The 60,371-nt window shown below is 30.5% G+C and overlaps 2 protein-coding genes across 2 annotated transcripts; both read left to right on the top strand.

Moving 5' to 3' along the window:
* The first annotated feature begins 2,302 nt into the window (after window positions 1-2,302).
* On the top strand, window positions 2,303-8,265 carry LOC113556943 (PMS1 protein homolog 1-like). The gene is made up of 15 exons (XM_026962187.1): window positions 2,303-2,568; window positions 2,658-2,778; window positions 2,848-3,012; window positions 3,230-3,504; window positions 3,585-3,713; window positions 3,797-3,943; window positions 4,784-5,326; window positions 5,387-5,486; window positions 5,596-5,820; window positions 6,374-6,481; window positions 6,558-6,825; window positions 6,992-7,171; window positions 7,562-7,692; window positions 7,768-7,928; window positions 7,999-8,265. Exons 1-15 carry the CDS (start codon window positions 2,431-2,433, stop codon window positions 8,170-8,172), a joined length of 2,865 nt encoding a protein of 954 aa, XP_026817988.1. The 5' UTR covers window positions 2,303-2,430; the 3' UTR covers window positions 8,173-8,265.
* A 5,415-nt stretch (window positions 8,266-13,680) lies between these two features.
* Window positions 13,681-48,064, top strand: LOC113556726. The gene is made up of 2 exons (XM_026961849.2): window positions 13,681-16,347; window positions 46,577-48,064. The coding sequence occupies exon 1, from the start codon at window positions 14,087-14,089 to the stop codon at window positions 16,283-16,285; it is 2,199 nt and encodes a 732-aa protein (XP_026817650.1). The 5' UTR covers window positions 13,681-14,086; the 3' UTR covers window positions 16,286-16,347; window positions 46,577-48,064.
* Window positions 48,065-60,371: the final 12,307 nt, after the last annotated feature.

The raw sequence follows: 60,371 nt of genomic DNA, 5'->3' as shown, positions 1-60,371 counted from the left end.
TTGCCGTTGACCCGTGCAAAATGTCCGCCGCCGTAATATATTTGGTATAATTGGTATTGTAGTCGTTATTTACCGAAATATGTCTTTGCGCATGAGCTCCGGTCACAGCGGTACGGTTATTTGAATATCGTAATCGGTTATTTTTTATAATTTAACGTGTACGATATTTTAGTCGATTCATCGAAATCGGTTATTAAACATTTAGGTTTGATAACAATTTTTAATCTCACGTTAAAATAAATCTTACCGGTTATACAAAACCTGAAGTTCCATCAATTAATCTAAAAATAAAAATGTTTAGTTTAACCGAACATTATTTTTACCGTAATGCTTAACCGGCGTTATGCAAAAACTCCCTTTTGGGTGGCCTTTTGGTAGCAGGCCATTTATTTTTTATTTTAGCTAGGAATTTGTACGAGAATATTATTAAATTCCAATATTTAATACTAACATACTATACATTATTATATTAGTAACGACTCTGAATTGCAAGATTAGACTATGCTATCGCATTCAGCTCCAAGATCAACTTACATCCGCTGACGATTTTGACGACATTCCAATTTTAACGTAATTTGTGTACTATCTACTATGCCACAGACACACTTTAAACTTAAAGTATTAATTTTTGTATGCAAACACATAATTACCCATCTAAATACATAAAATTGGGTGTGTGTAAACTGTGACAAAATTACACCTTTTCTAAAAGCCGTTATGTAATAAACTGCGACAAAAAAGAAATTAACATTATACAATCTGCGACAATTTACTTTATGTGTTATTATTTAAATATATCATTTAATTAATATGTTATGTTGGAGACAAATTTGTAAGGATAATCTTAAAACTTAATAATAAATTTGAGTTTAAGTCACTTTTAACACAATATACTAAATATTGGCTCCTTCACAAGTAAAAGATAATCACGAGTTAGTTTAGTACGTGCTGTGTCGTGTAATATATTGTATTTAAAGTGGAACTTACAAAAATGTTTAGCCAAAACGACCATTGGTGCTAAACAATTTTAAATTTAAATATAATTCCAAAATAAGCGGTTATACAACATAGATTTGCTCAATACTCAAAAAAAACATGCAGAGCCAAATTGGTCTTAAACAACGAAACTATTACTCTACAAAAAAAAATCATTATTGGTACATAATCTATAGCTATACCATAACATATATATCTAGGGTATATGTGTTATCGTATCGGTTATGTATCTATATATAAAACAAATTGTCGCAGTTTGTATAATGTATTTTATCAGTTTTTTCAGATTGTATAATGTTAATGTTTTTTTTGGCTCAGTTTACATATCGACCTTTAGAAAAGGTGTAATTTTGTCACATATTACCATTTCCTATAAAATTACGTTATTAATAATATTTTTGTTACAAAGGTGTTTCACACAAACAATAATACAATTTGTGAATACAAAAAAGGCATATGTCTATTCTAATCTAAACAATATACATTTGTCATACTTATGCGTGGTTGAATCCTTGTAAATATATTATGTATAAATTTCCTTGACAGTTCATTTTTGTTCATACAAATCGAAGTTAAATACAAATGTATAATGAAAAAAAAAACTATGTAATATTTATAAACTATTTCATAGGTTGGGATAAAGATAAGAAGAATTATACGACATAAAATATTTACTAGGAAGTACTAGTAACTAAAATATAATAAACAGTGTTACGAATTACCTACTTTAATAACAAGAGTTTTTTTTTTAACAGTTCTTAAATTATTATTATTATCAACATCAACAAGCGTCTAGTCACCAGAACTTCCGTTTCTACTGTTGAGATCTTTATAAGGCACTACTATTATAGCGCACTAGATCTTATACATGTCATGTGCGATATGCTTGGTTTCTCGGAGTACGGACACAACTCGCAGTTAGGTAGTCACCATGATTTAAACTCACTTATTGACGGCACTACGGCAGAACGATACTGTAAATACTCTATAATAACTAACAAGCAATAGCTGTTGTAACCAGCGATGTCGTCTGCAGGTCTATAATAGCAGGGCGATGTTAGAATAACGTTCAACATTGTATCGAATGAATTATTATTACGGTTTAGCCGTGTTTAATAATATTCTGTATTTTATTATTTTCATGATCAAGCTAGTACCACATGTTAATTGGACCATGGTTATAACTTTGACGATCGTTTCGGTACTGTGGTAACGTGGTACAATTCACGATACCCAGGTTATCATAGATATTGATATTGATAAATGATAAGCTATTGCGCTTTTTCGTAAATTCAAATTACGTTATTGGTGTTTTGTTTATAGTATACCTATACCTACTTATTTCTGTTTTCACTCATTATTTTTACAAATGTAAACTCTATATTGAAAATTTCAACCGAGACTAAACGAGTGCTTAAGGATTAAGGAATAGTCATGTCGATGAAACAATTACCTTCGGATACGATTAAACTGATAAGTAGTACTCAAGTCATTACGTCAGCGTCGTCGGTGGTGAAGGAATTAATGGAAAACTCTATTGACGCCAATTCTACAATCATTGATATACGTTTGGTATTAAATATCAAATATAAACATTTTGATATAATCTTGACAAACCTCTAAATTTGTGTGTTGTTAACAATATATGGTTCAATGTTTAGGATAACTATGGACTAGACAAAATTGAAATACGCGACAATGGGGTTGGAATTTCACACAGTGACGTGTATGTCATGTGTTTGCGTAGTTACACTTCCAAAATATGTGATATATCCGATTTGAGTATGCAATGTTTATTTTTTATATTGCCCAATGTTGAGTACATATTTTAGGTTTTAATCCTTTATGTAGATAAATTGACTTTCTACGGATTTCGAGGTGAAGCTCTTAGTTCCATTTGTGCTGTAGCTGATGTGACTATCATTACAAAATCAGATTTTGATGAATATGCCAAATCATTTACAATGGATAGTAATGGTCGTGTGAAGAATAGTTCAATTTGTCATCACCAAAAGGGTTAGTAAATTATATTTTCATAATGTGCAAACATATTATGTACTTAATCTTGGATATATAAACAAATGTTTTCTACCTATGTATTAATTAATAATAATGAGTTTTTAACAATAGTTACTAGATACATGTTAGTATCTTCCACAGTTGTTGATAGTATCTAATAATATTTATCATAATTTACACAACATACATTTTAATGGTATATTTTTTTTAACAGGTACAGTTATCAAGATAGAAAACCTTTTCAAAAAGTTACCAGTTCGAAAACAGATTTATAGTTCAAAAAAACACTGTGTTAATGATTTACGTAGAGTAGAAAACATTGTTAAATCATTAGCAGCTATTCAACAAAACATTCGTGTTTCCTTAGTTCATAATAAATCTGTACTATGGCAAATGACTTCAGCTACTGATTTGGTTGTGACATTTGGTCAAATTTGGTCATCGTCGATGACTAAATGTGTGAAGCACTTAACACTTTTAAATGAAGAAGTAAGTTTTTGGTTTAATTAGAATTAAATAATTTGATAGATTTTAATAAGATTTAATTCAAAATAATTTAATCCAATTAGGTAAATATTGATATAGTTTTACCTGTACAAAATATAAATGTGCAAAATTGTTTTTTTACCACAAATGTTGCTGATGCGATTTATTTATATGTCAACAAAAGACCAATCAGGGATAACAAAATTGAAAAAGTAAGAATACATATCAATTAGTAAGTTGATGTTCAATTATTTTAATTGTTGATTAGACAATTTTCTTTAAATAAATATTTTAGCTTATTGTTGGAGAATTCAATAATTATTTTGGACATTATTTACCTCCAGGCAAATACTTGCCGTGTTTTATATCTATAACCGTCCCACCTGAAACTATAGACATAAATTTGGAACCAGATAAATCTCGAATATTATTTCATAATCAGGTTCAGTATATTGAAAATTACATAAAATATCAATGTAATCTTGCTAATTACATTAACATTTGATAATTATTAGCAAATACATTATTTTGTTATTCTTTTTGGTATTGTTATTATCAAGGCTGTGAATTTAATGCACTTAAAAACTATTAAATATGCATGCATATATGCACTAAAAATTGACAAAATATGCTTAACAATATGCTCTAAAAATTCTTAAAATATGTTTTTATTTTTCAAAAATATGCAAAAAACTATTAAAATTTAATTTTTATTCTTATTTTTTTATTCATTTTAGTTTAAATATTAGTAATATTACAAATTGGTGTACTTGCATGAGTATATGACTTGGGCTTGACCAGTCTTGATCTTCGTTGTATTCAAAATCTATAAAATATGTTTCTACTTGAAATTATATATTTTATACCTTTAAAGTAGTTATTTCATTGTGCAATCAACTACTTTTGTCATCTGATATGTACTTGTTGAAATCAGTAAATTAATTTAATCTCGACTTCAAGAGTACAATAGTTAATAATACATGTTAAATACCCAATTAAAAATAGAATACATAGTACGAAAAAAAAGCATTTATATAAAAAAATTGTTGTTAAAACATGCATTTATATGCCCTAACTTATGAAATATGCAAAATAAGATTTGGTATTTAAATTATAAATAAGTCGAAACAAATTTTGGATGAATCCATTTTATTATACGGTATAGTAAAAAAACATGTAAATGCATTAAATTCACAACCTTGGTCATTACTAATATTAATTTGACATGCATACATTTATAAATGTAGTATTAATTCAAATTAAATTAAAAACTAATTTTCAGGATATGATATTACACAATCTTAAGAACTGTATTACTAAATATTATTATAATGATAAAGTAGAAAATGATGAATCTAGTATTAATAAAACCCTAGAACCTCCAAATAATAAAAGAAAAATACCTTATGATTCAGAAGAAGTCAATGTAAAAAAATCTCCAATTTTAATTTCACAAGTTATTGATTCTTTTGTCCCAAATGCAGAGTCGACTAAAATTATTAATAATAATTCATTAGACTCCGTATTAAGCAATGACGAGCATACACAAATTGTTAAGGAATTAAGCTTAGAAGAAATTGATTTTGAAGAACCATTTTTATCAAAAAATAATACAAGTGACAAAATGTTATGTTTGAAAAATAACAAAGTGGAAAGTAGCGATGATATTTCAGAATACCGTAAAAAGTTATTGAATGTAGGAAATAGTTCTTCTCTTCAAACTATTCAATCTGATAACGCAAATGTAAGAAATTTTATAGCTGAAGATATATCAATTTCTCAATGGAGTAAGGGTGATGTAGTTCTGAATGGAAAACCATTAGAGGTACTTATTAAGTTTATTTTTTTATTTTAATATTTTGAAAGTACATAAAAAAATTTCCAGAGTGGAGCAGTGTTAAAATCTGATATTATAATTGAAACCTTAGAAAAAAACAGTATGCCAAGAATAAATAAAGAAATTGAAATTCTTCATTCTCCAGCTGGTATTAAGTATTAATATTTTTAGTTATTATTACTAATTTATAAATAAATATACATAGATTAATTGTTTTTATAATATTTGTTAATTAAAAAAATACAAATGTTTTTCAGTATCTCAAGAGGATGAAAATATTGTAGTGAAAAATTATAATCCAGTACACATGAATGATGAAACCTCAGAAAATATTTCATCAAGTAGCAGTACAAAGCAGTTAAAAATTGAACATCTTTTTCGTACAGTTTCTATACCTGATGAGCAAGTTCCTGGTCTTAATCATTTAGTAAATCGCCCACAGTCTTGGGTACCTCAACCTAGATCAAAAAGACCAATGAGAGGTATTTTATTTATTTTCAAATCTGTTTATTTTAATTTGTGTTTTTGGACAACATGTCATATTTTAAAATACAAATTAATTTATCTGTTTTTTCTTTTAAAAATGATGAATAGGTTGAATTATAATGTAATATTAAGTTTTGTCTGGATATTATTGTTTTTAAATTATTTTAGTCTATTTGTGGATTGAATAGAAACATTCAAAATTTAAACATCCTAAAAAAAACAATATAACATTAATTTACATTCACCGGATTTACAGTAATAAAAATACAAGGCAATTCTTTTACCAAACAACACAAATTATTTCAAATCTACTAATGTTTTTTTTTTAATCATTAAATTTTTAATTTTCTTACTGCTATAATTATTAATTTCTTTTAAAAAAATTTTTATTTCGACTAACATTTTGTAAAATAATATTTTTCAAGAAAGTTAATAGATTTTGAAATAATGAGTGCTAGGTTAAAAAAATTGTCCACTCTCCAAGTATACTTATTTTTAACTGTTGTTAGATAAAAACAATTTTTTCACCTAATTTATTTTAAATTTTAGATGTTCCAGAAGAAGATCTTAGTGACACCATTCGTAGTGTCAGCAGTCAAATGGGAAACAAAGAAATGTCAGGATTTACATTTTTTGCCAGGGAAACAAGAATAAAAAGTATTCACATTTACTCTAACCTAAATGAATTACTTGAATAAAAAATTATAAATAATATTTATTTTACTTAATTTAGTTATTCAAGAAAATCCAGGGATAGAATTTACAAAAGTAAGCAAAGAACTTGCAAGATTATGGGGAAGTTTGAGTGAAGATGAAAAATTAAGGTATAAAAAATTGTCAAATGAACAGAAAAAAGGAATAATAACCACTAAAACAAATGATGTACAATTACCAAAAAAATCATTTCAAACTATTGCTAAAAATCTTGAAAGGCATTCTACTCAAATTAATGTAGAATTATTTGAGATCAAAAGAAATATTTTTAAGAATCATAAAATGATGTAAGTATCTAAATTGAATTCATTTAAATTATTGTTTAGATATAAATAAAATATTAAATTTTAAATAAACTTTTAATTTGAATGATTCAAAAATATACATTATATGTAATTTAAGGATATCTTACATTTATATTATATAATTAAATTAATTTTTTTTTTTAATTAGGTTATCCAAATTTATGCTTATTGGTCAAATAGAGGACAATAATTGGTTTTGTTTTGTGCATAATGAAATACAAGCTATAAATATTTGTCGTCTTCAAGAAGCTGTAATTTTTTTCCAGAAAATGGCTGATGATGAGATACCACTTAAAATGTTGGACCAATCAATTACAACAAGTAAAAAGTAATTTTAACTTTTTACTTAGTGTTTAATATAAACACTTTATTATTAAATTTACAATAAAAAAATTTCAATGCAGATAAAAATAAAACTATTAAAGTGTGATTTCTATGCACTTGTATAGGGACGTGCTTTCATGTTTCAAATTTCAGGTATACTGTCAAGTTTTTTGTTGCACTACCAAGTATTTCTATGTTATTTTTTGAAAATGCTTGAATCTGTGATGCGACTTAAGAGTAACTTGGAAGGTTCTAATTAAGTTCATCAGCTACCAAAATGTTTTTAGTGTACATTGTTTATTTGTATTAAACTGTATTATGCATGATAATGTTTTATAGATTGATTCCACAAAGTGAAACCTATGATTGGAATTCAAATTTTTTTTGTTTGTAGATATTTGGGTGAAAAAAACTATCGTTTTCTTATGGATCTGGATACTTCATATGAACCATCAGCTGATAAATATACTATTACAGATAAAAGAATAGTGAAGAATGGTTTTAATATTGTTATTGTATTTAATGGTATGTTACACTAATGGTTTATTGTCAATATATAATACCTATAAATTATAAAAAATGTAATTATAATTTTTACAGAAGATTCTGATAATCCGGATATAAACATCACAGATGTAGCTCTACATATATCAACATATGGTGCTGAGGAACTCAAACAACTTTTAGAATTGATGCAATTGGAAAAAGAAAACGATAACCTATATTGTTGCCGTCCGTTGAAAGTTGTCAACTATCTGCGGGTATTTTTTTATTTCTATTTATACATAATTACATTGTAAAAATTAACTTATTTTAATTGATTTAATTTAGAGTGAAACAGTAAGATACTGCATAAAAACTGGGCTCCCTAAAACAAAAGAAGAAATTAATAGCCTATTGGAGTATTGGTTTAAAAATGAAAAGCTATTTTCACATAATACTTGCGTCCATTATAAAAAAGTTTTTACATCAATACATTGTATTGATGAGAAATCTAAATCATAAAAATGTTTATTATCATAATTCTTAGTGTATGTATGTTAAAATCGTATTGCTTCTAATACAAGTCACATAAAAAAAAAAAAAAAAATTAATGTCTTGTAGTCATGTATTAATATTTTAATTGAATTACTATTAATATATTGTATAGTGTTTTTTAAATAAATAAATGAACAAAGTTTATGAATTCATTCATTTTTATGTAAGAAAAAAAAATATTTTATTTATTTATTTTATCTAGGAATTACCTTTCTAAAGTTTGCATTACAGCTATTCTACGTCCGTGTGCATTTTTCAATATAAGAACTGTATTTAAGGGGTTGCTAGCATTTTGTTAAAATACTAAAAATATTATCATGGTAACTATCAACTTTTATAGTTAATTTTTTTTGGTATTGATAAATGTTAATATATCAAAAGCATATGACCACGACCGTCGTGACGTGTGTTACCAGATGGCCTGAACCGCTGTTTATTGTAAATATTGTAATACATATGTTTTCATAATATATTCCGATAATTGTAGACATTTTTAAGTATCGTTCCAATTCAGTAAGTCACTTTCGCTCTCCTAATTTGTGTATAATATAATGACTTGAAGGTATTAGTAAAAAATGCAGCTTAAACGAACACAATTTCCTGACACCTAAAAGGTTTTCCGCGCCGTTCCATCTACCCTTATGGACATATGTGTCATACTATGATACCGGATGCATTGCGGATACGTAGTTTGTAAGTACCTACTTATGCCTGCTGTGGAAAAACAGATGAATTCTATGTACCTAAATATACTTCTCAAGTCGTATAATATATTGTAATATATGCGTATATTATATACTATGTACAGCCATAATTTTTTTAACGAGTTTTAGCGCCGTTTATGTATATAATACCGTTGTCCATTAATATTACGTTATTGCGTTGAATATAATATTAAATACAAGAAAACATTAAGTTAATTTATTAAAATCATAATAATAATATAAACTAGGTATATACCAAGTGTAACAGTAATTCTGGTTATACTCTGGTGCTGGACGCTGGTTCAATGTACCAACTGCAGACAAGGAATAATTTATCGGTAGGTATGTGCGTCATGGTTTAGTTATTAATTTGAGTGTCAGGGAATGAGTCCCAATGGACCTTTTTACAAAAAAGTAAATTGTAATTGGGCCACTATTTTAATCAGTTTTTTATTATTGAATCTGGTTATTGAGTTACTATATTTTAATAAAATAATAAATTTAATTTTAACACATAATTATTGCTGTACAAGAAATTTTACTCGAAGTGACTATAAAAAGGTAAAAAATTATCCATTTATAAAAAATGTTGAATTGACGACGACAATGGCTATAGGTAAAATTAAATAGATAAAAATTGCCAAAATTCACAAAGAATAATAATATGAAACATTGCGATTGTTGGTTGTAAACTATACGACATAGAGTACGTAGTATAGTGTCATAAGATATACACGGCGTTTAGTATGTAATGCAGTAATACGAGTAAAATAAGTATTTTTTTAATGTCCTAAAGAGGAAAAAAAGGGGTGGGCAAGTGGGTATCGCTCTACCGTAAAGTAGAGATGGAGAGTGGATGTGTTAAAATTGAATGCAATGACAGGTATCATGTATACGAAAAACGATTCTGAACGGAGATAATTTGTCAGTCTAGGATAAGTAATAGGGTATATTATATTATTACCTGTATTTAAAATGTAATACATATACATATACATTATTTTACTCAGTTTCGTAAAAAATTAAATTTCATACGCTCATAAAAATTTTTCTATGTTGATGCTAGAATTTTTCTTTACAGTCAATTGAAAAAAAATGTTATAAAGAACTTTGTATAGGGATTTTAAACCTAAGGTATAAATCAAAAAAATGTTATGAGTTTTCAACTTCAAAATTCCTTGCAAATTTTCGTTATTTTGACAGATTTCGTAAACATGTGAACTTTAAATGCTTATAAACAAAAATTGTGACTAACGATATTTAATTTTTTTTTATTATGATAAGTACAACTTATAATAAACCTTGTATTAAATTTCAAAAATTTTATGGATTGTAAAATTTTTTTATCGACATTTCAAAAAATGTCAATTTCAATTGTCTATAACTAGATTAAAAAAAGTCAAAAATTTAAAAAATTTAATCGAAATATATAACGCTAATATAAACATTTGGTGAAAATTTCAAGTATTTACAATGATTGGTTTTTGAGTTACAGCAAAATACAAAAATCGATTTTGTCAAAAACTGGTTTGCCTAAAATTTCCCGTTTTTCTGGTACTTTCGATTTTTCTTGATGCTTTTAAAAACTACTTGAAATTTTTTACTTTTGACCCCTCAAAGTACCAACTAAATTTATTTTATTTTTCAAAGATGGGGTGAAGTCAAAAATAAAAGCACTACACTACTCCAAAACGTGATGACATACAAAAATAAAAACACACATCATTGTAAAATCAATAGAAACATTCATCACTTCATTCAGAATCTAAAAAATATTGATTTTTAATATTTATAAATATTCTTTTGCTTCTTTTGCTTTTGAATTTGAACAAAATTTGTTGTTGATGTTCCAAAAAAGCGTGTCCAGTACAAATGTATATACAATTTTAATCTACAATTAATAATGTTACATATTCGTATAATTTTATGTTAAACATTTTTGGCTCAATAATCGGGTACTCTTTAAAATTATATACTTGAATGGCTGCCATTTCCAGTATTTCAATAGTATTTCCGATTGTCCTGAATTATTTGTCCAACAATTATTAATTGTGTTGTTTTGGAATTAAATAAGTATCATATATATATATCTACTATCATAGTCGTTATGATTGTAATTACCCACCAACCTATACGATAAGTCACAAGGCATAGACTACGCTGCAACACGAGTAAAAAACCAATAGTATTTATACAATTAATAGTTGAATAGTGTTATTATAATTTATATCTATTAGTTAGCTAGTTTTCATAAATAGTATTCGGATTGTAAATGTATTGGGTACTTACATTTCGCATTGACCCGCTAATGCGATCTGCGTTTTCTACAAATTGAAAATTACCAGATGTGATGATACAAAATAGATGTTTTAAATTTTTTTTTTTTGTAAATAAGCGGTTTTGAAAAGAAAATTCCATAGTTGACGGACAACTCAGACAAGAATACCAATTTTGGAATGTGATCAAGACGAATTTCTAATACTCTTATAAGTTATAATATCTATACCTATATACGAACCTTTTGCTTTTTTCTTTTAATTGGCCTTCATCACAATTGGTAAATTTTCTCCTTTTAGAAAACAATAACAATATTGGTACCTACATTTTTTATACTTTAAAATTATGTTTAAAATAAAAGAAGTTACTTATAATCGTAATAATTATTTCCTAGTCAAAGTATACAAATTAATTATTTACACAAATGTTCACACGTTAACATATTGTTTTTAATATGATCATATTATTATTTAAATCTTAAAAAATTATGTCATTTAATATTTATACACATTTATCTAATTTTGTTTAATCGAAAATCATATGCAATTGATGTGTGAATGCGATATTCATAGTTAATATAAATACTTCACAAATCACAATAAATAATATTTATAGAAGTTAGTACCTAGTGGCTAGTACGTAATTAAAACGGCTATAACTGGACTATATCAGAAATGATAGTTTTAAATTAATGTTTTGAATGGTAATGGCGTCACTTAAATAATATAAAATGTCTATTATTAATACGATATTTTTAAAAATAAATATAGACTAATTGTATACGTATTGCGTTTACAGGAGATTACGAGTATATTATTGTTATTTAACATAGGTAGCTATAAACAATATTAAAATACAAATTATTATTTTAAAATTAGGTGTGTAAACTTGTATATTATAAATAATGTAATGAACCTATATATATATATATATAAAATATATTGTATAAAATTAATATTTTATCATTACATTTTATACTAATAATTTAAAACAATTTTAATAGTCATATCTGGTAGTTACTGTTAAACGAAAGTAAATATTATAGATAATTCAATAATATAAAAGAACCAATATATTAATTTATATGACATATATATATATAATGTATATGTATATATTAATACATATTCTTTAGTAGCAGTCATGACTCACTGGACACTGGATATGTGGTCCATGGACGGATTTTATTTGGTCCCCAGAAAGGAAATTGATTTTTTTATGGTGAATGAAATAAACTTGTTTGAATAAATCTGTACCCCCTTTAAAAAAAAAAAATAACTTTAAGTGGCTCTTTAACAATATTAATTGGTGATCTTAGCTATCAAGTTTGAAGCATTGTACCGCACTACCGCAATAAATAAGATAGCATTGCCTATGGTAAACATATGCATTTATTTACTGCCCTCATAGCTATTGACATTAATATTTTATTATCACTGATCACTTCCCTTTGCTTTAAATTTTAAAAACCAAAAACATTTATTCAGCATAACAAAATAATAATAGGTAGATAGACAATTTATTATTTAATAGTTATTAATTAAGTATATAAATTTGCTACTTCCAAAATATGATAATTAGAGCAATTTTGATTTTGTTTCCATTTAAACACTATACCACTAATACCTAAAAAAATAATTCAACATCAATCTGCGTGTAACTATCATATTATAATTTATAATATAATAATTTTGACAAAAATATAGTCATATATAAAGTAGGTATGTCGTATATGGCGTATATATACATTCTTCACTTTATAGTTATGGAAGTAAATATAAAAATTCACTAAATAAAAAGTGGGAATATTATATTATCTCAAAACAAATTATGCGATGGTCCAGTTCGGACGGACTGAATTCGACATTTTGGTCTGTCGATGAAAAGATGTATCTTTTAAATCTTAATAAATTTAAGAGATAAAGGATACAATAATAATATTACATAATATAGTAATGATAATGTGTGCTTGGGATAAAAAAACAAATAAGTAAATTTGTTAGGTCACAAACAAAAAAAGAAAACATGGTCAGATCGCTCGTTGTTGTCGTTTGCGCGCACATCGATTTTTTCCGGTCGAACCGTGGTCCGTGGGTAAAAATCCGCGTACGGACGTCGACGATGGACGTCGTCGGGGAACGTACGTCCTCTACTGTGCATACCTTATACAACCTGTATACACACTAACAAACTTATAATATATTATTATTATTATTATTATTACCGTCGTAGCAGGCGAACCGGTACCTCTGGTACGTCTGCGGAGGTAGAGTTGGGTACAGAACGCGACTCGTTCCGTAGTCTTCCCGGTTGAATAACATAATATACGATATACCTCTCCTTCTTACTCTTTCTCTCTCGATGATAATATTATATTATTAATATTACCTGCAGGCTGCAGCACTACCTGTGGAACGGTACGCGCACTGTGGCAGCGACGACACCGGTGGGGGACTGCCGCGCGGTAAACCCGCACGACAGGTCGCCGGCGAGCGACGACCACCGCTCCATCGTCAGTCTACGGGGCACACCGTTCGCAATCGTGTCTTGTTTTGCGTAGTTCGTTTTTTGTCATATTACATTCGTCACGTTTTCGTATCGCGTTTCGCATGTGCCGAACACACCACATCGTACGAAGGTCGTATACACATATAATCATCGTCGCGAACCACGTTTCGGATAAGTTTACACGGGATTTCACTGGATGCGCGCGACCCGTGATGTGAATAACGGTGACTGGCAAACGTAGTCTGATCGCGTTACAGGGAATGTGACATATTTAAATACCGCGGCGGGCGCACACACAAATTTATAAACAAAGCAGCGGACACGACGCATTGTTGTACCATCACCGGTCTCGCGAAGTGTACAGTAGTGCGGAAAGTCCGTCGATCGCCACCATGAGTATGATGATGATGATGAGACCGTCCGATTCGACGCCCATCTGTCGGTGCCGAGTCCTATATTTGGGTTCAGCCGTGCCGCATATTACCAAAGACGGTCTGCAAGGAATACAAGAGCCACTCAAGGAGCTATACCCAGAACAGGGGGCCCTGGGCGCTCGCGGCATTGACTCTTGGCTGAGCGTCTGGAGCAACGGCCTGCTGTTAGAGAACGTAGACGAGAACCACAAAAAGATTACTCGGTTCTTCCCGATCGAGTCACTGCACTACTGCGCCGCGGTCCGTTTCGTTCTAGTGCCTGAGAAGTCAAACGGTTCGTCGCAGCCACGATTTCTGCCATTGGACTCTCCGTTCGCCCGGTCCCCGAATCCCAACCACCCGCCACTGTTTGCAGCAATACTTCGCCGGACTTCCGGCATCAAGGTGCTCGAATGTCACACGTTTATATGTAAGCGCGAAATGGCCGCCAACGCGCTGGTCCGGTGCTGTTTCCATGCTTACGCTGACTCGTCATACGCCAAACAATCGGAAGGTGGCGGCACGAACGGCACCACCAATGGTGCCGGTGGTAATAGCATATATGGCACGGTGCGTACTAATAGGTCGGTTGGCAACAACACAATTGAAAAGGTAGAGGGTTGGCGGCGCATGACCAACGGGGGCGCGGCGGCTGGGAGTACGCTGACGCTCAACAGCGCACACTCGAACGGCATCACCATGTTGGAAGCGTCTACGAACTCTATGGACGACTTGTCCGAGTGCAACGGCGACGAAAACCATAAGGTGTGGGTGGGCAGCACCAAAGATATATCGGAAAAGGAAGACTTGTACGGCACAGGCAACACGATGCGTAGCTCGCGGTCTAGCAGGCCTAGGCAACTGGTTGGGGGTGCTCCGCCACCGCCACCACCACCGCCACCCGTGAGAGACGATAGCAATAAACCGACAGCCAAAAAGACCAAAGAAAGACCGCGCCGCAAGAGGACGCCGACAGGTGGAAGTCGCGAAGATTTGTACGCGCCGTCGATAAATGGCTCGCTTATGAGATCTGTGCACGGCGGCCGGAGTTCAGTGTCGCTCAACGGCACCATGGCGAGCCGAGGACCACCCAGAGGGTTCATGCAATATCAACAGCCTCCACCGCCACCGCCACCTAACCACATATACTCCAACGGCGGGGGCGGCACCATGCTCAGGCCTGTCAACGGCTTTCACCCGCATCACTCACATCACCATCACCCCGGAATGATGATACAGCAGCAGCCACCGCCTCCGCCGCCTCTCATGATGGTGCCCACCACGTTGCCGCACCCCAAGAAGATGCACAAGATGAAGCCAGGTATGATACCCGTACCCAGACCGGGAATGATACCGGCTAACTACATGCCAGTACCCATGTATATGCATACTGGCAAAAAGTCCAAGCATGGCGTGCCTGTGCCAGTGCCGATGGCCATGGAAGAACCGATTTACATGCCGTCTGCCCGGCCGCTGAGTCCGGTGGCGTCTTATCAACCCGAACACTTCCCGCACGAGGCTTATCTGATGCAGCAGTACGCCAACAGCGTCAATCACATGAACAACAATAACAACAACGGGCCGGCGCCTAAGACCAAGAAGGGCAAAAAGGACAAGAAATCTAAAGACTCGGTCAACGGGATGATGCCACCGCTGATGGTGCCGCAATTGATGGTTAACGGTGGTGCAGGCGGAGGTGGAATGATGATGATGCAACCGCACCAGCAACAGCCACTGCAGCATCCACCACCGCCACCACCCAATGGACCGCCTCAGTTGGCTGTCAACGGGCACAGGGTCAACGGCAACGGCATCATGCCGGCAGGACACGACGACATGACGGACGACACGGAGGATTCGCTGTACAGTACCGGCATCTATCGGCGGAAAGGTCACCTCAACGAGCGGGCGTTCTCGTATTCAATCAGACAGGAGCATCGGTCCCGGTCGTACGGGTCGTTGGCTAACCTCAAGTTCGCCGCGCCGCCAATCGTGCCGAATGGCGTGGACGGGGTGCCGAACAAGGTAGACATAAAGAAAGAACGAGAGATCATGCAGATGATGCAGGATTTGGAACTGTCCGGCGATGAACTGGACCGTGCTGACCAGGTGGTGCACCACCAGAAGCAGAGTAACAACGTGGCGCACCATCAGAGGCCCGTCAAGACGAAGCGATAACGACCATCACGATATTTTTAACGCGTCACAGATGCGGAGACAGGAACTACGATCACTTGCAGGTAAATTAAAATTCTTTTAACTGTAAACGTGTTGTACTTTATATTATTTTAAGTTAAGTATAATTCATAATAGTATAAAAGTGTATCGTTTTACTATCCACTTATCAATGAATCGGATTTTGTATGTAAAACGGTCTCGTGTGTGTATATATATATATATACACCTATAAACTATAAAAAAAAGTCAACATTTTTTTTATATAGAACGATGAAATTTGGCACAAATGAAAAATATCTAAAAACTATTAAATCAAATATTATGAAAACACGTTTCTTAATAATTTATGCATTAAATATTTATAAAATTATCTGTAAATGCTAAAAAATGAAAAATTGAAAAAAAACAATGTTCCATCTCTATAATACAATGTCTAAAGCACTTAAAAATATAATGTATTTTTCATTGGAATCCGAATTCTAATTATTATTAATTATAATTGACTCAACTGCCGCCGACGAGAATATTCGTTGTTCACATATCCAGGTATTACTGTATACCGTCCTGTCATCGTCATCCCACTCGCCATAGCGTTAACGATCGTGTATTGTCTTTTTACGATTTTATACTATTTTTCCTCCGGAGCGAAAACCAAACTCTAAGCACATTGCACATAATATAAATTATATTAGGCTTTATACGTACGCGTGTGTGTCGATATAATATCATAATCATATTTTTATTATATATTGTTAATTCTGACTGTTTATTATCATTATGTAGCCCCAAGTCACGACACTGTCATTTTAATAATATCTAATTGAAGTTGATTTCGAAATGCGAATATGCGACGGACTTATATGCGGACATCGCTACACGTTAGGTCAATATTGCAGAAACGTTCGTAATTGTTCAACTCTGAAACACAACAACTGAAACCTTAATTACTGCAGGATGTCATATAATATAATAGAGTACACACAACCACATGTCCACATAATAACTTTAGTGACTTTTCTATTGTATAATAATTATTGTACTCTAAATTAAACGGTAATTTTGACGATTTAGTAATATTTTATTCCATGAATCAGGTTGTCAATTTATTATTCGGTATTAAACCTTCAAACATATTTTTTTTAACACCTTTTTAGTATTTCTTATAGGCACTTAAAACTTAGTATTTTCACCGTGATAGTTTTAATTAATAAAAAAATATATGTATAGGTAGGTACATTTTTAAGTAAAATAAAAATTAAACAAGCATGACGGTAGGTAATAAAATTTTATTAATATGGCTCGTTAAGTTTGGTAGTTATTATCTGTTCATTAGTTTTTTTAACTAATAAATATTACCTAATTAGTTAGTAGTGAATAGTCTTCTATACAGTGAATCGATGATAAATACGTCTTGATATATAAATATAGTATATACTTACCTATTTTTAAAAAGATTATACATAACAAAAATCAATATGGTGCGTATTTTAGTACCTATATCAGTATCAACCTAATATATTCGAAAAGTCTAGAATACAAAGAAAAATTTTTTTAATATAATAATATATATTTTATATAATTTATTCTGAAAATAAACATGAACAAACATAAATTTAAAAAAAATCTTGGTATTTAGCTAATTATTTTTGGAAGCTGTACATTGTTCACTGATGTATAAATGTATGTCTGCACGACTGCAAGATATGACATAAGTAAGGTCGCTTTAAATTTAAGTGTAAACAAAAATAATGTTAGAACACTATAGGTACCTGCTAAAAGTGAAAATGAAATACCGTACTACAACCATTTAGACTTTATTTTATTTATATATTTTACGTGCAATATCGTGTTCAGTTATGTTTTAGAACGACTTATACTTAATATTAGTCATTTCGTTTACTGGTTAAGCCATATGAAGTGTGTATCGTAGATTCTTACGGACGAAAACAACAAAAGCTATCTTTAAATGTCGACTGCAACTCATTGGGTCGACGAAATAAATATCATTTACAAATTGTGCCCTGTTTCGTAACTTACAAATGAACTTATTATAGTGAGTTCCGCGACGGTAATATTATTAGTTATTACAAATCAATAATAAATTCATTGCGATTTATCTGACTAGCTGTGGATACTGCAATCTATATATATATAATATTATGCACTAAATAGAGTACAGACTCGTCCGTTTTTCTAGTCGTTATCACAATACGCAATTATTATAATAATATAATACAGTTTACTGTGCCCGTTCCGTGCAAAATAAAAGTGAAAAATACAAATAATTAAAAAAAAAAATGTAAACTCATTTTTGAGTCTTCTCGACGACAATAATAATACGACGGTCGTATCGTAAGCAAACACCTCTATTGGCTTTATTACCGGTTCGGTAGGGTTACCGCGTGATGGGTGTATGTATAATAATATTATGCTGGCGCGTTTTGAAAGTGTGCGGCTGCAGAAGCATATCACGCGTTCGAATAAATACATTATATATATTATATATATTATTATATTATGTATAGAGTGTATAGACAGTTATGTAACATTCGGTAGTTAGGTCTCCCACCGCCACGTCACGGTAAACAATATGGTTTATAATGGCCACCAACATTTAGCGTTATGATATTACATAAAAATTAAAAATCTTTACCAATATTATACCTATTACGCGTCGTGCGTCGCGCGGTGGGGACTTTAACGCGTAATTCTGTGCCTACGAAAGACGCAAATGATGGTCGTAATCTATATCATATTATTACTACTATTGTGTAGGCACGCGCAGTAAGTGTATAGAACTCAACGCGGTGGATATCGTAGGCATATCCGCCTAGAGTTATTTACTTGCCCACGCGTGTATGTATAGTTATACACACACTAGCAGGTATTATAATATCGTTTTGTGGTTTTAATATTATTATACCATTCGTGAACATTTGGTGTGGTTTTAAAAGGCCACCGCGTGTGAACCGGCATATCGTAAAACCACAAACCATTCGGGCTTGTAATAATACAACGCGACAGACGTATATTACGCGACTTCGTTCCGTGGGTTCAATAATAAGTACGTTAAATAAATAAACATTTTATAAACGAGTGCTATCGTTTTGACTATTTATCTTGTACAAATCGTACGCAAGTGATATCACATTATATATTATATACAAGCCTGCTCTTAAAATACATTATACAGAGATCGTCGAATGTGTAAATACGAATATATAATATAATAATAAATTCGACGGTGTCATGGGTTTAAAAGCGGTCGCTCCGGAATGCGCACCGGCATTCCTACATCAGACGGCGGTCATAGAGGCGTGGCAGTCCGATAGGCGGATTCTGGTGGGATACCTACATAATATATGTAATATAATAACACGACGACGGTGGCGGCGTAAGGTAATGAGATAGGTCTTGGTACAAATCCAATATTTTTACTACGGTCGATAGTCTTGCCCGTTTATTCTCTGAAACAATTCTTGCAGTGGAACCTTTACCAGATGTGTGCTTGTGTTTAAAAATATTATTATTATCCCCTAACGGATCTAAATGTCGCGCTGTTCGTCAACCGTATGATCATCATAGATTTGTTTATCTAAGTATTATATTATGTGTTATTATTTAGGTAGGTATTAGGTTGTAGGTACATTTTATCTATCGAAGAAAGTATCAGCGAGTTGGATGTATTACACGCTGCTTCAGTGACACTGATTCTACGGACAGGTTTTATACCTTGGTCTGTCTATTTCGTTCTCGGTATGCCGCGACTACTGCTGTAAAGAAATATGTTAAGAGAATTTAGTACATTAAATCATGTATACGATATACAATAAATAGATTCACTAAGATTTCTAAACAGTTATTAAAATTCCATTATCAAATGAAAGTATTGTAAAAATCACGCAAGTTTATTTTGATATCGACGATATTACCGCTCGTCCGTTTTGTTATTACCCGAGAGACGTATGCAAAAGCTTACTATCTGCTGAACTGTAGTGGAACGGTGGAACATTGTGTTGTACAATTTAAATCACAATCAAACGGACCATTAAATAGTTTGACGACCTGCACCACTGCGGTTAAATAAAAGCGACGCGGTTGTCGGCCAATCAAAACGCACAATAATCGCCAGTGGAAACGAATAGTAATTACAATAGACACGACGATCAGACGACCTACGCCTGTAATATGTTTATATATAGAGAGAAATGTGTGTTACAGTAAAAATGATAATAATCGCGGCCACTGTAGTGCAGTCAAACGTGAATATTGATGACCATCGAACGAGTAAAATATAAAACCACAGGTGACCCCAAAACCAACAACCTGTCGTGTGTAGGAGCCCCGCGGGGGCTAAGTTCCGACTTTCCTCAGCAGTGCCCTCTTGTGCCACTTTTATGGTGTAGTCGCCGTTCTTCCCTCTCCTCTTTTGCAGTACATTGTATACAAACATATACGCACGCTTGATAGATAAATTAATTTATTCTAAACTCTTCACAACGCGTCTAATGCACGAATCGACCAGAGTTAAGCATCCGCGTAAAATTAATCAATGGCCGTTTATAACACGTTCACATCCGTTACAATTGTGTCAGTGGACCTATTATTCGACGGCGTACGATTTTCGGTCGCACTCGAATGATTTATCTGTCTAGTTTAGCACGCATTACACACGTCGCGCAATAGTAGTGCAATTCTTGGAATTCGTTTGGTTTTTCTTAAGTGCGGTGGAGGGAGGGGATTCTTAATTTTTACCGTAAAAACCTGCGACACCCGGTGCACTCCCATCAACTTATACTATTTACAGGACACCACTAAATAGTTTTATTTTCTAGCTAAAATTGCAAATTTTTAGTATGACAATAAGCTACAAATTTTATAATATTTAAAAGTTTGTTTATTATTATTTAACAGAAATAATATACAATACACATTTTTCTCTTCTATCTTTCATCTGTACAATATATTATATAGAAATAATATTCCTGTATTTACATCGAAATGCCGTATAACAATAGAAGAAATGGAATGTTTAGAGAATTCAAAAAAAAATAATGGTAAATACTTATTAAAAGATTAGGCCCCTTCCACACACACACATACACGCTCGTGCGCCATAATTATACAAGCACATTTACGTGTATATAAACGATCTACAGATTAAATAGTTACCATCATATTTTGTGTGAAAGTGCATAGACATTTTGCCACGGTGTTTTTCCCACTATCATGAAATGGGTCGTATTCGTCGACTACAGTAATATATATATTTATATTTATTTTATTGGCATAAATATAACTATACTATTATACCAATAGTTCGTAGTCTAACAACCATAACGACAATTCGTTACGAAACACAACGAATTCGTTTTCTTTTAAGTCTTATAGGCGATTTTCGCGATGAAAACAATTTTCTGTTGACGGTAGTCTGTGTTGGACATTATTATTGTTCAATTAGAGAACAATTTCGTAATAAACATAAACACGCATACATTTAACGAGGAAAAAAATTCCAATACGTTTTTACTACTAAAATAATAGGTATAATATGCTCTATATTATGTAGTAGTTAGATAAACTTACTCAAAAACCAAACGATAGATATAATGATATAGATAATAAATTATAATAAAGCATTAAATAGGGTGATGATAATGCATCCCGGAATAAAAAACATGTAGGTTTTAACAAAATAAATAAAAAATTTATGAACACTATACATTACATGTCCATAGGTAAAATTTGAAGATTTTATATTTTATACACTATCGTTAAAATATTAAAAAACGTAATATTTTATTTCGGGTATTTTTATTCCGATTACCTGTGGTAATTTAACGTATAACAGCAGTATAGGTATACATTGTGTCTTATAACACACGTAATCTTCGGATCATTTATGGACGACTGCGAACTGCTGGACGAATGTAATAAAAATTATTATACATATTTTAACGGCGGTAACGGTTTGTTTTTACATACGTACTCCGCCGGCTGGTTTGTTTATACATAAATACACGTGTATTGAATTGAGCTGCATCATTCACGATTGCTTCCGAGGGACGTACAACTGTAACCAAGTCATTTAAATTTGATTTCCCGCAACAATAATATTACTCGTAAATATTTACCAAAGTGATAACGAACTGTAATCAGAAATCAGAATTCGCGAGTCTAATACCGCGAAATCGCTTTGCAAATATGGACATATATGTGTTTGAGTGTTTATATATTTTTTGATTTTCAATCAATATTTTAATATAATATTTAGTGATAATACATTTTATAAAAGATATTTTTAAAAAGAATTGTTGTACTCATATTTGTTCAATCCTACCGGGAAAGGACCAAATGACCGGCACATTGCATACCCCATAAAAATCCGTTAATTAGCAACTGAGTGTCTGGGTGATTATTTTATTGGTTATTGAAAACGTCGTGATTAATAAGATAAAATTGGTTAAAAATGTTTGATATCGATGTATCTGTTATTGTTATACAATTCTTTACTATATTGATTAATGATTAGTTCTTGTTAATTAATTTATTTTTATAAATTCAGTATTTTTTCTTTTATATAATTAAAATTTAAAAAATGAATAATTATAAAAAATTGTTTAATATTTCCTTTTTTTTCAAATATTCTTGTAAAAAAATAACATAAATATTTACATATTTTTAATAAATTAAAAATAGCTTTAATTATATCACTCATTAATGTGTCACATGCATATACTACCCGGCAACAGGTTACAACCTTTGTAAAATATTATTGTGTTATTGCCACCAAATCGTATGGAATTTTCGTTTGAAAACTTGTGAACTTAACTATAAACGTCGCCTCCGTCTCTGCGACGTTTCGATTTGTTTACGCGAATGTTTTTATGTTGCATTTTATCGCGAAAACAATGTGATTCGCCGCGGTGAAAAACGCCATCGACAGATCGTTCCGGAGTACTGAAGAGAATTTGACATTACAATAAATTACTATAGGAATAATTAAAAAAGTATGTTGTTATATTAAAAAAATATATAAAACTTGTAACATTTAAAACCGTAAAAGTATTTTTTTTCTAAAACACTGTTTTAAATTATGTAAATAATATTTTCAAAAACCTTATAAGTTTGTAATTGTTTTTCGATAAAAAAATTACCCAATATAAGTGGATATACGTCATTATTATAATATAATATTAGTAAGTTATTAATACATCACACCACGATGGTTTGACCATATAAACGTACAAATAACGTAAAATACGACCATATTTGTAAGGACCGCTGCAACTTCAGAGAGAGTGTAGCTACGTCCTCGCTGCGCATATATATATATATATATATATATATATACATATATTATAGGTATAGCAGGCGGTATTCTTTTTCTTTCATAGTAATATATTTCAGTATATTGTATTGTTCGGAGTGAGTGTGCGCAGCAAAAAAATGCGTTGAATTATACATAATATATTATTATGATCTACGACAACGATAATACATAATAATAATGATAATATAAAATACACCTCAACTGCGCAATATAATCGATAATATACAGGATGATTCACCAAATGGTAAGCATACTTACAAAATATGTTCTTTTGGAATATTTAAATTTACTTAAACACTATATTTTTAAATTATTGTGATTTTTTTATATTACTTAATACTTATATAAGAAGTGTTCTGTGGATATCTTAACTTCTGTTTTTAAAATGACAATCTCCATTTAAACAGTAAGTTATCTATCAGATCATTTTTCTAAAAGTTTTGTATTATCAAAATCAAAATTTGGACTAGTAGTTTTTAAGATATTGTGTACCATTTTGGGGTAATTTGAAAGTTTTTTAATTAATTTTGATCTATCAACATTCATTATAATTTGTAACAATGGTCTTAGTAAGTATAAACATTTGAATAACTGTTAAAGTGATAAATTACTCGTGTGAATTTTGAAATAGCACATCAAAACATTCAATACAATTATCCACTAAATAATTTAGATCTAATTTGAAAAATATGCCTGTATTACCATTACTACTGTATAGTACTTAAGTAGTATATTTAAAAATTCAAAAATTCACAATTGAAATAGATAAATTATTTAAGAAAAAATAGGGGTAAGCATAGTTGGTTAATTATCCTGTATATATCTATTGGTAATTAAATTCATATGTATTAAAATAATTCAATACCGAAATACTCTGGCTTGTATTTATATTTTTTTGTGAATTATTATTTTAGTTTTCTATCTTTCTCTTTTTTTCTATTTCTCTCACACTCTCTTCACAAATGCGCTACAGTCACGCCTGGCCGACACGAAGAAACGTTATAGTATATACTACATAGCTATAAGCCTTCGCGCGGATGCGTCATCGTCGTCGTTGTCCCACCCTACACCAGTCTCTATCTCAGCCACAGTCTCTTCCGGCCCGCACCAATACATACCGACTTTGAATATACTTAAGCGGATGAGGAGGTGGAGGAGGATGACCGACTCATCTACACATCAATATTCTCAGACACGACCATGCCGTGACGTACCCGAAGCTCGTCGAGGACGGCTCGTACAGTGTGTTCCAAAAGTCTGGAATTATTCTTATCATCTCCTCGGAAAATCGATAAAGATAATAATAATAAACATGTAATATAATATCATCAAAATATTGTTTTTTCAACAGTAGCCCATGAAACATTTACGCCTTTAAAATGGAATGTTCTCATCATATTATGTAGACGAATGTTGAAAAAACTATACATAAATATACAATATAATATTATTACGTGATACATGGTCTTAGGGTGATACGGGACTTTCGGGACACTCAGTATATTATTATTATATGATTTATACATCCGTTAATAATACGTATGCGATCTGTGGTCTAATTTTTACGGCTGAGTCTACAGCACTTTCGTCGGTCACGTTGACTAAACGTGTACACCCGCCCGCCAACGTCGTCGAGTCTTCGACAATTGTTTATCGTTTATTATCGGTGTAGTAAATTGTAATGTGAACTAGTAAAAGACAAAAGAGGCACTACTTTCCAGCAGAGTAAAAACAAAATATTCATGATGTGTTCTTAACTCTAAAAATTAGAAAATCTGACATTAGTGTTTTAATTATTATATTTAAAAGCTTTAGGAATGAATTTGCTATACCAGGTAACTAGGTAAGTCATTTAATGTGAGACGTTCATTAATTAAAAAAAAAATTACGTTTTTGAAAATATTTTTTTAAATAGTTTTAAGTCATTAAACGTTTAAAACTAACATTTTTCTATAAAAATTATTTTTATTATTTTTTTATTCGTTTACTTTCCTAATGAAAACATGAATCTTTAATTCCTATATTGTAATAGATAGTGAATAATTCGTGTATCGTCTTCATCGTCGCCGCCGTCGTGTCATCATCACATCGATACCCGTGGAACGATAACGGATAAAAAATCCGTAATATTATAGGTACGCAGAGTAATATGCGATGACCGTCTGAATTCTAGTGGGTTAGGCCTGTTCGACGTCTACAAACCGCAGTCGATAATTTGTAACTCGATCAAGCGGGGCAGCGATAACCGTGTGTTTAATATATTTTTTCGGCTCCTGAAAAAGACAAAACCGGTCGAAATTATATAATAAAACACAATGTATAAAATATACTGAATTACGCGTTATAGTCAGTGTCACGTCGTTTCGCCCTATTCAACAACAATTTATGCAAAATAATGTCATTGTCCGCACGCTTCTTCCGGATCCGGACGTACGCTTCTTTTTTTCTACATTATACTTATTACTTATTAGTTTTTAGAATAATTATTGTTATTACGAGCTATGTTCCAATCGTTTTTGAACATATAAACATATTAACGAAATAATTAACATCATAAACCTCAATATATAGGTATATACGTTTAATTCATTGGTGGATTCAAACCTCTTTAGGAACCCTGCTGGTATTTTAATGGCCCCTTTTTTCTTCTCACATTTATTTAAACAAGCACTCTTAATTACACTATTATATTCAATGATTATATAATTACACAATATTCGACGAGAATTTTTAATATATAAAATAGTAATATTTCTACATTACGATACCACGACCATAATTTACGTGGTGTCGTACCTACTGTGTAATAGGCATCTAATAATAGTAGTATAATAAAATATAATTTTTGTTTAAACTTGTGATGCAAGATATGGATATGCTTTAATTTATGACATTCCGTGTGTTGATATGTAGATGGATTAAAAATGTCTTTAAAATTTGGAAGGGACTCTAAAAAGTACGGCAGTAAGGAGATCCGGGACATCTATAGTGAACCTTAATTTCACTATATTGTCATTGTATATTTCAGCGCGTTTCTCGGACAAATTCAAAATCTTATTTTGGATAGGATCTGCAGTGCGTGCGCGTTTATATGTATAATAGTGAAAAATCAAACGCGCCCGCGCGTATAGACGACACGCATATAAATCTTCAAACCGTTACAAATAGACATAATAGACACGAAATATATCATAAAAAAAATAAATTTGTTTATTCGCGTAATTGATGGTCATAATAGTTGAAGTGATTTATCAAATAAATTCGACGCCTATTATGTAGCTAAATCCTTTTATACAAACGTTTCCACTCCAATCACTAGTTAATATCACAATCCTCTGACCTCTCAATTACGAACCATTTGTTCTTAATTATTACCATCCCTGAAGGTGATTCCAGAAAAAAACCGAATCGGAAATGATACCATGACCTTTTATTTGATTAAATCAACACTCGCATCATACTTCATGAATTTCCATAAATAGACGGATGCAAAATCAAAATTACAATCTATTCAACACATCACTTTCGTTTGCTGTTAACAATTTAACTTACAGATTTTGGATTATATTTACTATGAACAAAAAGTTGTTGGATGTCAAATATGTATTATATTTATGTGTACTATACTGTACTACTATAGTAATATAATATGCGTGTACCAAAGTATAATAACTGCTACGCTTTATTATATTATATATTTATTATGGTGAGTGATCCAGCGACCTAATCAAACATTACTTTTGTGCGAACGAAAATAACAAATAACAATGATATTATGCTGTTGTTGTTTGGACTTTTATATACGCTACAGTGGGTAACATCATCCGTTACGAAACAAAAAAAAAATCGTCTTGACCTTGATGGAACGTCTATTGTTTCTTATACTGAAGATGTGTGTATATATTATAAACAGTAAAAAATAAAATAAATCCAAAGAAGAAATACACGATGAATTTTTTTCGGAGCGATGAATATTATAAAATATAAATTATCATCTGTCATCTGTGTACATATACGCAAAGATGATATTCCAATATTCCATAACATCGATAAATTATTCATTAGTTATTATTTCGAATGCATAAAACAACAAACAATTTTACCAATAGAAATGATTGCACTTTATATACACTTTCGTGTTGGTCACTAAACCGCTAAATATTTCAATTTTAAAGTCTAGAGAACAGACGTAAAATAATAATATACCTAATAAGGTATTTTTTAAGATAAGTCGGGATTTGACAAATCGTATTTATTCGAAAAGCCATTTCGACGGAATAAAATTGCCATAATAATCTAACGGGATGTTTTTATTTTTTTCATTATTAATTATTAATAGTTCCGGCGATTGTGTGTTCGTATCTATATGTTTGCAATATAAACACATTATATGCATATACAATATACATATACATATTCTTAACTCTTTGTTTGTATACGTGTAGCGAAAGACAATGTATAAAACGGTACCTGTACAAAAACCGAGACGAAAATTATAAATAATATAAAAAATTAAATGAAATTGAAAAAAACCGAAGGACGAGACAAGAATGAAGAAAATCGTTGCGAATGTTAAAATGGAGTGAAAATAATATCATGTTGGTCAAATTTCGGTCAGTTACGATATTTTTATTGCGAACAGTTTTACGCGTCCACGCATATTATTCCGTGTTCAACAAAATAAAAAAACATTTTATGGATTTCCGGATCATTGTTTTCGGTTTAAAATTTGACCATACAATGTATCGGTGGAGCACTTTGAGAATAGCAAATTCCCAAAAACTTCTCCGACCCATGCTCACTATGGTACCATATTTGTGACAAGACATCTACTAGTTGGTTCCCAAATACAGAATTTGTTCCTGGATATTACTCTATAGATATCATGTGAATTAGTTCTGTTATTATTCAATTTCTTATTTATTTTGTTCACCGATTAACTTTTTCTTTGCTAAACTATTTTTCTTCACTTCGAGTGTGCTTTTCTTTTTTACCATTTCTAAAACTATGTAAAAATGTAGTTCGGTCTGAAGTGTATGTAAATTCCGTTAACTTCAAAAACCGCACACTTTTGGTAGGTTAAAACCCCACACATTTAATAGGTTAAAATCGCACAGTTTTAAAAATTGTTGTATCCAAAAACCGTACACTTATGATTTCAATCGCAAAAAGTCAATAAACAAAAGCCGCATACTTTATAATGTATATTATGTATATGTAAAAAAGAAAATAATTTATATTTAAAAATTTACAATATTAATTTTTAAAAAAAACTTTAAAAAGTAAAAGTTAATTAAAGTTTGATTGGCTGAAAACGATTGCCAACGATTTTTAAAACTTAAAACGATCACTGTCTATTAAAAATTCTTTCCTAAGGTTAGGTCGACGAGAGAGACCGCCTATAACGTGTGGCGACTATTGTATGACTAGAATTATTGTATAGTACTCTTATAAGTTATAATTTTATCTTTTCTTGTCTGTTGTGTAGCACAAAAAATAGTATGTGATTTTAACCCACTATAAATTTGCAGTGTTTTGTTATACAATAATCGATAAGGTGTGCGGTTTTTGTCCATCGACCTTTTTGGGGTAAAAATCAAAAGTACGCAGTTTTTAAATGCAACCAATACTTTTAAGACCTAACGACTGTGTTTCTTACCAAGAACGTTTGCAGAATTTACGGTCGCATTCGTAAAATAAAGATACAGTCGTCAGGTTTTAAAAGTATTACCTATTGCTATATTTGTACGTATCGGAATCAATTCGAATAGTATCAATTCTAGTATGATAAGTAGTTTTTATTGGGAACCAATTCAGTATAATACAATTTTATTTTGATGAATACCTGTAGCAGGAGCAGTGTCCACTGTGTTTATGTTATAGGTATATTATATCATGTATATTCGTAAACATATTATATGCACCAGTACAGCACACACTCGCGTTAAATTAATTCCCGGGCGGCAGGTGTTTCGTTGATGTACACGCTTATGGCTGCACAGGTATATAATACCACTATCTGTTAATTATATATATATATATATAGGTACTCGACTTAGGACTTTCTAACCTTGACTCGGGCGCGCACGTTAGTGTTAAAAACTGGGACAGTATTTATAGCCACATTGTATATATATATATTATATAAATGCTTGTAGTATACCGACCGGCATTTAAATATATATAAATATAGGCGTATATATTTGTATATACGTAGGTATACAAGTCGTTTTACACAATGGGCGTCCACCATTTTTGTGTATTGTATTATTTTTTTTCTCGGGTGCCCTCCACTCGGCCTACAACTGCCAAGACTCGCGGGGAGACGCAAGGAAACAATGCGTAATAACATTATGTGTGGTGCATACATAGCTCACGCGCGTAAACAGACGAACGACGTATCGTCGGACACAGCCAGTGTATGTTGTTCCACGGTATTCCTCGGGGCCACTGCTCAGGGGTACCAGTGGACCGTGAATGAGCACTGTTGCCGCGGGAGTCAAGAAAACATAAAAAAAAAAAATAAATACAAAATGTATAACAATAATAGACGTATCTATAAGGGCATAATATAATATATAAAGTAGTATGTAAACAATAATAGGTGTAATAATAATAATAATATAATAATTATAATACAGTTTTTATAATATAGCGTAAATATGTATATGTATTATATACACCTATTATTTATTAAATATTATGTTTTATTTATGAGGAAATCGATTAAACAATAGCCGGTTAAATATATATACTATATACTTTTAGAAAAATTGATTTTTATATTTTTCAAAAGCAAAAAAATATATTTATAACATACTTTATGGAGTTTGATCTTGTTCTAATAATCGAACATTTTTTCGTCATAATGGTTTTTTGGTTTTTATTAACAGTCGGAATATATGTATAGGCAGTAACTGAAATGCAGTTTACATTATATGTATATAAACACGAAACAATAACTATACAATAAGGGACATGAAATAAAGGTTATTTGTTTTTAAAAATGTGGTATCAATACTTCAAACTACGAGTATATTATAGGTAAAAATGATCTCTTCAAAAACAAAAATTCAAAAAATTAGCACCAATGCAGTTCAATGGCAGATCTTTTATTATTATTATTAGGCATATCGCGTACCTCAGGTACTCGACGTGTTTCTGTATAGGTGCAGTTTTTTATATTATGGGCTGCGGTATATCGTATATTATATGTATATTGCGTACCTGTATAGTATAATATGATAATATGTAAATTTAAAAGCTATAGTTTAATATTATGACGACGTGTGCTAAGTGTGATACGCGCATCGAATACACCGCACTACGGCGGCCGAAGGATTAAAAAACTGCCGCAGAGATTACGTCAATAATCGTACATAATATAATAATATATATATATATATATATATATTATAATGCGTTCCCAAAAGAAAAGAGGAAAAAATATATGCGTTGTAGTGCGTTACAAATAATCAAACGATTTTACGGTTTAACGTGCATTTGTCCGTTTATATGGACATTATGTACGTACGCGAAAGGAATAAGACGCGTAATGCACGCGCACTCATACATAAACGCGTACAACATGATATAATAATATTATAACAGTACTCGGCGGTTTGGCATACACACACGTTATATATATATATAAAGAAGTCGTATATTCATTCGTTTATAATACGTGTGCGAATTATAATATAATATTGTATATTGATATAGTGATTCGCTTCCCACATAATATAAACCGAAAGACGGACATGTTATCCCTACTAGGATCGCAACCATATGGATCATATCATCGTGCGTGTTTCGTTAAAGTCGATACAATATTTTTTCTGTACATACATGTGTTTATCTGTACATTACACGTAGATTTGTAGAACCTGTATTGCGTATTAGTTCGAACAATATACTCATGATATGGTTTTTTTTTTTTATCCATCGTTTATGTTTTTTCGTACCTACACGATTTATTATTTTTTTTTTCGTAATAATGATTTTTAGTTTAACCAGACACCAATATGATGGTTTTTAAATAATAATTTGACGTGCAATGTATATATGCAACGAACAGTAAAAGCAAATATATGGTTATAAATACTGTTAGATTGCAACTAAAATATTAGGTACCTATGTGGTTGAAAAACTTTTAGCTTAAACTATTATTTTCGTATTATACATTTTAAGCATAATTAACAAATAAAATAAATCAATTCCGAATAGAAAACAACTAAGAGTAATTTTATTTTTTTTTTTCATGATCGATATAGTTTTCCCGTCCTTATGACACAACAGTATCTACAACCGAACACGCAGAATACAAAATATATAAATAAGAAATCATGGGTATTATACTAGAATATCAATCATTAATTTATTATATAAAACGATGATTTTAAATGCACGTTTGTCGTGAAATATTCCGAAATGATTGAAAGCCGAAACCTAATCGAAAAGATATTTGCATTTAAAATTATACGAATTCATAGTTATTATTTATTATATAATAATACCGTGAGGCGTTGTGTAGCAATCTGAGAAATTTTGGCTATTTATAAAGAGATTGCCTTGAAGTTATTAAATTATTATTGTTTTTAACGCTTGTTGAGTCCATTCTGAATTGGCCAAAATCACGAATTTTAGGGAAAATATAAAATCAAAAAACAATTTATTGACATATGGTATACCTATCTATTTCTGATTGAGTGATTTGATTACACATTATGAAGTGATGATTTTCATATAGGCATTTATAGTATGGACTGTATGGTATATGATTATTACAAGTGTATAATATAAAGTTTTTATTTGTACTAAATAATCTTAATGTCAAGAATTGATTGAATTTTAAGGTCAAGTTCAATTAATTGTATACACATATATTATTATATCTTAATCCTTTTACGTGTTTTCTTGTTTACAATTATTATAGTAAACATGTATTATATATTTAAAATGACTACCTAAGTTGATCGCAGATTTTTCCGATAGATTTTTAATGAGGTTTTAAGTGTTGACTTCTGTTATCATGCGTTTTGCAAGTTGAAACGTCTATAATGTCGACAGCTGAATACGTCAATTAATCGTCTATCAATGCACTTTTATTTCTGTTACGAGCGAGGTAAAATAATTGATAATAGCATACAACTATATATGAACGTCAGCTGAACTCGGTTCTTCTGTTATGTGTTTCTACGGTCCGCTTGCGTGACATTGAAATTTCTAACAATGCCCATTTGACAGAATATGTTTTAATGAATGAAAACGGACACCAACTGACTGAACACACAAATTACTAGGTATTTGTTTTAATAAAAAAAGACGTATATAGTATTATAGTCGTTGAATCTTCGCAGGAAAAAATTGCAAATGAAAAACAAATTAACTCGACCGTTGACGAATGATTATGTCGTGTACGTGCAAACGACGGAAAACGGTGAAAAAAAATAAAATCTTGCTATAAGTTATAAAGGTTTTATACTTATACATATAGGTATATATAATTAACATTTCTTCCGATCACGGGCTATAAGTTCAACCAGACGTTATTTGACCTGACGCAGTTTTTATTTACTGCAAATAGATTTTTAATCTAGTATTCTAAATCCAACAGTACCTATCTTTATAACTAAACAATATTTTAAATATATATATATATATATAAATAGGTACATCGTATTTCAGGAAGCAGAAAATATTCATTATTCTATTTATTCATAGAAGTCTGAAACGATCAAATAGATTATGTAGAATATATTACGTGCGAAATAAAACTTTTTAAAAACAAAACAGGTGATGGCGTCTGTAACCTACTATTAATAGTACTTTTTTCACCATAAAGCATCACATAAATAACTGACATAAATTAAATAGCTGAAATCATAACAAATCAAAGTTGTTTTGATTGTTATAATTTTTCAAATTTTCTGAAAAACGTTTTAAAACCTTTAAACAGCAAACACATTGTTACTTAGAATAATACCATTCAATAATGTAACTATATTTTAACATAATTATCGGGATAAAACATTTGTAAAAATTAAACTTGTATTGTATTATATTATTTTAGCTGTATGGCATATAAACACCGAGGTATGATATCGTCAGTTCCGTCGCGTATACAACCGTTTATTACGCGCGTCGTCATCGTAAACATCCAAGTCCAGTGATTCTTCTATGGTGAGCGGTAAACGCCCTCAGCAGGTCGTCCGCACGTCCGCTCTGCCGACATTCCGACACACAACTCGCGACGAGTAAAATATAATAATTAAAATTAAAAAACAATATACTATATACAGTTGCGAGTAATGTGCACGTAAATATTTTGTTTTAATATTATATAATAATTTGTTATACATCAATCATCAATGGACATTTTTATAAAACGCGAAATCATTATTACGGTATACCGTTTCTGCAAGTCGCTATTGGACTTTATAACCTGCGATTTCTCGTGCTATCAAAAATTTATTATTTATTTATTTTGACTTTAATATTTTTCTACAGAATTTTTGACTCACTTTTGGAGGAAGGTGCGGAAGATCGCGTGGGACCAGTGGGTTGAACAATTGATTATCGAAATTTAATTTTTGTACAAAGACATACTCTGAAAAACATTCAGCTTAGGAATGCTAAATTATAAAGGCATGTTGACATGTACCATAATCCTGGTAGCTAATGGAGAGCCTGTAATATAGTAGAAATGAGTATAGGCTCACTGTAAATAAACAAATATAATTATATATATATGTATATTTAATAAATTAAATGAATCTAGTAATTTACTAGATGACTACAGAGTCATTTGAATTTCACATTATGTATCTATGCAGTATGTACGCATGCAGTTCTGTGGCATGAAATTTTGACGACCCTGTAATTAGCCAGGTCATACATGAATATAATGATTAGGGTATAGGCCGCGTAGAAGCCTAGACGGAAATGTTTTCATGCGATTTCTTTTCTAAGCGAACCAAATTCGACTTTCGAAAACAACTGCGCAGTGGTGAGACCACGGTAAGTACATAAAACACATCTTCCATTGATAACAAAATGCTGTATTGCCTGTCATGCAGTTAATATGTTATACATGTTATATTCTTATTCGAAATCGTACTGGAATTAAAAAATATTTACTTCGAGTAGTGACGCGTTGTACGCAAATATATTTAAACGTTGATGGATACGTACAAAAAGTTGTCAGGTGAGGTCATGGATCGTCCTTGACCACAGCGCACAGCTGACACGAGGAATGCTTGTAAAACTCCCATTCTAATAATATATTAAATCACTAATTTCTGCTTAACGAACGTCTATACACGATTTGAATATTTTCAAGACTCGGATGCGTGCGCGTTTACAATTTTTAACTCAACAATAACAACAATAACAACAATAACAACATTATGTTCTGCATGTATATTACACAGAGGAAAACGCAAATGTATCACATTTCACAAATATTAATCACATATGCGTCATATATATATATACCCATAATCCATGTCTTATGCTATACGAAAATAAAACGTAAAACCGTGTTATAATATGCGTATCTATATATATACACGAGTTAAAATATATAGGTTGATTCACCAAACATCATCCACATTCTTTCATCTAATAATAAATGTATTCAAATTTTGATTTTTTTAAATTTTTAATTGTGTTCTTGAATCCATATTTTAAAATTCTTGAGATTGTTTGAACTACTTTAGACTTCTACGGTAGATAAAATTCTATTTTTTGTTAAAAATCCCCTTTTCACCATGTAAATATATTTAGTTGATCATTTTTTTTTCTAGTATTCCCAATTTAAAATTCAAACGAGTAGTTTTTCAGTTATTATAATATATTTAATTTTTCGCTATTGAAGAAGAAAGAGGAGTCGAGCGTGTTTGATGAATCGCCCTATATATATATACCTAATAATATATGAAACAGATACGACAAAATAAACGATATATTGTCCACCGCTGTATTATAATACGTCGCATTTATGTATTTGTATTATTATTATTATTATTATTATTGCACCTGCGTATTTCAAGGTATGTCGGTGAAATCGAATACAATATAATATATAGGTATATATTTATCATCATGTTATGATTTGAACATGTCTTCTCGCGCCCGCTAGATCAATTCCATACACACGTGAATTCCTACATCAAGAGTCGCGTGTGTACCTTAATAATAAATACACATCTGTGTCGAACCACAGTTTATTTATGCCATTTAAGGTAAATCCGCGAAACGCTCTCCGAGTTCTGTATTCGTCTCTTTCTCTCGCCTTTCCCACAACGAGGTGATGTCTCGTTTTGCGCACTGCTTTCTATATACACGTGGTCTTGGCGGTTTATTTTATGGCGCACACCATTGCCGTAATTCTACGCGTATTATGGCGACGACAACGACGACCCATTTGATTTAAAACGTTTTGAAAACAATGAATGATTAGTTCCCCAGATAATTGTATATTATATAAACATAAATATCACACACACACATAATATATAATGCATATATATATAACGATTTCTAATTAGAGATGAACTATAAAAGGGTGTGTGAGAGAAAGAGAGAGAAACAACGCGAACTCTCAACGGACATAATCTCTCTCTCGACTTTGAAAAATTGACCGTCCGCGAACAGACGTCACAGGCTGTAGGTTGTATTAGCTTCGTTCTTTTCGGATTCTGGCCGTTATTTGTTAATAATGCTGACGTATTTATACTAGAATTTAAATCATATACGACGCGACTTGTCGGCTATAAACGACTTGAGTGTAATTGACTTGTAAAAAACCCACACGTATTCTTTCTGCTGTCATGTTACGTTATTAGCAAATACGCTTATATTATGTATATTATATACATAGCTATTACTATATTTATTGAAGTCACCAAAAAAAGACGTTAGAATCGTTACTAAACCAAAAACTTTGTTTTTTTATGGTTGTTTATGGTTTTTCATACGTTACTGGCTATTGCGCACGCATAGACGCATAATATAATTATATATACCTACTATACAGAACGAATGACACGACATTTTTAGCTGCTAATTAGTTGTAAATAGTCATTAGTCTTTACCCGCGGTTCTATGTACCTATATGTAATTATATGACGTTATGCGCGCGCGTTCTTTTATGCGACGTAATAATAATAAATGTATAATAAAGATACATATACTATTACTACGATATTGCAGAGTTAGGTGCGATTTTCATATTTAGTTTTAAAACGAGTGGTCATCAAAACTAGGGTACAGCCGTATACTTTCGGACTACCTTTTTCGTTTGCGAAACCCCGCGAGAAACCCCGTCACCGTGTACAATAATTTATTGCTATAATAATCATTGTCAGGTGTAATAAATATACATAATTTACCTTTACTTATATAATAGCGACACTGGGACACGTATGTACGTAACTGATTACAGGTAACCCCAATCTTCAAAATTGAAGGAATATTCGTAATGTTATCGGGTGTTAACTGTTTTTGCCAAAATAATATATATTGACCGTTTTTGTAAGAAAAGTTTAGTAATCTGGTAATCATTGACTTTAATTTTTGAGCAATGCATCGCAGCCACCAAGAAATTTATTTATCTATCAAATCATAGCAAAATAATATTAGTTGAGATACAACTATTAAACTTGTTAAGTACCCGTCCAAATCGTTAAAATTCAACTGATGAATCATTCTTGTCATCACATTTCTTCTTCTCATCACTCATTCGTGTGATTTTCAACTGTGCAAATATACGTTCTATAATCTATTATATACTGCAGTAATCCTGTCTAGAGATTCACACGCACATATTTCGTTCACCACGTAAAAGACAACCACAGAATACTGCAAATATATTATTATATCGTGTTGCATTTATGTTTTTTTTTATTGCGTATATACATATACATTTTTGAAAAACAATTTTCTCGAGTACAAATAATAAGCACGTACGCGAGTTAATCGCGGCCGCGAACCCGAACATGTCAATAATCGATATATGTATATAATGTATATACATTATACATGTAAATATATAATGTGAAATGTCTGCCAAGTGTCGGAACAATGGGTTCGGCGATTATCTGAGTGAAAAACCATACACTGCTTATATATATATATATTATATTTAAAATAACCCAACAAATGTAGTGTAACATACAGGGTGATTCTTTTATTGTAAGCAAAGCGATATACAATTAGAAACATGAGGAATTACGAAACAGATATTTTTTTTTAACGCATACTATACTTAACAATTTTATTGCTACTGTGGCTATCACTTGACAGTATTTATTCTTAAAATTTAAAAATGTCTTATATTTACCGAGATAAATCTGGTTCGCCATAAAATAATTACCCTTTACCCTGTACACATAGTACACAGATACGACTGAAGTGCTTGGTTGCATTGCTTGGTCAATGGCGGAACGAAGGCAATATAATAACATTAATAACACATATAGATAATATTATTTGTTATTGAGCACGGTCCACGTGCGCGCGCAGGAAAAATTGTCAGAAAACAAAACACAGACGAGTACACATATCATTATTGCTGTTGTATGAAAAAGTCGCGCTCGATAAATAATAAATCTTATATTATACGCAATCCGCAATTATTCGGAGTATCTAATCAGTGTAAGAAATAAGAATATTTAAATATTTAAAATTAAAAATTTTTATACATCATTACAAGCTGAACATAAAGAGTCGAATTGATATTTAAATAAAAATTAAAATAAGTAATTTCTACAATATTAAAATGAATATACTACTTTACGTCTTGAAAATTATTTTACAAAAATATAAAATATAATATTATTAGAAAAGAATACAGTATACATATTGTATATACGACCGTGGTATCGGATCACGTTGAGCGCGGTGTACCTGTATAAATATATAATATATATATATATAGCGCCGCGCCAAGTAGGAGGTACCTACACCTATATACCTATAGGTATACGACGTACATAATATGTACCGTTACACACCACACCGGTGCCGAGATCGCTGCACCGACGAAGTCGACGTGACAGCGGAAATGGTCACCGCCACAGATGACGCGTTTACTATAATACACGATATTATATTATACATTGTCTCCTTATGGAAAATGGAGGAATGCGCGACGCGGTCGGCTGCGAAATTCACGACGATTTTCCTTTCGTGACCTACTCGCACGACGGCCCGCACCTAAAAACCGCATCGGCCTATATCGGCTATATCATCAAGTATATGGAGTAGGTACATGAAACCGGGGTGCAAATTCATACGTACACACTCACACACACATATATATATATATAGAGAGAGAGAGAGAGAGAGAGAGAAAAGTTTTAACGATGATAGGGCATATTTTTAATTATAATATATATTACTTTACGGACTATTTATTGCCAGGCCGTGGACGCGTGGAATTGTGTCAACCTATGAAGGACCACAGTAATATTGTAAATCATGTATAGTTGTTATAGGACTACGCTGCTAAGTTCTATTCTTCTGTGATCAAAGTATGATATCATACATAAAATATATACCTATGACTTATGAGTGCATTGCGTAACGACCTATATTGGCTATATGAAATTCCGACGAAGACCTATCTGGTCAATATCTGGATAGATATCGGTTCGTTTTATAAATATTATGTACAATACAAATAAAATTATCATAATATTAAGAAATCTGCCTAATTAGAATCACGAAAATGCACGTCCTGCGTGTACGTAATATATAATATATTGTACTCGTATATATATACTCGTAACTCGTATAAGCGATGGTGTTAACGACATAATATTTATAACACTGTTGTTATTTATCCTACAGTATCGCAACTACTGATGGTGTTTGACGGGGTTGTGATTAAAATGCAATAGATACTATATGGTTTACGATAATATATTAATCGATCGAATAATGACGAATCAAAAATTATTAGTATTATCGCGTGGCTAGTGATAATTTGCGTGCAGGCCGAGGAGAGTGTAGATTCATTAATCATTCATATTGTGTAAACGCATTAATCCACACTCAATCCGGATGTACCTACATAATATTATATCATACGTCTTATTTTATATATATGCACATAAGTACGTCCGGTCGTCCGACTATTTGTATTTGAAGCGTTTGAACTGAAAGTCTGAAAGAAAACCTTTGTGAAACGAAAAAAAAAACAATCATCAAATAAAACAATTGTCCGCACGTGCGTGCGAGTTAACGACTCATGATATTATTATTATTGTTATAAGTTATAACACTTACAATTAACACGTAGATATATAATAATAATATACAGAATGATTCACCAAGCATGTTTACCCGATATTTTTTCATTAATTAATGAATATTTTGATTTTTGATTTTTTTAAATATTATACTTAAGACCATATTATTTTAAAATTCTCGTGATTTTTGTGCTACTTAAAGGAGTGTTGCGGCGATATAAACTTATGTTTTTTAAAAGAAAACTACCTTTTAATTACTAAGATTTTCAAATTACTATAATAGCCTCCATATCTTTCAAACCCATTATCATAGGGTATAGTACACTAGGTTAATAACTCAAAAACTAAAGGTTTAAGTTTTGATTTTGATACGTCAAAATTTTCAGAGAAAAAACATCTACTAAATAATTTACATTACAAAAAAGGGGTTATCATTTGTAAAACAGAAGTTGATATCTTCACAAGATACTCTTTATTAAGTCTAAAGTACACCTTTCAACCTAAATATAGTACATATGAGACTAATAATAATGAATATATTAAAAAAATATCTTTCATACATTTAGACATAATTTTTTGTGTCCAAATATAAGTAATTTTATTTTACCGCATCAATACTACATTACACTTATTACATATAAATTAATTACAGTAATACTTACAATGACTTTTTCCGATGTCCAATACGTAAGTAGGACTCTTCTCATCTCGTGACGTCATGGCATGAATGTATATAATATATTTATAATACGTTATTAATATAATTTGTAATAAATAAAATGTTGCGCGTCAATTGAATTGACGGTTTTCTGGTGTAACATAGCTGTGGTGACGCGGGAAAGAAGAAGTCTCGATCATAGTCGTGAATATAGGAAATCTCAAGTGACAGCAGAGACGAAGACCGTGAATAAACTGTTTAATATAATGGATGAGAGTATGTCGGACGAAACGGGCGCGCGTCATCATTATAATGTAGGTTAGGACATAATTTGTTCAGAAAATCCGTAGCCGTTCGATGTATCCTGTCTGGTAGTATAGCTGCAATATGTGTATATACTTTCAGTTGGAGACTACACTTCAAAATGACCCACTCCCATCCTCTCCCTAAAAATGAACTTTTTAAAGTAAAATTGAATCATATATAATTTGAACCGCAAAAATATTTCTATCTCAATACGAAGACATAATATGAGTATTGTATATATACAGAATAGTAAGGTAGTCCTATTCCCCTCTACGCATTTCGCATCTAAACTTCAAATATCACGTATAAGCTATACTCATCCAAAATTCAATTTATAAAATATGCATGTGTCATTAAAATGAAATAAAAAATTATAATGCTAAAACATAGTAAAAAAGTTATTATTTTTTTTATTTTTTAATGACTTAAAATAATGTAAATTATTAAATATTGATTACATAAGTGTTCTTTGACAAAATAATCGCTTTGTTTGTATATCGCGTTTATTTATTATTTTAGGCTTTAGTTTATAAACGTATAATATCTAATAAACAAATGACAAATCAGTCAAGCGCGTTTTATGTACATAATAACGGCCAGAATAATTTGAGCAATAAATAATCACCATAATAATTATCTTTTTTTGGCACGCAGTAAACTAAATATGGGCTATTTACCTACCGATAAACCCGTCAAACCGACGTCGCCACAGCGCAGCGTCGTGTGGTACATTTACATACATAACAATAATTGCGCGATCATTCGTATCTCGTATATAAATCATCGTTATGTAGACGCGTTTAATCTAAAATAGGATTTTTTAATAATAATCGCGACAAATGACCGGGCGCACAATAAGATTATATATATACTATATAATATATAATATTTAATATTATATACTTGATATTAGGTCTCAGCGGTTATCGCAATAGGTGATTAACGACAATCCTATACATTATAGATTTATAAAATATATTGTACGCATAAATGATCATCTCAAATTCGAAATTCCTCTGGTCCGTGAAGATATCTTTCAACCAGAATAAAATTAATTATACGACTATCCGTCGCGTTAACGAAATAAATAGTAATATTATAAATTTCGACTTTCAATTCGTTTTATTGGTCATATCAGCGCTTCTCAACCTGTGGTACGCGAAGAAAATCTCCCTTTATAAAAAAAATTGGAATGAATCATTATTAACATTAAATATTATTTGGTTGATTTGGTGGTGTGAAGGTCGTTTTTAATTGTAATAATAAATAATAATAATAATTGTACATATTTAATTCAATTTAATTTCTTTTTGTACATTAAATACTTAATTCCCATTATTTTGTAATTCCTAATAAAATAAAATTCTATACATAATATAACATAAACATATACATTATTATAAGTAAAACAAATGGTCAAGTAGTACATAAAAATTTTCAAACTGTGTAGGTGGTACGCGGATATAAAAAGGTTGAGAACCGCTGGGTTATAAAATACTTATTATATATACTAAAATATGAAACTATTTTTCAATTTTTTTTCCATTTAGCTTTCGATCACGACAATATTTTACGTTTATATTTTTATAATTGCATGTACTGTACGTCGCTGTACATAAGTATCATGTATAATCTTTTTTCATTTTGAGTTTATAGTCGTGGATTGAAAAATTTCTCATAGTGGTTGCTGCATTCCACTATGGTCCACGTTTCGTTAGAAAAAAATGCCTGTTTACGCACGTCGCTGTCGACTTGATTGTCATCAATATATACGTGTTCAAGTGTTCTAATTAATGTTTTAATGTTATATATAGACATATAATATATAAATTATTGTAGATGACGAACGGTAATTTTTACGGTACTATATACGTGTTATTGTTTATATATCAGCCAAAATGCCTGCAAGGATGCGACGTCCTTCGGCTAAGTCACATATTATAATATAAACTATTCTCCTCGGCAGTGATACAATTGATATACGAAATACCTATACCTACGTATTGGTATTAAAATATTATCAATAAGTAGTAAACACACAATCGAATTTACTGTCCCGGCCATCGTAGTCGTCATCGTTATTAATCATTTTTATATTAATTATTATCATTTATCATACGCTTGGTTTTCGGGATCACGCGAACGGGCGTGATGGGGGCTAGAACCCGAGGAGGACTATGTAATATCGCTTAAATCGCATCTGTAGTTGCACATTATAAAACATCATGATCATTTGATGGTTTATACGAGAAGCATATAATGTGTTATATTATTATAAATCATCGTAATCGACAATAGGTATACAATAATAGGCGTCGGGTGTTTGCCACGTCAATGTAAACATTACGTCCTCGTCGGCAGCAAATTGAAAGCCATATATATATATATAATAATAGACGTGCACTTGATGTTATTATTATAATATTATATCAAATTTATGTACGATATATAGGTATCTATTTGCGTTGCGTGTTATGTAAAAGACTTTCCCACGTTCTGTTTCGGAAACGATTTACATTAAAAAACGGTCGTCAAGTCTTTACCCACTACAACACTACCCACTATAACTGCATAATATTATAATATATTTGGTCACATATTTTAATGATGTATATATATATCATACCCATCAACCATCATATACGATATGTATATATTATATAGTTGACTAGTTGAGTATATGACGCAGAGCACGCGTCGGGTCGCAGCGACCGCGTTCAACGGTAAACGCCGTTACATTGAACACGGGAAAATTTAAAAAAATAAAATAACAAACTGCGATACGATATTTTTAATAACATCGACAACGAAAATCGTTTAAAACCACAAATAGTGCAAAACATTCACATATTCATAGTGTATGTATTTATATTTTTTTTTAACATTTTTGAATGACAACACGCGTTTTTATTTAATATTTCTAAGCAGAATACGTTCAGAATATCTATAGTACTTATATATAATCAAATGCATATATAGTTTCAATTTTAAGTTTAGATGACCGAAGTACATATTGAAACCCTATAAAAAATTACTCCAATACTCCACTCATCTAAACTTAAAAGTTAAAATGCTAAAATAACTGATTATCTAATATACTTTTCAAAATCCAATTTTATGCACCCAAGTTGAGAACAATAGTTATATTATATAGGTACATACTCGGTCTCTCGACGATGTATCACTCACCTGCAAGTTGCAACACCGAGGGCTACAGATAATTTGATTTCTCAACGTCTGCAGTGCGTGATGATTGTTATGTCGAATCGCAATAAAAAATAAATTCAACTTTTCCCGTTTTCAGTCGATTGTAAAAACAATAACGATTAAGGTCACTGCGGTATGTACCTACATACTAAAGTGTTGCGCAACATTATTCATTCCCTCAAGCATTACCTCTGCGTTCGCAATATTATTTTAATATGTCAATAAAAAAACCTGACTTAAGCGGTGGCTTATATTATACGGCTAAACGTAGATATGGTGGTATAATAGAAGGGAGAAAAAAATCGTCAAGATATTGTACCCGCACGAAAAGCAGTTGGTCTGCGAAATTACCGAAACCCGTGGGAGACTTAAAATATGGGGTCGACGGTAAGTGCGATGATCCCAACTTTAAACACGGTTGAAGATTGTAGTAGAAAAAACAACACGCGTTACCCCGTAATCGTTTTCATTGCTTTATAATTATTATTATTCTAATGTCGGGTCGTGGATTGTCATGTTTTCGAATTATTTTTTCGTTTCATTTCGTGTGTTTTGGCAGCATTTCAAAACTAGGATAACAATATAAAAATATATATATCGCAATAAGATAATATAATGTATTATACGAAGTATGATAAATTGATGTTATCATATCATTGTATCATCTATTTCATATCATCTATCATTATATTGTACGAGATTGCGGGCGTCGCAAGACAATGAACTACATTATGACATGTTATATTATAATAATATGTGTTACCTACCCGCCTGTGTCCGTTATATTGCTATTCTATGGCGAGGACGATATATTATTGTATTATTTTAGCCTACTTTCGATGGTCACCCTCTGCACCTTCGCATGTTATTAAAATATGTGTAATGTATGCGCCGTATGTATACCGCACGCATTATTATTCCGCATCGGCGTAATCGGCCAAATTTGCGCAATGTAACGCACCTACGACAATTCTTAATTTTCTGCACATATATTGTATGCGAGCATTTTATTGTAAACATTGTATTTATACGAAAATTACACAATATAATAATATTATTATGACGATTGTAGTGTTGTATACACTATACCTGTTTATAATATTCTATTATGTTGTGTTACGTTTTTCGATTTCAAACGAACCGCCTTCGACGCCGAAAGCCCACACTTGGGTCGTGTTTCGTTTATACGCGCAACGCACACACACGCGTATTGTATTTAAAATGTAAATATATAATGCTATAAATGCATTTCAAATTTACGAAATCGGCAAGAAGGGCCTTTTATTTTTTGGTTCGAATGCAACATACGTTAAATATAAGGTTTATAAAAGTCGTATCAAGGAACCGTGTTTTTGGATATAAAAACTGTTACTAGGAATAAAAATAAAACAATTTTTGACACCAAACACAAAACCCTAGAATTGTAAGTAGTAAATATATACATTGAACAAAATTATAAAACTCAGTTAAATAACTGTAGTATTTTTTATTCTTCTAGTCTTTAGAATATATAATATAAATTTTATATTTTATTTGGGTGTACACTGTGATGTACAGTAAACACTCAATAATTCAAAAAGTATTAACAATGATTCGAAAAATGAATATAGATGGGTGTATCTACATAGATATAGATATTAAATGCTATTATTATAACATTTTTCCCTACTTTTTTTTTGATTTTATAATTACAATTTAAACGAAATATTTTTATAATACATTTCCAAGTATAACACAATATTATATACAGTAAATTTATTAAACGAAAATAATTTTTTTTTCATCAATAATCATTCTAATAAATTTACCATTTAAAATTTAAATGATACATTACATATTTCTCGAGGTTGTCACTTATCATTAATTTTACATTAACTACAAAATATACTTAACGATAATATACTATATATATTTATATTTGTTCGATATTTGATATTTATATACATACTTTGGATTACATAAAAAACAATAATAAACAATAAAATGTATATTGTCGTTTATAAATTACAAGTTAATTTAATAGTTTCACCAACTGACAGAAGTGTGAATAACACCACGAGCATGATATGTACATAATAATAATAAAAATGTCAGTATTTCGAATATCAATATGTAGATTGTACTATGTTAAAAATATAATCACCCTGTATACACATCGACGTCGGCGAGGACAGGCAGGACAGCTTTTTATATTTATATCTGTACGTATACGGGTTCAGGGCTTATATTATTACACTATTATAATTTAAAGTAGATAATAGAAACTATAGAAGGTTCCAAAAAATATATATTTGTTAAACTTTTTATTCGTTATTAGTGTTTATACGATTTTTAGTATCCGAAAAAGGAAGATAATTGTTTGGGAACGTTCCCACATTATAATACTTTCATTACGTAACATTAAAATAAAATAACAATACTGTAGACACCAAAACTATATATGCACTAATTGGTCTCCGACCATCATATTATACCGATTAATAAAAATAACAATTAATGGTTTTTAATTTAATTTTAATTTTTTTTTTCAGTGTTCTTCGACAAGAGAACCGAGCGGACATACAAGTATACAACGCAGAGAATATTACACACAACCATTACTCCTACAGACGTGAACAGTTCTTTTTTTCAACAGATTTAATATGTTATTAATTATTTTTAATTAATTTTAGTGTAAGATATTACCTATATTATTTTATTTATAGAAACGATAAAGGAAAATATGCCTTAAATATTCGAGCATACGTCATTCTATACATATGTATAATAAAAGTATGTATAGTGAGTATTCTAAACGCATAGGCACTATTTTATTTTACGCATATATTTGCGTCGTTACTAAACACTCGTTGGTTTATAGCCCACGAATATCATAAGAACCTATAAACGCGCGTATGTGTTGGCTATTGCATTAAATTTTTTTTCACGGTTTCATTAGAGAGAAGGTTTTTTTTGTACTAAATATGAACTCGACCTATAGACACTATAATTCCAGTTTTACGTTAAATATATACTTAATTATTATTATTTTATCAAAAAAAAAAAAATGTCTGACACGATACTGTATTGTTATAAAATTCGTGTTAGATAGAAGAAAATGTGAAAATTTGTAATAGGTACGTTTAATCTGTCTGACACATGTTTTATTTTATTAGTACAGTTAATGTCCATGAATAATTTTTCTTGCGCTAGTATAAAACATATTCTTTTGTAGATATTATTATTATAATGCGTTATAGGTACTAAAAAATAAATTTGTTATTTAAGTACGGTTTTGCTCAATAATCTTCTTTTTTATTTTTATTATATTACTTCTATCATTTTTTTTGTACTTAACAATAATATTAATTTTGATGTGTTTACGTTTTAAATATATTAACACGTTGAGAGATAATAATTACTTAATTCAATAATAATTTGTGTGGATAATTATTTACAATAATGACATAAAAACGTATTTTACAAAGTATGGACACGGAGACTATTTTTTTTTGTTCGTTTAAAAAAATAAAAATGTCTTGTAGTATTTACCTGACGTGGGTATATCGACCAAATTTCAATTTTATACTTTCAAACGGTATAATAAAACGGTCAACTGAGAAAAGGCACCGTTCGTAAAATATATCACAGCCACGCGCACTTAAAAGCGAAACCCGAGAATATCGTTATTTGCCTACTTTGTAAAACGATATTTTCGTGTGGTTGTAAACAGAATAAATAATAAGTCTCCGTGGTGGAAATAAATGAGCATTTAATATCCGGCCGTACCTACTGTACATAAGTATAAATTATTATTATTATATTATTATTATTATTATTGAATCGACGACTGATGTAACGAGTAGGGATAGCGTGCCATTTTTATATGCTTATACAAAGAATGGTATTTTTTTACTGTAGATTTTTATTGATTAATATTATTATTATTATTATTATTATTATTATTATTATCATTGTGTATGACTTAATATAGAAATGCTGTTATTAAAAATATGTTAAATAAAGTATACAATTTTTCATTGACGTCTATTTATATTTAATTTTCAACTTTTTTAACAAATTAGTCGAAAAAAAAGTATCAAATTCAGAATAATTTATACAATAGGACAATATTTTTATTTACATTTAGCATGTTTTATAATATATATAGGGTGCCTAACCAAGCTAACTCATCCTGTATTTCACGAATTTCCTTTAATTATAAATTTATTTAAATTCTGACTTTTAGAATTTTTAAGTATAATATATAGATACATAATTCATATTTTCTAGTGTTTCGATTTTTCCCTGTGGCAATACTCCATTTCTTTAGTGAGAATCAACCTTTTTATTGTAATTTATGAAGCAAAAGAGTTTTTTGAAAATGTTGATAGGTACACTTGAGTTATTAAAATGTCCATATCAAGGATACTCCTTTAAATTAATTTTACAAAAATATAAAACAACGTAATATTGGGTCTAGTATTTATTGTACTCAGAGATTTTTACAAATTATAACATTTTGATAGATTAATGTTAAAATGGGTAGGTATACTAATGTTTAATATCATTAGTTAAGTACATGAAGTTAAAAGCTCTTAAAAGCTACTCGTACTAATACTCAAAAGCTATGTACTCGTACGAATATCAATTTTAGATAATCTAAAGTTATCTGACATGGAAAAATTTACAATTTTCAATTTAAAAGGCCAATTTTCTTTTGAAAAAAATAAGTTTGTGTCGCCACATAATACTCCTTAAATGGTATAAAAATCTAAATATTTAAAAATGTGTTACTTAGGTACCTGTATACTTACACGTTTCAAAAATCATAATTTGAATAATTCTATTATTAAAAGAAATAATAATGAACATGCATACCTATTGAATTACTCTGTGCACATATGTATATGTGTGTTTGTATTTTTTCATTAAAAAAATAATGCAATAAACTAATAATAATTGTGCACGGAGAATATATGTGAGTACGAGGTATATATGGTTTATTACGACGTGTACCTAATAAACCAGATGGACCATAACAGTGGTATATAATTGCAGCAAGTGCATTTTATTATTGTTTTGTGGTGACTATATTGAGTCTAAAATGTATCATATAATTAATAGAATCAATTGTGTCATTATAATGACTAATACACACGCGATTACCGTGGTAATATTGCAAAATATAAAAATCATTCTCAGTAATCCTCTTCCATTTAGTTTTATTCGTGTCTGCGGCTCAGTGGAAAACATTTAATGTATTTTAAGGCGTAAATTAGTTGTATAAAATATAGCAAACTCCACATATTATGTGGAGTATTGCAAAAACACCACGTGCTAATGTCGGACAATGTATCCGACTGGAATTTGAAAAAAAAATTTTAAATATCAAACTATGCTGTACGAGTTAAATTATTTATACTAGCTAAAGTGAAATATAAATAGGTTGAATTTTTAAAGTATACGAATATAAATAACAATATTAACATAGCTACCTACTATTCGACAAATATAATAGCGGCGACATAAATGTTTATACCTATTGCGAGAATTTTAGCTTAAGCCTTAAGGTACATTATAATCTGTTCACAAGAGAATATAAAAGCGTACGAAAATAAAACTATATATTCAAGTACCATAGTCCAAGACTTTATAATTAATTGAAATTTGCATAATATTATATTATGCGTGTTTCGTATATAGTTTCCGTTTGAACGGATTAAAATATTATATCAATAATGTATCATGGGAAAAAAATCTCGAAAATTAATTTTTATAACATGTAAATTGTAAACGTATACATGCGGTATACAGGGTGTACCGTGGAGTTTTATATTCTTATTGTTCTACATTAGAACCAAAATTTAAAGCAAACCAGTTTTAATAAAAAAAAATACTCGTAGTAGTTATTATTTTTTCCCGAAAATTCTTGTAAAAGAAATATAGCGGAAAAGGGTTGAAAAGTGTGTATATACATTGCAGAGTTCAAATCAGAATAAATTGACTAATCGTACGTATACTTTTTAAACCAATATTGCAATAATATATCATTCTTAACGTTTAGGTTTCAATGCTAAGTTTAAAAAAATGCTCATTTCAGTATTTTATAAGAAAAACAAACAAATTCCTTCAATTAGTACAGAACGACCATCGTATATGCTGTCATGGCGATAAAACCCTATCCAGATACTATATTAATAAATAATTATGTGTTTTAATTTATTTATTGATTTTTACAATACCTAGCTTATAGGTGAGTATAACAGTATGAATAACTATATAAAAACAGCCTCATAAAATCTAACTTATTTATAGGTTAAAAATTGTATACTTATGGGTAGTTGGATATATAGTTACTTGTTAAGTATAATTGTTAACAAATTTTGACGAAGAATTCTACAAAATAGAATGAAAACAAATAGTTTTACTAAAATCTACTTATATTCATTACAACTTATATTCATTCAATCAAGAGTATACCATATTAGAACTAACATAACGTATGTACACCCATATGGCCATATATTAATGATTTTCCCCATGTATAATTATAAAACATAAAAAATCAACATTGTTCACGCATGATATGTATACATGATAATGATATGTGATCTATATTCTGCAAATACGTATGTATTCAGGTATTTTATTGAGCATTATATGAATATAATGATCAATAATAGTATTGTATTATATTAACAATTGATAACTACAATACTGTTTACATTATTGTTTGATGTTAAAATATATCATAGATGTTTAATCACGTAATAGTAATAATAGTATAATAATTAATGCTATTACTTTTTCAAATTACTATTATTACTGTTATACTGTCGAGTTCAATATTTCTACCTTGCGCTTCACTCCGCATCATCATAATAACGAGTACATCCGAAATGCATGCCGAAAAAAAAATTTTAATTTCTTAAAAACTTATGTAGTAGTTAACTGTTTATTTCCACCATTCATTTGGGTTGAATTTTCTAATTTTACAATGCGTACAACTAATGTTTGTGAATCATTCCATTCCAAAGTGAATAGCATGTTTTACTCTCTAAGTCCAGTAGTTAAATTAGTAGAGGTTTCAAAGCAAGTACAAAGTAATATATATATGTAAAAATGCGTAGTTAAAATTTAAATAATAGACGTCGAAAAATATTTGAAAAAGAAAAATGTATAAGTTTAATGATAACACAATTTCATAATGAAATTAATAGAATTTTATCTATAAAAAAATTGGCATAAATGGTGTTTCCGACATCAAAATAAATAAAATAATATTCAGTGTCAACCTCTCCAATACTTATAATTTATATATTTTATTTTAATATAAAAAAAGCCCGTTTATTTATTGGAAAACTAAGTTAAATTATTTTATTTAGTAAAATTATGCAGGGCTTGCAATTTGAACATTCTAATTTATGTTTATTTTTTGGCATGGAATTAGAGTGTACCGATAATAACTTCGTAATTTGATTTATATTTCCTAATCGATAGAAAATTCAAAAATATAAAGTCAAAAACAAATATTATCATCTAAAAAAAATATTTATAAGATTAGATCTTATTCTAATTAATTTATTAGAATTCAACGATAATTTGACTGAACAATTAGAAATAGGCATGCAATAATATTTGTATACATAATCTTTATACTTCCATAAGTTTCATTATAATATAATTTAAATTTTAAATATATAGTAGAAGTTCAAAAAAAAATATAAATATTCCTGATCATTGAAATAGATGGAATCAATGCACTAACACTATAATTAAAATAATAGAAAATGTTTTGCACTTCTCTTTCTAGTAGTAACATTAAAATCAAAATAACAAAATTTGCTCATCTACTCTTTCAAATTTCGCCTGCAGAATATGCCCTGGCTACGGGTTACAATAAATAAAAGAAATGCATAATATTTTGTGTGACCTATTTATCGTAACATGCCATGATAGATTTTGCGGTGGCAGAAGCACCTACTGAGGTTTTTTGTAACCCAAATGTTCTTATCTATAAAAAAAAAATGTAATTTATGAGATATAATTTTTCATATATTTCGATGTAAGTATTCAAAAATGTGAGACAAAAATACTTTTGCTATATTTATTACTTATTAATTTTTTTGTAATTTTAGGAATGATATTCGTATACGAATTTATAAACACTAAATTGCCTTCTTTGCTGGCGCCACTGTACAATAAGTAAGAACTAACAAAGTTATAATGTGAAATTAAACTCATATATTATAGATTATTGTCATATCGATGTGCAATTTTTATAGTATCTATGTGGTTCGAAAAAAAAAAATTCTCGTTGCATAGATAGCTCTTTTGCGTAGTTGCGTGATCTTTACATAATTTTAATAATTATAAGCAGTACTTAAAAGAAAATAATAATAACAATAATGAACGCATCATTTTCGCGTGTTCTAGTGATTCAGGACGCGTGATTTCGCCTTTTCGGCTCACATATAAATATTATGGACGAGTAGTTTACCTCAACATCACATAAAATGATACATTATAATATGTAATTATTATGATTGGCCTATGAATATTTTTCTCTTTCACTACATTTATTCCTATATAACTATTACCTGTTATTCAGATACAGATTATGTGTATGTGTATGCTTGTGCAAGTATAAAACCAGCGTAGGACCCATACGCAATATCCGTGAATTTTTGTTACCAAACAACAAACTGCAACGTTCTGTGTGCCATGAATTGCATAAATAATTATACCCAGTATTATTACTGTCTTACAAACGCATATATTATGTACAGTTGCAGTTATTGCAGTTTAGCGACAATACATATTATGTAATATATAACATTATAATATACAGAGTGATTCAACAAATAACATACGCTCCAAATGTTTTGATTTAACAACCAATTTATGCAAAATTTACTATTTAGAATTTTTAAATATACTTTTTTTACTTTTTATTTACAATCTGTAAATTCTTTATACGATAAGAACATTGATTATTATTGTACAATAACTCTGTTATTAATTATATAAACTACTTAAAATGTACTTTTATTTAAAAAAAAAATTGTCTTGTTACTCGTAGATTAATAGGTCGCACAAATTAGCCTATACGTTTAAGTAGTAAGTCAGAGTGATTTATATTGTCGAGTCTTCAAAATATTCTTATAAGACCATTATATAATATATATATTCAAATAATTCTAAATCAGATTTTTTGTACTACTTGAGTGTTCCGTGGAATTGTAAACTTTGAAAAAATAAAGGTTGAGTGTGCTTGGCGAATCACTCTGTATATATTATAAGAACGCTATTGTAGCCTACAGTTCATACTAAGTCTGCTGAAATATCTTGTACCCAAATCACTCGATCACAAGAAAACAACTATCGATCAATAATAATTATTAATTATAGCATGATAATCATTATTATAAATTATAATATAGGTTAGTCACTTTTACCCGACGTACTTTTTAATACTCGATTGTATACGTATTATACATTATTTAATAATATTTTTGTTTACAAACTATACTTGACTGCGAATAATTTAATATCATGTAGGCACTTGCAGTTCAGAAAAACCTTCGCCAATATAAAAAAATATGTAACGAACGCACGAGTATGACATTATGCAATACGTGAAAAGTGGAAAATGTGAATAAGGAGGATTTAGTGCAAGACAAGACTTCGTGAGATTTATGTACTAAACATGACGTATAATACGGCAAAGCATATTACACCCAATAAAAGGGTTCTTTTATACTGTTCCAAGAATGTGTCAGCAAGATTGTATTTACCGCAATGTATACGTAGTACAAACGTATAATATATTATGTATATATAATATAGGTATATGCAATGTGTATAATATAGTAACCGGGGACTTCTGTAGTTGCGTTTCAGTACGTTTTTGTTATGTGATTATCATTATTTTTCGTTGACAATCATCTTGCAAAGGACAAAATATTATATTGGTGCATTTTATGTATTATTATTTTTATACAATTCGTTTATACATTTTTCGAAATCGGACAGGTAGTTTCGGACAATAAAATAGGCTCGGCCCTATTGGATTCCGAGGTTTTCAAATATATGTACAGTAAGTATATAAAAATATCTGCACGTCGATGACGCCCTTGGAGATCCCGTCATTGTGTAATGTGTGTTTAACTCGCAAATTCTGGTGCTTTTGTACTCGGATGTACATCGTCGTTTCATACATATATAATATAAATGTAATATGGTGGGTAGTAGGTACGATGACGAGTTAAATAATATTTATATATATATATATATATAATATGACGACGTTCATTAGTGGAGGAACAACTATTCGAATAATGGTAATGTAAAATATTAATAATAATGATAAATTGTAGGCGCGGAACGTTAATAAAATATTAGAGACGCCGGATAAGAATAGAGGTGATGAATCTCGTATATAATAATAATATTATATGTTCATGTATAAATCATAATACAATACTGTATGATCGGACGTCATTAATCCGATAGCGAGTCCTGTAGGTAATAATAATATTGCTTTTTTACGCGCCTGACACGTATATAATACACTGATATCGAACTGTATATGTATATAATATTAATTATTTACGTATAGATGGGTCGACGACAACATGTGCATTGCATACGATAATGTATATCAAACAATATATAGTAATTGCGTGTTATATACGTAAACATTATACGTACATACGAGTGTAATATATTAATATGGTATATAAATACGTACAGGGCGACGTCCGTGATTCAATGTTCGTGCATTGTTTCGACTCGTAAACGGATTTTTGTTTTCGAAACAGCTGACGGTAGTTACACATATATCGTTCACAGATTAAAATAAATAACGAACGAACGAATGAACGAGGCTGTACGATAACATAATACCTATTGGAAGACACTTGCACATAGAACCCGTAAGGGAGGATCGAAGAATGCTCGTGGCTTCATAAAGTCACGGGTTGACAACAAAATGATATTCATTTACTAATCTTCGTCGCGTATCACACGAGTATTACACGAGTTGTCGTGGTCTTCGTGAAGACCTGCGGTAGTATTTCAAAACTATTTATAATATTCTATTTATCGGTGGCGTAATATGAGCTACCATTAAAATTTTTCAGGGCAGCAAACATTCGTAGACCAAACGTGGTGTCACTGGTATCCATCTTATCATAATATGTATGGTCACTATACGTATAGCCGCGGACTGAATAAAAAATAAATTTATGTCACACCCCGTACCTGATAGTAATTTAATCAGACCTTGAAACCGGTTACCGGTGTTTACCGAAAACCGATAATTTTCCGAAATTTTGAGAACCTAAAATCGGTTACCGTCGTCTTAAAACCATTTTTATTCACGGTTATCGGTTATCGGTTACCGTGACGATTTTCCAGCTAAAAACGTTAATAAAATAATCGGTTATAAGTTATAACCGATTACCGGTATTTATTATAACTATTACCATGATTACAATTTACAAAGACCAATCAAAATAAGATAAAAGGGGATTTAGTTGTGAGCACCCCTTAAAACGTAGTCTGTCTCTGATAGCCGATAGGGCATGGGTAGTCAGTTACCGGGAACTAAAATTTGAAGTGGTTATCGCTTAATCGGTAACCTGTAATCTTCGGTAAAGTACCGCTAACGACAGGACCGGTTTAAAAACGGTAACCGGTATCACAAAAAAATAAAATATATCGCCAATATGGTAACCGATAATTTTGATAACGACTTCCAGCCTTAAAGTTAATCATTGGATGTACCTTGTTATAGACGTAAGAAAATATAATTACCAAACAAACAAAGACGGCTTATTTAAATGTGATTGAATCGAAAAATTGTATTCTATTCGATAAATATCATAATAAAGTTGACTGAGATTTGTGTCAGTCTTGTCACGCATAATAGTCCTATCCAGTATATTATGAATTGTTATTTGCAAACACCGATGTACCTACATATGTTATGTGTTACACGAATTTCGAATTGAAATCATAATACAATAGATATATTATTGAATTGGATATACTACTCATCAATATAAACACGTTGGGAGTGTAACAAATGTATATTATGCGCTTTTGTACGCCGTACAATTTGTCGGAGTGACGACTTCTACCCCACAGGAATGTATTTTATGATAACAACGTACTACGTACTAAACTGAACTTCGAGAAGCGTATAGAGCCAGATAATTAGAACCGTTCTGTATACTATATATATACTATACTACGTGGCGCATATTATGTCCACATGACGTGATGACGACTCAGTCGAGAAGCAACACCACGGCACGCGCAACCCGTTTCCGAGATGTATTGCTATATACGCACGTGGCGCGGGCATTAAATAACGCCAACAGCCAAATGCATGACGGTACGAGTGCACGAAGGTATTACGACTGCCATTCGTTTACGGTACGTTTCCGAAGAGCCCGACTTACACAACTTACAGGATGTTTCGCCGAGTCTTGCCCTTGTGGATGTAAGCACTTATACAGTCTATATATATATATACCAATTACCGAGTACCACTATACATTTGTCGACACTGCTGTCTCCCGCAGGCTACACAGCCCGTAAACGTTGAAACGTCCACGTCACATTATGTTGTATTATATTTTAAAACAATAATAAATTAATAAATTTTAAATTATTTTCACTAGCTCTGTAAATTCGATAGGTCGGATAAACGAACGAAAAAATAATTTTTAATTATCTTATTTCGCGTTTAGTGCGAACTGTTCAGGTGAAAACACTGAAAACTATAATTCAGTGAGCGTGCTTGTTAAATTGCCGTGCATTATTATTAAGTACCCTAAAAATAACATACGTGTGATTATGATAATTTAGTGGTGTACGAGTATATATAATATAATATCGTTATTGCTTATTAATTATTATCATTATTGGTGTTCTAATTTATATTATTATAATTAAATAATGAACGCTAAAATGAGTGATGTACAATATGTATATATTATAAGCAATTGCTTATATGCATCGAGTGTGTAGTAGAATAATAATATGCATTACAATATTTACGGTTAGTAATAATTTTCTATCGGGAAAAAACATAATTATAATTACCGAATACGACTCATTCATATAATATGGCATAAACGAATATTATAATTAAATATCATATCACAGTTATCTATTATTGGCGTGTTATGTGTTGTAGCATTGATTATAATATAGTAAACTGTACTATTGTTAATCAATGGTTGTAATGATTCGTTTGTTACTGACTTTAGCACTATCGTCGATGCGTTGACGCGCTATAAAGATTATTCATCGAATCCGTGAATATTAAAAATTAAAATATCATATTATATAGGTTTACTTTAGGTGAGTATAAAAAACGAAACGGTCGAATATTTATTACGAATTATTGGGTAATACATTTCTTAAAATAAATATTCAATACTATTATATGATATATTTTATATGGCGGATATGCACGTGTTTATATATTTTGGCGTCTATTATGTTGGGTAGTACTATATTACCTACGTCAATATAAAGTTGGATCATTTGGGTCGTAATAATTATTGAAATTAATTTCAAATACTTTGTTTTGCATTAGTTTTTATCTATTATAGGTGCAGTATCTATTATAGCATATTAGACCCTATTATAATATATTGTGTTATTACGTACATTATTATATACCTATAATTATTATTTTTCAGATTGGTTTTAATTCTATAAGGCCAGCAAAGATAACCGGTTTGTTATACATAATATTAAGACTGCGAGTTCAACAACTATATTAGTCATTAGAATGTGATTAGAAATAACAAAAGTTGAGTATTCTGAAAAATTCAATTCTTTGAAGTCGAGTACTTATATTATAATAGTAGGTACGACACACGATATCCGGTTAAAAAGACTCAAAACCCGACGAGTTTGTCGAAAATATTAAAAAATTTTTAAGACATAATGTTCCATAGTTCGTTTAAATTGCCTATACTAAACTCCCTAAAAACTAGACAGCTTGGCACGTGGCACATTCGAGTTTCGGCGTAACATTGTTGCGATGGTAGGTCGCGGCGCTTTGATTTCAAATAAACTGAAGATATTGTGTACCTAACTACCTAATAATAAATGAAACCCGTGACGTACATTTGTCCGGCGGCTTAGATGGGAGTGGTATGATAATATTGATGAGAATACTACCAAAAACGTATATTGAACGTCCACGATCTCCCATCTCCATTACAAACACGTCATAGTGTATACAAAAACTCAAACGCAATAGCATAACATTAATCTGAGTGAATTACTGCATTTTATTGGCCGTAACATTGCTCGTAAGTGTCGTAGATTACATAATAATATTATATCTATGATTTCGATTCTGGTATGGCTATGCTGTTACAATATTGTTAGGTGCCTCATTACGACCATCGTGACAAGCACGCGTGACATGAGAGTTGTAAAATGACTTTTCTTCGGGCACTGCAGTCTTGTAAAAGATACTTTTTAAATTAATTCGGATACAGGTAGTCATATATTGAAAGTATGTTTAAAATAGATATTAGAATACTCGATAAAAAAAAAGGAATTTGAGTAACAAAATACATAAACTTTAAAAATATTTTCAGCTTTCAAATTTTTACATTTTTTTACATAAATTAACTGAATGGAATTTTTATAATTTACTTGTTATACATTAATTTTATAGGGAATATTATGCTATTTTGTTTAGTCTAATCATAAATAAAACATCTATTTCTTGAAAGTTCGGTTGAATCTGCACAGTGTAAAAAATAATTCAATCGCGATTAAGAACATAATATGAATATAGAAATATTTGTTTTCTTGATGTGAGCATTATTTTTACTATAGAACCGATGGGTGATGGAACCTAACTGTAGAATTTAACTGTTAAATTGATTTTATCTCTGAGAATTATTATCTGTACATTTGAAACCTTAATATGTTATATCAATCGATAAAAATAAAATGTATTTAAAATATTTAGTTGAACATCCACTTAAAATGGATTTTAATATATACACATTACACATATACAATACTGATAAAATATTATTATTAATACAGTATTATGTATAACGGTCACAGAGCATCACAATATTTTTACATACGTGATCAACATGCTGCAGCATCCATGGAAGTACCAAGACTATCAAGTACTATATAGGTACTATACTAGTATAATATTTGATTTTAACTTGTATAAATAACATACACACACATATATATATATACACTTATATATGTATTATTATGTATTCAGTCACACGCGTATAATGCCGGGTAAATACTAGATACGCGGTCCAGAGACACGACCAGTCGACCTTCGAAAGCGCCCCGGACGACGCAGTTCGAAGACATTATAAATATAATATACCTACCTACGTGAATCGGGTAAAACATACTTCGATTATGTTCACTGTAAGTATATAATACGACCACGCACTACTTTTGCTTACGTGGACCATGAAAACGATAAAAAAATTATAGAACCATAATAGCAAAACAATGTTTACAAAACAAACAATCCTGAAAATTTAAAATATTTATGCATAATATACGATGGTATTGGTGATAAATTTATTATATTTCTTACAAATATTACAATATAAGTATGTATAAATATTATATTAAGCCACCTAAGCATATTTACCTGTACATTTTTTTAAAAAACTTATTGTACTTCTCGTGTTGACTAATTCAATCGTATAAATCACTATTGTAAAATGTTGGTGATAAGCAGCAAATAGTGATGATAGAGAGAGTAGATCCGCCAAATAACATTATCGTGCAGATTAGATTGTGATTCGATAGATATTATCAACAATATGTATCTCAATAATAAATACGAGCATGCACTCGTAAATAAAAATTATAATCGGTGCAATTTGATTTTTAACAATTTGTGATGAAAAATATAAAAATGTATTACAAATATTCGCTAATTAAATGTATTTTATTTAGACAATATATCTATTTTATTTCATATTTACACATAAACCACTCTTGCCGATACATATAATATATTATTATAATATTATACGCTGTTTTTCTGTATGTATAATAATATAGTCTATGTGTTTAAACATACACAAACTTATATTTAACGTTGAAAGTCAATTGTCCTAATAATTCGGGGGTGGTGGGGAGTTGGTGAGTTTGGTGTAGGTGTCATAATACCCCTCTCAATGATATTTATTTTAGTACGTAGGTGGCATTTATCATTGAAACTATACATATTGCAAAATAAACGTTCGTTAATATAAACATTATTTTCCTAATTTTATAATGAATATATTATACACAAACACAACA

The sequence above is a fragment of the Rhopalosiphum maidis genome, chromosome 1 (assembly GCF_003676215.2).
Source record: "Rhopalosiphum maidis isolate BTI-1 chromosome 1, ASM367621v3, whole genome shotgun sequence".
Taxonomy (NCBI): Eukaryota; Metazoa; Arthropoda; class Insecta; order Hemiptera; family Aphididae; genus Rhopalosiphum; species Rhopalosiphum maidis.
The sequence above is the reverse complement of the archived record's forward strand: the minus strand, read 5'-3'. Positions and strand labels throughout refer to the sequence as shown.

Coding starts and splice junctions, on each gene's coding strand:
- LOC113556943 (XM_026962187.1), top strand. CDS start 2,431: ATGTCGATGAAACAATTACCTTCGGATACGATTAAACTGATAAGTAGT. Junction 3,714..3,796: donor GGGATAACAAAATTGAAAAA/GTAAGAATACAT, acceptor TAAATATTTTAG/CTTATTGTTGGAGAATTCAA. Junction 7,929..7,998: donor AAGTTGTCAACTATCTGCGG/GTATTTTTTTAT, acceptor GATTTAATTTAG/AGTGAAACAGTAAGATACTG.
- LOC113556726 (XM_026961849.2), top strand. CDS start 14,087: ATGAGTATGATGATGATGATGAGACCGTCCGATTCGACGCCCATCTGT.